Source organism: Poecilia mexicana, unplaced genomic scaffold (assembly GCF_051168715.1).
Source record: "Poecilia mexicana isolate PSO_F unplaced genomic scaffold, ASM5116871v1 scaffold_17, whole genome shotgun sequence".
In the NCBI taxonomy this organism is placed as follows: domain Eukaryota; kingdom Metazoa; phylum Chordata; class Actinopteri; order Cyprinodontiformes; family Poeciliidae; genus Poecilia; species Poecilia mexicana.
The window spans coordinates 24,385,519-24,457,607 of NW_028263386.1; the positions used below are offsets into that span (position 1 = coordinate 24,385,519).

General features: G+C 39.7%; 2 protein-coding genes across 2 annotated transcripts; both read right to left on the reverse strand.

Moving 5' to 3' along the window:
* Window positions 1–1,695: 1,695 nt before the first annotated feature.
* On the reverse strand, window positions 1,696–4,016 carry LOC148154820 (general transcription factor II-I repeat domain-containing protein 2-like). The gene has a single exon (XM_088014839.1). The coding sequence runs from the start codon at window positions 3,139–3,141 to the stop codon at window positions 1,696–1,698; it is 1,446 nt and encodes a 481-aa protein (XP_087870965.1). The 5' UTR covers window positions 3,142–4,016.
* An 8,783-nt stretch (window positions 4,017–12,799) lies between these two features.
* Window positions 12,800–28,324, reverse strand: LOC106908430 (opsin-3-like). The gene is made up of 3 exons (XM_088014840.1): window positions 27,952–28,324; window positions 12,961–13,289; window positions 12,800–12,865 (listed from the first exon to the last, which is right to left on the reverse strand). Exons 1-3 carry the CDS (start codon window positions 28,322–28,324, stop codon window positions 12,800–12,802), a joined length of 768 nt encoding a protein of 255 aa, XP_087870966.1.
* Window positions 28,325–72,089: the final 43,765 nt, after the last annotated feature.

Genomic DNA, 72,089 nt, shown 5'->3' on the forward strand with positions numbered 1-72,089 from the left:
TATCTGAAAACACAGTTTAAACGATGCGATTGTTACTCATTAGAAAGTGGACGCTGCAAACTCTGGCATTGTTAGTTTCCTCACCTTCTGTTTTTAGCCGTAGATTGTTAATCTGCTTTTCTCTTTTTGTGTCGGTAAGTTTTTTAAAATTAACTCCCTTTTGACCAACTACCTTTGAAACACGAAAATAACGTTTATCTTTCTCTCTATTAGAGCGGTTGGAACAACCGTACAGGACTCAGACTTTAGGCATTTTGATGGTGGATCAAAAGAAGTAAATGGGCTGCATTTACTTCTTGCCCTCCATCTGCATTGGGTGACTTTGGTGCTACATCTTCTGAAACCCAGCAATAGCAGTATAACCGTTTTTTTTTTAAAACCAATAGCTTTCAAGTTAGCCTCACAGAGCCTGCTAGAATAACCAAAGTGACATACGTTTTTCTCTCTCTGATAATCTCGTCAGAACCAACGTATAACTCATGCTGTTATACAGTTCCTGTTAACTTGAATAACCAATATGAAATTCTTCCTTTCCACCGTATGATTTCCTCAGGGCATTTATTTGTATTATGGGTGCCGTTTTAAGAAGGTGCTTGAAAATGTTATTTGCTCTTTTATTACATTTATTAAATTTTAACTATGTTAAAATCCTGACTTTTTGGAAAAGTGCAGCAATTTAAACTTTTTTGTAAGACCATGTTGTGGCAAAAATATAGCTTAAATAAAAATGTCCAACTTTGAGCACAACTTTTTGAAAGAAAGAAAAAAACCTTGTAATTTTAGGCCACAACAATCATAAAAAAATATATATAAAAAATCTCAACATTCTGGAGGCACTCCGTATTGTTGGCTTGTATAACCTGTAGTGTCATAGCGGTGGATTAAATCAGTAAACTCCCTCTGAAGTCCCAGGCAGCAAACGCACAGCCTGCCACTGCTGGAATTGCTTTCCGCTCTTATAAAAAGCCTCACTCTCATTATCAGGGAGGAGTGACATAAAGAAAAGGAGAACTCTACTGTCGGCTGTGAGTACGCCAGCAGACACTTTTCTGGCTGTTTATCGGCGTGTCTCTCCCTTTCTCTTTGTGTACCTGTCCATTTCTTTTCTACACATTCAGACAGGTATTGAGAAATTATTTTTATCCGGCCCAGCCGGTGCTAAACCATGTGGCCTGACAGTAGAGCTGGAGAGTCTCCATTGTGAGAGGATCAGGGAGCTGCGTGGCAATTAAACGAGGCGCAAACGAAGATCATTCACGTGAGTCTACGCCAAGGGTGTCAAACTCATTTCACATCGCGGGCCACATATGACCCCTAGGTAGACGTCGTGGGCCGGACCATTAAAGTTATAGCATACTTAGCTATAAATAACCAAAATATCATGTCTTCCCTTTGTTTTGGTGTAAAGAAGCACAAGGACATTGTGAAATTTGAAATTTAACTCAAAATGTATTGAACAACACTTTTACAAAACATTTCACAAAATTGCACAAACTTTAAGTAACTGGTGTTGAAAATTATAGTAATGAACTTTATGATTACAAGAGACTTATAAAGAAAGGCTAACATTACATTGCACATTTTTCACACACATTCATCACTACAGTAAGTATTCATTTTCACAGAGCTGTATTCTTTTAATGGAAACAGTATCTGCAAATTCAAAATGCAAGGCAGCATTTTAAAGACGTTAGTCTAGTCTGGACTTGTTTCTGTTGCTGAAACTTGGCATCTTTTGGCCTGCACAAGTGCATCAACATCAGGTGTCATGTCCTGACTAGCTGTCACTTTCAGAATGTCATTTAAGTGCTTGTGTGTGAGCCTTGAACGCATTTTTGTTTTATTGATACTCATTACTGAGAAAATTTGTTCACAAAGGTAGGTTGTCCCAAACATGCACAAAATTTTAGCAGCCAGGGCTGTTAATTTGGGGTACCCTGGTAGTAGATACTGATAAAATGTGTCCAGACCTACGGAGGCAAATTTGCCCTTCAAATCTGCGTCACATTGCAAATCAATTATCTCTAGCTGGATGTCGACAGGCAGATCAGAAGCTTTAACTGTGAAAGGTGAGCGAAAAACTGAGAATTCTGTCTCAAGTTCACCAAATACCTGAAATCGTTTATTAAACTCCCACAGTAATCCTGCAATCTTGTCTTTGTACCGTTTCACGTCTGCATCAGGTGTGGTCACACACACATCTCTTAGACAGGGGAAATGAGCAGGGTCTCCACTTGCCAGTTGCGTCTCCCACAAAGCCAGCTTCAACTTAAATGCATGTATTTTGTCAGAAAACTGTGTGACAACTTTTTTGCGGCCTTGCAACATTTTGTTCAGACTGTTCAAGTGTTCAGTAATATCAACCAAAAATGCAAGGTCCTGTAGCCATTCCTGGGATTGTAATTCCGACACAGGTTTTCCTTTTTTCTCCATGAACTGTCTGATTTCCTCTCGTAGATCAAAGAAACGCATCAGCACAGCGCCTCGGCTTAACCATCTCACTTCACTTTGGTATGGCAGGCTGTGTGTAATGTTGCTGTCGCTGAGAAGGGTTTCAAACTGACGATGATTTAGCCCTCTGGCTCGGATGAAATTTACAGTGCGAACACCCACCTCCATGACGTGGTCCATTTTCAAGGACTTGCAACACAATCCCTCCTGGTGCAAAATACAGTGAAATGTCCAGAAACGATCTCCTCCATTAAGGGCTTGCACTTTCTCTCTGAACTTTGTCACGACACCTGCTTTCTTTCCGATCATGGATGGTGCGCCGTCTGTAGCAATGCTGACAGCGCGGGACCAGTCCACTCCAACTCTGTCCAGTGCAGCAACGACAGACCCGAAAATGTCCTCGGCTGTTGTTGTGTCCATCATAGGCACCAACTCAACAAACTCTTCAGTAACAGTCAATGTCTCATCAACTCCACGAATAAATATCGCCAGTTGAGCCACATCCGTGATGTCAGTGCTCTCGTCAATTGCAACGGAAAATGCAATAAATGACCCGACTCTCTGTTTCAATTGGCTGTCTAAATTTGCCGATAGTTCCGAAATCCTCTCTGCTATATTGTTCCTCGTCAGGCTGATATTGGCAAAAGCTTGTCGCTTCTCGGGACATACGAGTTCAGCCGCCTTCATCATGCATCTTTTAACAAAGTCACCGTCGGAATACAGCTTTGATGCTAATGCTATTTCACTAGCAGTTAGGTAGCAGGCTTTTACCGCGGCTTCACTGACTTCTCGGCTCCGGGTGAAAGTTGACTGCTGTTTCCTCAGGACCGCCAGAAATTCGTTGACCTTATCCGTTCTCAGTTGTCCTTGTAAGCTGTCATATTTTGCGCTGTGGTGAGTCTCGTAGTGGCGCCGAATATTATATTCCTTACATATGGCAACTTGTTGCAAACACACCAAGCACAGAGGTTTACCATGCGTTTCCGTAAATAAATACGACGTGGTCCATTTTTCTTAGAAAATTTATCCACTCTTTATCCACTTTTCTCTTTTTTGATAACGTCATTTTTGCTAATTAGGGTGTAGTGGGCAGGTACAGAACAGGATATAAACAAGTCATAACAAGCAGCAGATGTTGCGAACAGTGCGCCCCTAGCGGATAATTCATGAATTGCATTTAATTAAAAAAATAAATCCATGTCTTTTATGCATTTTTTTCCACTTTCAAATTATCCTGCGGGCCTGATCGAACCTCCTTGCGGGCCGGTTCCGGCCCGCGGGCCGTATGTTTGACACCCCTGCGAAAAAGGAACAAAATGCAAGAGCGCAAAACATAGAAGGTGACGCTGAGTTACTGGAGATGAGTAAAGGATGGAAAAAAAGGGAGAAAAGGAAGCAAAATCTTATAACTTTACAAGGAATAGGTTGCACTTAGAAAGGCAAAATTGTAAGTCCTGAGATGACATGAGAAGAAAAACAAAGTGATATTGTTCCCAACTGATTAACGTCTACGTAGCCTGGCTGGTGACAAGAAAGAAAAGAAAAATAAATAAATAGTGTGGCCACAATTTAATATCTTGTGGCTACAACTTAACTTGTGGGAAATTGCTTAAAATCTTGTAGAAACAACTTAACCTGTGGGCACGACTTTATTCGTGGGACTGACTTAACTTGTGGCCATGAATTAATATTTTGTGGGAACGATTTAACTCTTCAGAATCACCACAAACAACAGAGTACAGGTGGCACCACTCAGACCCACATTCTTCAGGAACATCAATGGTGGGATTGGGAATCACTTGATGATTTAAATCCCTACACCTGGCCGACCGTTGCAGAAAAAAGACGATCACGTTGGTCTCAGTGAGGCGGTGTTTTTTCTTCAAGGTTGACCTGCAGCCTGAACAACAAATTTTGCTCCCCAAATCTGCCTAACTGCTAAAGAAAGAAGCTGTGTTGGTGACAGATGTTGCTGATGGAAGGACAACCAGGGGGCTGTTACTCAGGAGCTTTAAGAAATCTGTCTCACGTTTTGTGCAAGAGTTAACATGGTTCAGTTCCCTCTCTGTGTCTCCACCAAATGAGTCCAGCCAGACCGACGCCGTTTCCAGCAAGTTTTCTCTCTCTCAGCTACATCAGAACACCTTCTAGTAATGCTCAGGTTAAGGATAGTTTGAAAATTGGCATTCACCTAACTATTTTGGAATTTGTTGGAAACCCTAAAGACGTTCTGTGTGTTTTCCATGTCCGTTTGTCCGTGTCGTGTGCTCTTCTTGTGTGTCTTCTGTCCTCACCACATCTGGGATGTCTGAACCAACTGTATCCGGGTCGGTTATTCCTTTCGGAACATTGGAAAAACAACCAATGACTTTGCTCTCGTCCTGAGACAGAGCCCCACTATCCAGGGTCATTTTGTCTTGGGGAACTGGGAGCAACACACCACTGGTTTGGTTCCACAGACGTTTCTGTCTGTTAATTGGGCTTCCCTGTCCAGGGAACAGCTAACTTCAAAAACAACAGAAACCCTACAATTCAGAGACGATTTTTTTAGACAAATCGACAGCTCTGACGTATGTCAATCAATCAATTAAATTTTATTTGTATAGCACATTTCAGCAGCAAGGCATTTCAAAGTGCTTTACATAATTAAACTAAAAACAGCATGTGACATTGAATAAACAATGAGAAAGAAAAAGAGATTTTGAAAAAGATTAAAAAAGATGAAAACATTAAAACACGCACCCCTTTTAGGACTTCATTTAAACGTCGTCTAACTGGGGCTCTAACCCTCTGGGACTTTAGTCAAAAACACCATTTGACAAGGACTCCAACCTCTAGGTTTTTAGTTGAAACGCCGTCAACTGGGACTATAAACCCCGCAGGACTTTAGTTAAACGTCGTTTAAATGGGGCGTTTTCCAGGGGGCTTTATATCATTAAAACATAAACAGTGAGAAAGAGAAAAAGAAATTAATAAATAGATAAAACTAAAAATAAAAACATCGAAGACATCAAAACCCACACTTTAGCCATAAGCAACTCTAAACTCAAATCTCAACTTTTTAAGTTGAGATTTAAAGGCACCCAGTGTTTCAGCTGTTTTACAGTTTTCTGGAAGTTTGTTCCAAATCTGTTGAATCCCTTTCCCTCTGAGATAAGTTTGACAATGTGCAGTGTGAAAGTGAACCACACCGACTGAAAAGGCAATAAATGAGTCAATTTTGGCCCCCAATGGAACCGAGGTGCAGCACTCTATTCAACAGAAATAAAGGCTTTCAAATATCGAACTGCGTGTAATTGTAACAGGGTTTTATTTTAAAAATATAAGAGATGTGGAGTTTGTCCAAATGTATTTATCCATTAAGATGCATTTTGTTTGGTCAAGAAGTTGTTTCTCCAGACATTAGTGGTCTGAATGTTTTGTTATTAACGTAAACTCTGCTCAGCTTGCGGAGCTCAGACAGTTGCCACGACAACGGGCATGCTTACAGACAGAGAGAGTAAAAAGGTACAAGTGGTTTTGAGTTGATCACCTATTCAGGGTTGTTTTGCCTTTGTTTACCTTTGGTGTGGCGCTTTGCAGCTGCTGTAGTTTCTGAATGTTCAAAAACTGACAAAAATTGGACTAGTTGCCTCATTTGTTTGTGAACAAGGCAATTCACAACAAACATCAAGTTGGACAAATGTATTTCATTAAGTATTTAAACAATTGAGTGATAGAAAACTGCATTAGGTTTTCTATCACTTTAATATGTGATATAACTGATGTGTATTCGCATATAAAATAAGTCAATAGAGTTTCATTTACTGCGACTGACTGGCGACCTGTCCAGGGTGTACCCCGCCTCTTGCCCAGAATGTTAGCTGAAAATAGGCACCAGCAACCCTCCGGACCCCACTAAGGGACAAGGGTGTAAAGAAAATGGATGGATGGATGGATGGCGTTTCATATACAGTTTTTATATCTTTGTGTGTCATGTGGTGCCCACAACTTTAAATCTGATGCCCCAGGCTTCATTTGTAGAAACAACTTGCTTAATTCGTGGAAACAACTTAATAGTGCGTTCACACCAAACACGTTTTGAGCGTTAGACGCATCTGGTTTACATTCTAGTCTATACAGAGGCGCGTCGAGGGCTTTTGCGGCACGTTTGGAGCATCTAGTGCAGCCTGATTTAAACCGTTTGGAGAGTGTGATGCATCAAGAGCGTCCAACGGAAAACAACGGCCAGAGCAGACGCATCTGACGCTCCCTTGACGCTCCTCCACATAGACTTTGAATGTAAGCCAGATGTGCAAAACTCTAGGTGTAGAGCAAAATGTCAAGCATCTGCATTCAAAGTGCACACGTGTCGAACTTGAAGCGTCGGACGCGTTCTTGGGACGCGGAATGCGTTTGGTGTGAATGCACCGTAATAACTTGTGCCCACGACTTAATGTCTCATGGGAACGACTTATTTCGTGGGAAAGACTTAATCATAAATCATGTTTGTTCACATGGTTTTTTGTTAGTTTTTTTCCTGCCATGTCATCAGGCTCTGTAAATTTAATTTATCTTCTTACCTTATATGTTGAGACGAGGGGGCACTGATAATCTGAACCAAAAGAGTATATTGGTCCCGTGAAGCTACCACACACTCGCTTCTCACCGTTTGTCTGGGGAAACATGATGATCACACAGCTGGAGTGAGCTGTTACAATGAATGAAGCTGCTCCTCAACCCGCCATCGGGACGTGTGTGTGTGTGTGTGTGAGTGAGTCAGTGCGGAAACCCAAACACTGGTTTAACTCGTGCTACAGTTTGTAGCCGAGGGGGAAAAAGGTGCAAATCTGGGAAAACACAGTCTGATCTGCTGCTCCTCGCTACTCAGAGCGAGGCGACTGCTGCTGAATATTTATGCGCCCCGTCAGGTCAAATATTCATCAAGTGTCTGAGAATCCCTCTGAGGATTTCAAAGAGTGGCGTCTCCGAATCGGGAAGTGATAAATACAGTGCTGGCCCTTTTAGTGGCATTAGCGGTAGAGTAAAAAAAAAAAAAAAAGTTGGCAAAATAAGTTAATCATTTATTCCAGTGGCATAATCTTACACTCAAAATGTTTTTGTTTTGTTTTTTTTGTTTTTTTAATTTTAATTAGAATATATTTATTCAGAGTAAAAAAAATTCCATTATAAGAAATAATTGCTTCTAACAAAAATCACAAACCGTTAAGTAACCTGGTTTTTCCAGTAGACAGCACTTGATCCACAATGTTGGAGCGCGCAGAGATAAATCTTTGACTATTCCTCTTAGAAGATCTCTACATCGTTCAGAGTCCTTAGTCTGAGTTTCTATGGAAGAAGTTCAACTTTGTTTCCTCAGACTGGTTTCTTTGATGTTGTGGCCAAATGTTTTAGATTCAAACATGATTCATGTCAAGATTTCTGGTGGAGACAAACGTTCCTAGTGTGAAATGTTCTGGTGTCTTACAAGAGTCTTCAGAACAGAAACAAACCCACAGCATCACTCATCCTTCACTGAGCTCAATTTTACTCTCATCAGACCAAAGTATGCGGTTTCAGTTAAAGTCCTGGTTTTCCAAGAAGTTTGGATCGTATGACTGCTACAGTTCAAACCTTACTCTATGCTGAAGGCTAAGATTGACCAATAGTTTTTGGTATTGGTCAATGTTTTGGCAGTAAGTCAGACATTTAATTTTGTTGAAGGGAAAGCAAATGAATGAAAGGAGCTTAAGACCGAAATAAATGGAATTTAAAGCGCTGCTCAGGCAGGGTGGAAGTTTCAAAATCGAATTCATGACTTGCTTTGACTTTTTTTTTAGACACCGTAAACCCCTGGCTGAATCATTAACTGCTTCACTGAAGCAATCTGTAATATAACAGAACTTTGTCTTCAGGTTTTATCAGCGTTTTTCGACCAGATATGCATCAAGAAGTTAGTTGGCGACTGACACTGGATGATTTTAAGCTCTTCTTTGTTTTATAAACTAGAACGGCTTCTTTTTTTGGGCGACTTTTCTCACACATACAACAAGACTTGCAGTATTTAGATTGCATCTGGTTAGTTAAACCAACATCTCTATAAATGTTGCCAGAATTTGAACATTTATGTCAAAATGGCATTAGCCACACTTACCTGAAGTACTTTCATGCTTCAGTAACAATTAGTAGCAGTGTAGTGGTGACTCTCGACCTTTATATACAACAGCAACACGAGGCAGGACAGAATATAGGCAACGCAATGATTGATTCATGCTAGGGAACAATCAGCTGAATCAAACAGACTGCTCGACTTCCAACCATATTAATCTACTTTTTCCTTTATAGGGATTCCAATAAATGTGTGAACCAAGTGGTGTGAGTGTGACTTTCCATTTAAATCAAAGTTCTATTAAAAATACCATTACTCTGTCATTACCTTGACTGAATCTGCTGCACAAGCTGCGTCGTCGGCCAACTCTGGGGTTTAGTTGATGGGTTGTGACTTAAAGTGAAAGCTAGCAAGGATTTATTTGGTAGAGTACATTTGGGAACAAGAAGATACAAACCAAATTAAGCATTTACTATTTACCAGAGATGCACCGGTACAGATATCTGAGGTTTAGAAACAGAAAAGCTGAGCTGAATTGACCTAATTTTTTAATAACAAATTTACTTGATAACCCTGCACGAGAAGAGCACACTCAAAATACACCAACAGCTTCACAAGCTTGGTCAAACATGTAAAAATAACTTTCATTTGTTCAGTAATTAGGAGTAATTGCACTCCTAATTGCAAGCAGCCAATGGAAAAAATAAATAAGAAAGAAACTGGAACTGACCAAAACAATAGGCTGATTATCTTTCATCAAAGATGTGAAAAATAAGCTGTAACAAACCTTCTTTCAAATGGTTCAGAAAGTACAATCAGGAATTCTAAATATAATGTAAAATAAACAAACATTACGTCGCTCAGAGCACAAAGCATAGAATGAGACTGAATAGATCTGTTCTTAATGATTGGGAACAGCGTCACAGACACCCGATCTAGATTTTTTTTTTTTTTTTTCCAATATCGGAACCGATACAGTTAATCGGATCAGTGTATCTCTAATATTGTTTCCATGGCTTAAATTTTACTGCTGGATAAAAGCTTGTCTGTTTAGCTTCCTTAGATTAAGCCACTGAAGGAGTTACTACTGTCACCAACCCTTCCAAAGTACGCCATGGACTCTATGCTTTTGTGTGCCTGATCTGTCTTCTCAAACCCCAGGTCGATCAGACAGGCAGCTCACAGTGAGAGATTTCTTCCTGTTAAATGAATCCTCAGCATGAGGGAAAGCTGCTAAGCTGATGACACCATCTGCTGTCACAACACACGTAGAAAAGTCAGTGACTTCTCTACAAACAATTGGGTTGTTTTGCCAATTGACATAATAAACTGAACTTGATCACATTGTATCAATCAATCAATCAAATTTTATTTGTATAGCACATTTCAGCAGCAAGGCATTTCAAGGTGCTTTACATAATTAAAGAAGAAAAAAAACCATACTTTTATTACGGAATTTAAGCGCCTGTCGTCGCCGGACTCCGCCGTCCGTTTAACAGGGTATTATCCAGGCCCCGACGCCTGACAGGACGGAATTTAAAGATTTTTAGTCAAAACGCCATTTGACAAGGATTCTTAAACCTCAGAGTTTTAGTTAAAACACCATTTAAAATAAATTCAAGGCATTTCAAGGTGCTTTACATAATTAAAGAATTAAATTAAAGAATAAAAACAGTATGTGACATTAATAAATAGATGAAAAGTAAAGATGAAAACATTAAAAACATCGAAGACATCAAAACCCACCTCTCTCCCTCTTCTAACCTTAACCTGTGACCTTTCTCGAAACCTAACCATCTCTCCTCCTCTACCCACTTAACCTCAAATCCTTTTCCAACACCAATCTTTTCTCCTATTTTTTTTAAATAAAAAATGTTATATGAATTTATTTTATTTTATTAAATTAAAATCTTAATTAATTTTTTAAAAATATTTCTTCTAAAACACAATTGATTTACAATTAAATTAAAACAACAATAACAATAATAAATAAATACAGAACTATGGTTAAAACTTTAGAGACACACGAAGAGTAACGTAGAAGGAGGAGCCTCAAAGGGGAGGAGATTATAAATAGAAGGAAGAAGTCAGCTGAAGCCACAACATTGGAGAGACAGAAAGAATTGATAATCTTGTGCCTAATGCCTGAAGAAGACTGATAATAGTTGAAACGTCGCAAATTAGGCACACTTCACTTTGATACATTTCCATTCTCTTTATAGATACAAATTTAATTTTCTCATTCACTTATTTTTGTTTTCTTTTTTTTCCTTTCTTCTCTTTTTATTTTTTACATTTTCACAAAAATTTTAAAATACAAAAAAATTACAAAACACAAAAAAATATAAAACATAAATATACTAGCATATACATATTTCATAAGAACAAACTATATCATCACATTTATTGTCTAAGAAATAAAGCTAACTGTGGAGATAAAAAAATTAAAAAAAGAAATGGGGCCAGAAGAAAACTGGCAAATAGCAAAATATGGGAGAAGACGGAGAACAGATAAATGGGACGGTGGAGCTTCGGGGAGGAAGGACCGAGCAGCTCCTGCCTTCCCTAGAGGGCAGGCTCGACCCTTTGTCCCTAACCCTAACCCTCTACAAAACCCATGAGATCCAAAGTGTCTCTGTCCTTTTGTCCAAACTTGGTCAAATACAGGCGAGGAGACAGCAGGTGGCTCTCGCCTGTATTTGCCAAAGCTTGGTCCAAAAGATCCAGAATGAACTGGTCCTGCCTCAGGACATGATACCGACTTGTGTTGGAAGAGACCTGCTTCATTACAGTCGGTCTGGCTTTATCTTTACCCTTCAGTGCCTTCAGGAGCTTTTGGAACTCAAAGACCATCGTCTCGAACATTTCACATGCGTATATTTGAAATAGGTTCTTTTTCAAGAGCCGAGTATCCGGCTCCTGAAGGCACTTCGGGGTAAAGATGACGGTCGGATGGTAGCCACCGTCTACATACCCAATAGTGTACCCACAGCTGTTCTTGAGTGCAGTCAGCCCAGCTGTGGAACACTTGGTCAGGTCCACATGGTTCTTGCGAAAGACACAGCAGTCTTGAAACATGTGGACCTGCATACGGGGCAGCAGGAGGTAGTGGATGAGAGCTTGGAGGGCCGTGGCACGCTCCAGCTCCACCACCAGGCCATCGATGTCATAGCGGAACTTCAGTGACCGCTCTGGCTCACTGATGTACGTGGCATGGAACGACATGGCAAGGTCAGCTTCCAGGAATGCTGTCAGTGAAGGAAATTGGGAGACTGACTCACTGAGTGTTGCAGTTTTAAGTGACCCAACTTCCCACGATACTCAGCCATGATGTTGTCTGATAATTCCCAACATAAGTCGAAAGAGGTAAGTGTATAATGTACTGTAATGTGCAATGTATATTGTAATGTATTTTGATGTGTACTGTTGAAAAGTGAAGCAAGAAATGATGTGGAGGTAAGTGTAAATGTAATTATGAATGTGTAATTTAACTTGTAGTAATGTAATGTTATTTTTCCTATGCGCAACAGTGCTGTTTAATGTTAAATGTTATTTGCTGAATAATATGTATTCTTATGTGTTCGCAGAGTAATGTCTCCAGATGTTCACTGCTCAAGAGCAAAACGAGAAATGACATGCAGATAAGTATTACTTGACTTTTTTTGTATGTGTAATTTTGTTATTGGTAATGTCATGCCTTTTTTAATATGTTAGTGATGTAATTGTTTTTTCAATTCGAGGCTCATAGCCAGAGATATACGCAGGTAAGTATCATAAATTACTTCACCCAGGACCCATTTCAAACGACTCGGGGCTCCAAAACGTACTCTGGTAAGGTTCCCATAGTAATGCACAAGCACGACACGGCATGTTTTCACCGATTTTTAAAGGACTTTTCAAGGTCAATGACCCGCATGTCTACGGACTCATGGGGAGCCCCTGAGCACGTAGAACCACCTCCCAGGTCAATACGACGCTCCTAGCCAAAGTTATGACATGACCAAAAATGAATGGGAGTCTATGGCAGCTATAGGAAGGGGACGGGCTAGGACCACCAAACTCAGTGGGCACGTGGGGGCCCCCCTGGGCTCCACATAGCCGAAGTTTCAGCCCAAGACCTCTTTTAGTTTTTGAGTGACCCGTTTTTCAGAGAGGTCGTTTCTATGGCAGCTATACAAAAGATAGGTTTATAGTTGACGCATTTAACTGTCACCGTCTTTACTGTCACTAGTCTATATAAACCCTATTCAAAATAAACACTTAGCCTGGTGGGGTGGCAAGTAAGGCCTGTGGGCCCGCCAGGCTTATAAAACACTGGGAGAAATCCTGTTAAGCAAGTTTATTTTCAAAATGTCAAACTGCACAATTGAAATGACCATATAATTAAGAAAAGTAGCCATTGGCTGTCCTGTGTGACTCACCTGTTTAATGGCGTACAACAGTTTGCCATAGCAGTAGACGATCACCAGGAAAGGTCCGATGAGGCAGAACACAAACAGGCAGATGATGTAAGACATGTTGTTTGCCGTCTTTGCTGTCCAGTCGACTGAGCAGGTGGTTCCGGGGCCCTCTGGACCGTAGTGGCTCCAGCCAAAGAGCGGTGGAAGGGTCCATAAGAGGGAGTAGACCCAGGACAAGAGGATGCCCAGGGAGGTCTTGCGGTAGTTGGAGGAGTCGGCCTCGGTCGGGGTTATCATGGTGCTGTAGCGCTCATAGGAGAGGACAGCCAAGGAGATCAGGGACACGATGCCTACAGGACACAGAAAGGTTACATGAATTTATTTTAAATTGTAGTCTCACCATCGCAAAAACACAAAATCTAAGTATTTTTGTTAAGTTTCTACTGCAGCTATCTTAGGGTGTATTTACGGAAGCTCTATTTAGTCCGCTTTAATCGAACTCTACTTCATTTGCCTGGAAAGTTTGGTTTGTTTGGGGATGTGCAATCGAACTCTGAGTCCAATCCAAAAGAAAGAAGTGCACTGAAGATGACTATGTCGCAGAGCATTCTGGGTAAATACAACCAAAGCAAACATTGGATTGAATCATAGCTTAGAGTGCCTAATACTAGCACGAGAAATATCTTGTGGTTTTTTACCAGACAAAAGACAAGTTGCAGTCAGTGTTTCTTTCAGTAGTTTTTACTGCAGCGCCACCACAGGTGAGGAGGTGAACAGGTTTTTCAAAGGGTTTGGTTCATTTGTGTGAAACTTAACCACACCAGCTGAAAATGATGCAATTTTGGTCCAAAATCTAACCCGACACTACCAGATTGTCAGATGTGAAAACATTCAGAGTTGAAACCAGACAAAACAAATTCACAAGTAACTTTTCTGCAAGATATAGGAGCTTGGTTTAAGTCAATAATTTATTAATATTGATGTAAAATTACTAGTTTCACACAAGAGAAAAATGCCTTGCTATAAGTTAAATAATCTGTTAATGGTACTAGCACTTTTTCCGTTAAGGTTAAGGTTGACTTAAAATAACAGCCTATATTGTGATCAAAAGTTTTAAGTTAGCTTTATCTTATTTCAAGTGTACTAAGATATTTTCACTAGAAACTAGACAAAAAATATTTGGTAAGATTTTGTGTTGTTGCAGTGAAGACAGCATGGATTAACTTCAGACAAACAGCAAGCAATGGAAAACAAACGCATGGGACCGGCAGAAAGTACGGCAGACATGTTTTTGTTCCTCTGTCTGTTCAACTGGATCATAAACTGGAGACTGAATCGCACTGCATGTCCAAGTGTGTATCCTCCAACTGCCTTGAAAAGATCTCACAGCTCTCTCTGAAATAATAATAATAAAAAAAATGCTGCCAGCATGGGATTTATGATGTTTCTTTCAAATTGGATGTGTGGTATGGTTCAACTGTTTCTAATAGGCTGGCATTTTTCATTCATTTTCTGCTGTCTGATCCCAGTTGTAAAAACAAACAATGGAAAAAAACCTGAGCTGTCTCTTGTAGGAGCTCGTCAAAAACAACACGTTATAAAGGCTTTAATATCTTTTTTTGATCGCTCAGTGAAGATCTTCATTGTGTCTTTTCTGGCTTTCCCCACGTCTCTATTGCATTGTGGTTCTAACCTTGAGCTCAGTGTTTATGCCAGTCCTTTGGCCTTTCCATCCCACCTGCTATTTGTTTTGAAACTATAATGATCCACGGGGCTGTCAGTAAAGCCCATTGATTTTCAATGGCAGCGAATGAGAGTTAAAGTGGGAGCAACTCTACGAAGGCTTTCTGCCGGCCACTCAGCACAAAAGGGGGCAGAGGAAAATAACAGGAAGTGAGAGCCATTACAATGAGATGGAAACACGATCTGCCATCTGATCATATAACACCTTGCAGTAGTTTCCCATATTTTGTCACATTACGGCTGCAAGCTTAGGATGTTTTCACACCTGAGAGTCCAGTAAGCTCAGTTTGACTGGGGACCAAACTCACAACATTTGTTACATTTCCATCTGGTGTGGTTCCCTTTCACACCGCACCATGTCAAACAATCCAAACTAATTGAAAAGCCTATTCACCTCCTCACCTCTGGTGGCGCTGCACCGAGAACCACTGAAAGAAGTGACAAAAAAAAACTCTGAAGACGGCAGGAGCACATCTTCCTTCTTCATCAAATTTTAGCGGTTGTAGGATTTCTTTTTTTATCTTAGTCTTGCATTAGACTCTGCTGTTTGTTTTGGTTGCATTTACCCAGAATGCCCAGCGCTTTAGTTTGCTTCCTGTTTTAAGAGTCGTTTCTGGTCAGCTTTTATCCACATATGCATTCGAACCGTACCAGAGTTCACGTCAACCAAACTGAGCTTAGAGGCAGACCAGTGTTTGCTCACTGCAAAAGGACAAAATCATACAAAGTAGTTTTGGTCTACTTTCCAATGCAAATATGTTAATACAACCCCTGGCAAAAAGTATGGAATCACCAGTCTTGGATGAGCACTCATTCAGACATTTCATGCTGTAAAACAAACTCAGATCAAAAACATGATACAATATTAAGGTCGTTCCAAAGTGCAACTTGTTGGCTTTCAGGAACACTCAAAGAAATGAAGAGAAAACATTGTGGAAGTCAGTGAATGATACTTTTATTGACCAAACACAGGGAAATAAATATGGAATCACTCAATTCTGAGGAAAAAAGTATGGAATCATGAAAAACGCATAAACAAAAGACCATTCAAAATACATCACTAGTATTTAGTTGCACCACCTTTGGCTTTTATAACAGCTTTCAGTCTTTGAGGCATGGACTTGATGAGTGACAAACAGTATTCTGCATCAATTTGGTGCCAACTCTCTTTGATAGCAGTTGCCAGATCAGCTTTGCTGGTTGGACCCTTCTTGTGGACCATTTTTTTCAATCTCCACCACAGGTTTTCTATTGGGTTGAGATCTGGACTATTTGCAGGCCATGACATCGACTGAATGTGTCTTTCTTCAAGGAATGCCTTCACTGTTTTTGCCCGATGGCATGATGCATTGTCATCTTGGAAAATTATTTCATCATCACCAAACATCTGTTCAATTGAAGGGATGAGAAAACTGTCCAAAATGTCAATGTAAACTTGTGCATTGATAGAAGAATTAACCACAGTCATCTCCCCAGTGCCTTTGCCTGACATGCAGCCCCATATCATCAAGGACTGTGGAAATTTGGTTGTTTTCTTCAGGCAGGCCTCTTCATAAATCTCACTGGAACGGCACCAAACAAAAGTTCCAGCATCATCACCTTGTCCAATGCAGATTCTTGACTCATCACTGAAGACAACTTTCATCCAGTCATCCACAGTCCATGATTGCCTCTCCTTAGCCCATTGGAGTCTCGTTCTTTTATGTTTAGGTGTCAATGCTGGTTTTCGTTTAGCTTTCCTGTATTGAAATCCCATCTCCTTTAGGCGATTTCTTACGGTTCGGTCACATACATTGACTCCAACTTCCTCCCATTTATGCTTCATCTGTTTAGTTGTACTTTTTCGGTTTTCAAGACAAATGGCCTTAAGTTGTTTGTCTTGACGCTTTAATGTCTTTCTTGGTCTACCAGTACGCTTGGCTTTAACAACCATTCCATGCTGTTTGTATTTGGTCCATATCTTGGATACAGCTGACTGTGAACAGCCCACATCTTTAGCAACCATGCGTGAAGGGTTACCTTCTTCAAGAAGTTTCACAATCCTCTCTTTTGTTTCAAGGGACATTTCTCTTGTTGGAGCCATGGTTCTCACCACTCCACTTCGTCCAGCAGCCCTCCAAGGTGTCATGACTGCAGGTGTTTTGAACTGCACACTAACGGGCACATCTAATCTGGGGCAGGTGTCCATTTAGGGAAAGGAAATAGACTGGGTGTGTCCTTTTTTTTCTACCTCCAATTTGAGTGATTCCATACTTTTTTCCTCAGAATTGAGTGATTCCATATTTATTTCCCTGTGTTTGGTCAATAAAAGTATCATTCACTGACTTCCACAATATTTTCTCTTCATTTCTTTGAGTGTTCCTGAAAGCCAACAAGTTGCACTTTGGAACGACCTTAATATTGTATCATGTTTTTGATCTGAGTTTGTTTTACAGCATGAAATGTCTGAATGAGTGCTCATCCAAGACTGGTGATTCCATACTTTTTGCCAGGGGTTGTACACTTGAAATAAGACAAAACTAACTTACAAGTAACTTTTCAGCAAAATGTAAGAGCTTGTTTTGTATCAATATTTCCCCAATACCAATGAAAATGTCCTAGTTCCTTTATTTAACTTAAATTGATGTATTGTTTTTCTTCCTCCAACTATTACAATACTTTACGTTGGTCGGTCAGATAGACATTTGTGCTTATAAATGAGACAATTGTGGAACAAAACAAAGGGAAATTTAATATTTTTATTGCGTAGTGGGAAAAAACGACCAACATAGTAGCGGCACAGTTGCACTGGTCTGTTTGCTCTCTTGTATTAAACTCGTGTTGTCTTTTCCTCTGTTGCTCATGGCTCCTCTTAGTTCAGTTTCCGTGGAAGCAAAGAGTCAACAGAGCTTCAGAAACGAGCTTCTGTTTGATCTGCCATGACTCGTTGCAAGTGGCTTGAAAACTGTTTGAGATGTAATATGTTTTTGACGAAACGTCCTGCTCTGTGTTTAGTTTCTCCAGCTCGTCCTCCGCTGTTTCCTCTCCGCACTCAGTCAGGTGTGAAATAAGACAACAGCAGAACTGTCCGCTCGCAGCGCACGGACAAGCTGGTGTCATCCCCAAACCAAAGACTTAGCGGGAGTGTTAATATCTAAGTGTCATTGCTAATTACGAGAGTACTGCGGACGCAAAAATCACTTGAGTGTTAAGGAGGGAGGAAGCTCTGTTGGGTTATAAAACATTTATTTGGAGAATAGTCTGGTGACACCCGATGTTAGAAAAATCTGCAACTTTTGGGAAAATATGAAAGTTTTTAAATGTGTTTCCTTTAGTCTGACTGATGAATAATGATATCAGATTGGAAGTTTTAGCCCTTTACAAACCAGCCCCTGAACCCTTGTTCAGAGGGTCTGGACTCTCAGATATTGAGAAATGATTGTTTCCTGAAGGCTCTGTTGAAGGTTTAAGCAATTATGATTTTTCCCCATCGCTAACATTTAGCTATGATGTTCGTAAGGTGCCATATCAATCATAAAAGAAGCTACGCTAAGAAGCGTTCCAGAAATTGCATGCGCTGTAAAATAACTGTCTGCGTAGGGAGTAGGGCCACGACATTTTTGCCAACAATAAAATGTCTTAAATAGAGCTGAAATGATTAATCGGATTAATCGTGAAGAATCGATTATTCACATCATCATGAACTAATTTAGTAATGGATTAATCATTATCTGGAGTAAGCACTCAAAAAAAAGCGCCGTTTTCTAAAAGAACAGTCAAAGCTGTAATTAATCCAAAACTGTACAAAATAGACATTTTGCGTTTAATATTTCAAATTATTTGTCTAGGGGTGCACCGATTTATCTGAGCCGATTTCCTTAATTTTGGGAGAGCAGTGATCGGCTGATTTTTACATATGAAGTTGATCTTATCCATCAATTTTATCTAGCTTGGCAAAGGTCTAAGAATCAACCACTGTCCTCTTTTGCTCTCCGGTGAGAAAGGTTTGACTGACGGACCGGTCCACCAAGTTATGTCTGCACATTTATAATTAACAATAGTGACCCCACTGTTGAAAGCTCAACAACTTTCTTGCTATATTGAGCAACATTTCAGACAAAAAAAATGGGTATCGGCCAAAATCGGAATCGGCAGGTTGAGCTTTTTAAAAGATCGGTGATCGGCCAGAAAACTGCAATCAGCGTTGCCCTAATTTTGACTGTAAACATGTTCTAACCAAAACTCCTCCAGCCGCTTAGTTTTTAGCTTCATCCTGGTTTAAATTAAGTAAAAAGATGATATATATATATATATATATCATCATTAGTCAGTTTGTACAAGATAACTAACACTTTAGCCTTTCACTGTAGTGATGCTGAGTCAAACAGAAACAGCTGAGCTTCCTTAGCATCCTTTGCTACAAATGACCAAGCGTTCACTAAAGGAATGCTAATATTTAATAATACTTGTGTCTTTCACTGTATTTCAAATATTGTATAAAAAAAAACTTAAATTGTTAGATGAAAAGTCTAAAATGTGATCTTTTTTTATACGAATAATCAACTAATCGTCAGAAAAATCAATTACTTAAATAATCGTTAGTTGTAGCCCTAGATTAAACATTCCTCTAGCTCTGATTTTAACTGCTTGATATTTGGACGCCCAGCCAACAGCGACTGACTTTGTTCACTTCCTCCGCTGCCATTACTGAACGACAACCACAGGCAGACTAGAATGAAGTAATCATAACAATCAGACTCATCCCTATAATCCATAAGCGTCAACGTTGAGCGAGTTCTGAAATAAATTTCAAATTGAAACTTTCTGCTCCCAGGCTCCACACTGTTGCTAATGAAAACTCTTCAGTTTCTAAAACACTTTTCTCTCAGCTGGTTACGCAGAATATTTTCACTCTTTAGGATTTCATCATGTCTCTGGTTACGCAGCAGGCTGTGTGGGAGACAAAAACGCTTTTATCCGAGGGAACGCAATGCAGTTGTGAAAGGAAAAACTCTGACTAAATGAGACGCAGCAGCTGAACCCTCGGACGTCTTATTGTTTTACGGCGTGATAACAAAATAAAAACCGCTGACTCTTTCTAGAACTGTCCCAGTCGCCGTGCCTGTGCGTTTTCATGCCACCTACTGAGAAGAAGTGTTGATCCAGCCAAAGAGTTCAATGGGAAAACACAAGACTGAGGAAAGATGTGATTGTTCTGGAAGTCTCACGCCAGCCTCTTTCCCCGAGTCATCACGGGTACATTCATCAATCTGAAGGCATTCGAACATTTGGAACTACTTGGCACACAAATTCAGCATTATGCACACTCGAACATTTTACGTTACAGGTGTAGAAAAAAATGTATTCTGTAGAAAAGTGCAATTCCTCGTCCTGGGAATTCTGAATTGATTCAAAACACTCTTATGTTCTACGTCACTGCCACTCCGATTTGAGAGTATGCTGCGTTACGCATCCACTCTGACACCGTAGAAGGTCGTCTCTCCAACTGCATGCATTTTGAATAAATACTTTTTTTAACTTAAGGAAAAGTCAGAAAGTTAAGCTGACCTAACGCTGGGGAATTAAGACGCATAATTTGGTGCTCAAACCTATTTTTGTTTCAGTATACGGGTAAGCTGATGGAATTTGATGCATCACAGAACCTTATGGAAGAGTTTTAAACAAATGTATTTGTTTACGCCGTCAGTCACATCATTTAAACAGAATCTCTAGAAGGTCTAAATAGAAAAACTAGTTTCTGAATCAAAAATTGTTTCTGAATCGCAAATCGTTCCTCAAATATTCGAATCAAAAGCCATTTCTGAATCAAATAGTGACACTAAAAATCAGAATCGAATCTGACATTGAAAGATTCGCATCTCTACTTTTCACTCCTTTTTTTTTTTTCCAGAAACATATTTCATTTCCTTCCATCCTTTGCCCAGCTTGTCATTCCGGCGGCTCTGCCAATGCGCTGCTGTTCTGTTTTTGCTTCTCTGTGCTCCGCACCGCCACAACAAATTAACTTCACTTAGGTCAGGTGCTGCTTCTGCCAACACCATGTACATTTATAATCACTTCCTCTTTTGTTTCGAGCCATTTCTCTTCTCACCTGTGTGTGTGAGCGCGCGCGTGTGTGTGCACTGATTCAGTATGCTGCACATTGGCTCAGCGGTGCAAGGTTAATTCACTGGCGGCGTGCAGAGTCCACTTGTGGCAGAAGGCGGCCAGCTGCATGCAGGAACACACTCGCAGAGACAGAAATGGGAATTCGGAGCCATTCCTCCTCAGAACTGAGGGAGAAAATATTAGCTCAGCCAGACAGGCAGGAGGAGAATACCAAACAGGAGCTGAGGAGAGGTGAAGGAGTCAAAAAGAAAAGAAAAAAAGTTGCAAAGCAGGGATTACTGCAAAGAAGAAGGTGAATTTTGTTGCAAAATGTCAGTTGCCAAAGTGGAGGATCTCACAAGCAGGAGGAGGAGCAGAAATCGATTTGAACGAGGGCGCACGAACGCACCGTCCTGGCACCTCGCGACGTCTCTCACAATGGAGGAGCATTGATCGCTGGAGGAAGCGTCATAGATTTTCAGCGAAGACACAGTCGCTTTGTTACAGCTCAGTGCCAAGCATCATTCATCCAAACAATCAATTTTGCTTCTTCTTCTTCTTCTTTCCTTTCTTAGATCCTCCCTCATTTTTCCCCTTTGCTCCTGTTTTATGAGCCCATTGAAGAATTTCTCGATCCTAACCAATGTCGGCTCTAACCAGGTCTGGCAGCTCTCACCGTCTTTCACATGCTCGCCGTTCCGTCTGTGTTTCGGAAAGGTTTCAGTTTGTTAATGTAGAAAGTTCTGCTGAGCAGATTTCAAGAAATTGGCTCCTTGTGGACATCGGTCCTCCTTAAGCTACAGACTGTGGGTACAGTCAGAGCTCAGGTCCTAACTGACCTGCCGGGTTTCCTTAGATGGAAACTTTTTGAACTACTTTGAATATTTAATTGAGCTTAATGTACCGTTTGATAACCAGAATCAACTGGAACTGATGTGCGATTGAATTGGAATCATTTTTTCATAAAGTGCCTTGAGACAATGTTTATTGTGTCTTAGCGCCAAATAAATGAACGAGTAATCGAACAACTGAGTGTTTTCTTTCACTGTGATTGTTGCACAGTGAACGATCACTGTGCAACAATCGACTCATAAATTAGATAAATTCAACTCATAAAATTTATGAGTCGAATTTTAACACGACTCATTAAAAGTGTTGAAATTCACAGCTTCTTGTTGAAAAAGTGAAAGTGACAGGAATTAATCCCATGGAATAAAAAATGAATAAAATCAGGGTTTAAGTTCATACCGAATGAATATTTTGATATCCTTTACAAAATGCACGGTCAAGTTAAAATTTGTTACCAAACTATAAAATTTTCTACATTTTGACAAATCAAAACTTTTATTGCAATTCTATAATACATGTTGGCGTATAATTATGAAGTGAAAGAAAAACCAAATCTAGCTTTGATGGGTGATTATCAAAATAAACCATCGTCGTAGAACAAACATCCAGATAAAGAGCTCCGCCTGCTGCATTTGACTATGGCTCTTACAATAACTTTTGCAAGTCAATAAATTGTCCCAGAAGGTATTGCAATAAACAATAGTATTTTCATTTTAAGATAATTTTCAAGTAATACAAAGGCAACGACATAATAGTACAAGTACACCCTGTCAAAAGGTGAGAAACTTTCATTTCTAACTTTAAACACATTTTAAATATCCAAGATAAAACACAGAAAACAACAAATAAAAAAGATGCTTAAGCGTCTGTAAACAAACCTGCCCTGAAGACTTTTTTCATCCAGTCTTTCATAGAAAGACACATTAGAAAGCTTCAACTTTGCAGTTTGTCGCCTTAAAATTGGGCTTCTGTCTCTTTAAGAATCTCCTGCTCTTTCCAACACTTTGCCTTCAGGAAGTCACAACAATCTTTCCTCCACGACGCCGTTAACAAACATCCTTAGGAGCGTTGGATTGAGAAGCAGTAACTAAGATGAGCTCACTAGAATCCCAGTTCCACCAGATGTTAGCTAATTGCTGACTGGGGCGGGGTTGCTCTGTGAAGCGAATGCTCAACTAGATACTGCGGCTCAGAGGAGGAGCTTCGTGGAAATAGTGAAACCAAGCGCTTAGGTAACCCCAGATAGTTGAAATTGGAGATTTAAGGATTCCTCAAACATGCCTTCAAGAATCGAACCACTCTCCCTTAAGCAATTTTCAAATTGACTGACCATATCATGTTCTTCCTCCTTAAAATAAGCTAAAGATATTTTTTATAGATTAATAAAATAGAAAGAAATGGACCCATGAAATTAGAGATGTACGATATATCGGCACCAACATTGGTATCATCATATATTAGGCATTTTTGAACATTTCTTTATTGGTCCAATAATTAGAACGGGGCTGATATGAACAACCAATGTTCATTTTATGTTGTTGCCGTCTGTTTCTGGTGGGGGTTGTTTCCCCAAAGATGTTGAAATGGTAGTGCAATATACATAATATCAGTAAACTGCATATAACTGCAATAGTAATTTAAGATATCGATATCGGCCCAAATAGTCGTATTGGTGCATCCCTACATAAAATGTATGTTCCAGGCCTTTTTTATGAAAAATGTGCAAGATCCTTTTAATATTTCAAATCTATGATTTACTGCTGAAAAAATATTGAGCGCTCAAGTTAATGTTGAGCAGATAAAGATAAATTATCTTTGTGTTCATCACTGGTTTGCTATATCAGATGCTTGCAAAATTGATCAAGTTTGTGGCTGTAACGTCACAACGTGAAATATTTCAAACGGTTTCAACACTTTTGCAAGATGAATCTCTTTCCCACTAGTTCAACAAACATCTAAAATTAAAAAAGATTTAGAAGTTCTGATGTTTAGGTTAGTGTTAGACTTTTGGGAGGATAGATGCTCTGAAAAGCACCGACCTTCAGCCGATTATCAACAGAGGCTGAAGTTTCAGGAACTCAAAAATATTTGACCACAAAATATTTTTCAAACTTGTAAAGAAACAAAAAAGAAAATAATATTGACATGTTTTCATTTCTGATCAATGAATGTCAGGATTTCAAAAGAAAGTGAGCACAAGTGCTGAAAACAAGACCAGAAAAGTATTGAATATTGAAACTTACCACAGATTCTCCAAAGAAAAACAGTTAAAAAAAAAAATCTAAGATTTTTTCCCCCTCCCCAGTCATTTACTTTCCATATTCTAGTCCTCGTTTCAGTCTAAGTCACAATATTTTTCAAACTTTCCTGTAAGGAATACGATTCATTAGTTAGAATTAGCATATCACTACCACGTCTGCTACATTGATTTTCTACTTATTTCTAATATTATTCTATATTTACAAAAGGGTAACGAGTGGCCCAGACATGACTTTTGATGCTCTTACAGCTTTTTGTTACTTTGTGAGCATCAGCAAGTCTTACATGACCGTTTAAGTAAGTTTATACTTCTGCCTACCTGCTTTTCAAACACTTATCAAATACATTTTATTACGGTATTTGAATGGTGAATGTGTTTGAAATAAATAAAACTAAAAACTAATATGGCTGTGGCACAGCAGTGGTGGTGCCTGAACATCTGTTTTTAAGTTGAGCCACATTGCTTCTTCGTAATTCATGTCCTTATCAGATGGACATAAAATTGTAAGAAAGGTTGACGGTTCACTGAGGTTCAGTAAAATGTGTTTATTTGTGCTCATTTTCTTCCAGGAATCTAGAATGTAATTCAGAGATGCACCAATCCGATAGCATCTCTATCGTCCCGATACTGACAAAAAATTCTAGATTGGTTTTTGGTGTCAGTCATGAGGGCAGATCTATTTAGTGTAATTCTATGCTTTGTGCTCTGAGCAACATCATGATTTATTATTTATTCTACATTATATGTGGAACTCCTAATTCCACTTTCTGAACCATTTGAAAGTTTGTTGCAGTTTACTTTTGAACAAGGTAGTCATCCTTTTGTTTTTGTCAGTTTCAGTTTACTTATTTATTTTACATTGTCCGTTTTACTTCTAATTATGCTGACTGAACAAATTAAAGTTGTGTTGTTTTTACATGGTTGACCAAGCTTGTGAAGCTGTTGGTGTATTTAAGTGTGAGATAAGTTTATAATTTAGTATATTTATGGCCGTGTTTCAAAAAGAAAAATCAATTTTTAGTCAATTCGGATCGGTATTGGCCGATTCTAAACCTCAGATATCGGTACCGATATCTGAAGTGAAAAAAAAAATAAAAAAGTAAATCGGTGGGTCCCTTTCTAAAATGCTGTCTGATCAAACCTGACCTGAATTATTCAGACTGCAGATTCCTTTGAAAAACTTTGAGACAAACGAAGTCTTTATTCCTTTTGTCAATCTTTTTTTTTTTTTTTTTTTTTGCAGAACAAAAAGAAGGAGCACAGGCAGGGTGCCATTCAGCTACGAACTCCTGGTGATCAAATCATCTCAGGTTCTCTTAAAATCCAACTTTTGCCTCGTAAAAGTTGCTTTAGGGTTTATTAACGATTCCTGCGCAGATGTTTTTCCACCCGATCTGCCTTACAACTGGACAACTGTTGAGCAGACAGAACCGAACGCAGAGGGGAATCAAGTTGATACAAAATTCATCTTCTCCTTCTTGCCCTCCCTTCTCCTAAAGCCTTCCAGACTTGTGTACAGCCTGTCAAACATCTACTGAAAAGCAGTCCGACAGAGCAGCAAGAGGGGAAAAAAAGACTTTGAGAATCTTATAATGTACTAATGTCAGAGAGAGAGAGAGGAGAAATTCGAGCTTAAAAATCAATATCACAGACTGCCTGCTCTTCCAAGGTTGTCTCAGTGGAAATCTTTTAAAGAAATCATAAGAAAAAAAAAACAAGAAAGGAGAAGTGCTTAAGACCTTTAAGGCAACAAGTAAAGAAGGATAGCAAGTTATGTTTTTAAAAATTAGCAACAGCACATATATAATTAACTCAAAAAATAAAAAAGGTAATGCTCGGACCAGGGCCACTGCCAGATCGGGGGTGGCCCGATGGGGCCCACATGATCAAATTACAACTGAAAGTCCCAATAATATGCCTTTATATACTAAAGACATATTATAAGACATATAAAGACATATATGTCTTTATATGTTATAATAATATGTCTTTTAGATGATTTATTTTGCACTGGGGAAAAAAGTATTGAAAATACAGAAGATAAAACTTTATGGGAGCTGAAGAAAACATAGAAAAGCAGGAAAAGTGTTTTGGTATATTATAAAAAAAACACACATCTTGGTTGGTTTACATTAAGCTACTTAAAAATCATTGGATTTATAGACTAGACTAGAATATACTTTGTTAATAAAGTTGGCTGCACAGTGGCGCAGTTGGTGGAGCCGTTGCCTTGCAGCAAGAAGGTTCTGGGTTTGATGCCCGGGCCCAGGTCTTACTGCATGGAGTTTGCATGTTCTCCCTGTGCATGGTGGGTTCTCTTCGGGTACTCCGGCTTCCTCCCACAGTCCAAAAACATGATCTTAGCTTCTCGCACACAAACATGGTGTTTGACCCTTGTGGACCTGACCACCGATTCCTCTAAGCTGCCACAGCATCTCTGATCTACAGCCCAATGAAGTTCTTTGACATTTCTCTTTTCCATCTCGCCACAGTTTTTATATTAATGAACGTCCTACAATCAGAGTTTCATCATCATTCAGCACACCTGAGTTATAAGGTGGAGCTTCAGAATGCCCTCAGTGGACTTTTATTCAACCGGAGGAACTGCTAACAGGTCATCACCAGAACTAGCAGCATGCCGTGCATTATCACCGAAAACAGTCAGTTTTCCTGACATTCCTGATGACTTCTCTGAACGAACAGGTGACCGGAAACGAGTCGACCGTCTGTCCATCAGCTGCATCCACAGTAGAGGTTTCTACAGTCTCAGTGGCTGCAGCGACTTAATGCATTAAGCTGCCAAACATTGCACAAACGATCCCTAAACGGACCAATTAAAACAACTCTGCTGGATTAGATTAGGATCAAGTCTGTCACTGAATCTAAATTGGAAAATAAGAGTGGTTTTTATTAAGGGGAACTAAATTAGTCTGAGGTTGATTTGGATCTTTAGCTTTAGGTTCTGAACTGGAACCGTTTTACACTTTGACATAAACTCAGTTTTTAACTGAGGCACCATAATCCTAAAGTTTAACATGGAAACATCAGAGATTTTTGCCAAAGAGTTTCAATTCTGGAAGGTTGATGAAACGAGGCAAAAATGATATAAATAAATAGGATTTTCTAAGTTGTAAAATAATGGCTGAAAAAGTTGCTCAACAAATAGTTCAAGACATAAATTTAACACACTGATCTCCAAGTCATTTAATCACCATGCAGAATTGTAAACGATTTAGAGAACTTCCAACTTAAATTGTAAATGTATTTCTTTTACAGATTGCATCCTCCTGGACAACTTCTGGTTTTGTTTAATGAAATTAGTCAGTGGGGGCGGAGCCAGGCCAGGCAACACTTTACACACCAGCGAGACGTCTGAATAGTTCATCATCATTGTGTTTTTTTTTAAACTCCACTTAACCAGTTTGACTTTTTATGAAGTGTTCCCTGCTACAGATGACCGAATGACAGAAACCATACGTGTGAACTGCAGAAATTCACCGCTTATGCATCTGTTTGTTTTTTAAGATATGAAAATCAGCGCTGAGCATGCAATCATAACTCCATATATATATATATAAAGCATGTTTTCAGCTTCGTATGCGATCAAATCGACCGTCTGCACGTGCCAGCTGAACTCGGTAATAATTTTTGAAAGAACTGAAATCGTCCAATTTGGTCCTTTTTTTCACCCCCCGGAAGTTTCCCGACTGAAAGTGGTTCTTCTAATCGTTTTAACAGTTTACGACCACAAGTCGAAATCATTGCGAAGACGCTTTGCCCGGAGTGCACAAAAAAAAAAAAAATCACATCTAAAACGGAACAAAAACACAAAACGGTTGATTTACAAGAAACACAAAGACGTGAAACAAACATTATTCGGTCTTGATACGTGTGGTTTTGTCATTAGTAGGTAAATGTTCCTCCTGGACAGGTTCTCGCTCTTCAAAATGAGATTTTCAATCAAAGTGAGATAAACCCGGTTAAAAATGAAGGCTACAAACATAAACAAACAAACCCGCATGTTATGATTTGTTATCTCTTTGTTTTTCTCCAATATTGCGCATTCTACTCACCGCAGAGGGAGTTGGCGAAGCCGTACCACACGCATCCCTCCGCTCCTATGAGCCAGCGTCCCTGCGTGCTGGCCGCAAAGCTGAACGGAGTCCCGAGCACGCACACCAGCAGGTCGCTGACGGAGATGTTGATCAGCAGCAGGTTAATGGGGGAGCGCAGCATCTTGTAGCGGCAGAACAGAACCAGCACCACCAGGTTGTTGAGGAGTCCGAACGCTCCGATGAAGCCGAGGCACACGGCCACGACCAGGTGCCCCGTCGGGCTGAGGGTGGTCCGGAGCGAACCGCCCCCCGGGTGCCCTTCCCCGGCTCCGGCGCACAGGGCGCTGTTTAACTCCGCGCAGCCGCTCAGGCTCGCGTTGGACGCGAGCATGGCAGTCCGTGTCACTGCGGCGGAAACACACCGGGCGGCCACGGCGACTAATGAGGCGACGGCATTTCTGATTTCTTTTTTTCGTCCCCTCTCAGTATGGAAAAATAAATGAACTCACTCGCTTTCCTTTACAAAAGAATAATAATAATAATGATAATTAAAAAAAACCGTCTAAATCAAGTTGGAAAAACCTGCAGATTTTAGATCATAAGAGGTTCAGATGGGAAATTTAAAACTTTTTTTCTTTAGTTTTTTTTTATTATTTGGTCGGTTCGTGGGGACGGGAGGGGAAATGGGAGAAAGGGGGAGGAGGGGGGCTTGGAGAGGTGTTGTAAAATGTTGCAGGAGAAAAGTTTGGTTAAGCTCTGCTCCACCGTGTGGCAGTCTCTGACTCTCATTCTTCCCAGAGACGCTGCCGTGTCTCATCCAGTCACCTTCCCTTCTCGGACCGTATTTAAATCACCGCCGCCCCGCTCTCCGGCAGCTGACGTTCCTGGAGCGGAGGGGTGGGGGGCTGGACCGGCTGGGCGGGAAAAAGAAATGAAAAAAACAAAACAAATTAACGGAAGAGCCGCGTGGAAATCCAGCTGCGGGACCATCCAGCGCTTCAGAGAGGATTCTGTTCCGACATATGCCGAGGGCTCGATTAACCGAGTCCGCCTTAAAAGTTTCAGGAGCTGCTTCTCTTTCTCCTGGCGCTGTCCAGGGTGCTGAACACAGTCAGTCCCAGCCTCGTCAGAACTACAGATGGCTTTGCATTATAGAGTAAACCTGTCGCAACAATCAATGAATCGCATGCTAAATTAAAACCAGCTTAATGATATCCATTTGCATGATTAATCGTTTTACTCGTTTCTCTACCAAAAACTGGGTGATAAAAGTCTCCAGTCTGGTGCACTGGTCTCAACTAGCCCTCATTTGAAGGACAATTTAGTACACAGACTTAAATATAGATTATATATATTAAAATTAATTTTATTTGTTGCTTATGTTTTATTTACTTTAAATATCTAAAATGTCTTCTGCTTTCGATGTTAAATGTTTGTTAGAATTTAAAGTCTATTGATCTATGAGAATGTGTTCTTATTATGCCATAACCATTACATTACTTGAAAATGATCTCAAAACAACAACATTATCGTTTATCGCGAAAATTCTGGGACAATTTATCGTTCAGAAAAATTTGTTGTCGTGGCAGCAATATTGTAGAGTCTTAAATATCTTTCAAACATACATTGATTCCCGCATTCACACTTTGTCATACCTGCAAATGTCGTGACTTTACATAAGCCACTGCAATGCTAGATATTAAACACAGTGAGTCACAGTTCCCATTTCTGGGGCGTTCTCCTTGGATTTCCAACAGCGAACTCTGAATATCTGACTTCTTACTGCAAACACATCTGAGCAGGACCAGACCCACATCCAATACCAAATGGGGCTGCCACACACAAACAAAGTGTCTCCCTGTACCAGTGGCACACAAAGCTGTGTAACCTGAGAGCTGGAAAATCTTCATTTAGACTCCGACATCAGCTAGCACCTCCATTTTCATTTACAACGACGGTAGCTTTGATTTGTGTTGGAAGAAGGAGCTTGGATTTGGGAATGACGTCACGCCTTCCAGGCAACATGTTTTCAAATGGAGTCTGTACAGCGTTGTGTGTGCGTGTGTGTGTGTGTGTGTGTGTGTGCGTGTGTGTGTGTGCACGTGTGCGTGCGTGCATGCATGTTTGTGTCAACTGCTTTATGAAACACAAGCCGACAGAAATACTACTGCATATTTTATACCTCCGACTCTCTCCATATGTTTTATATGTGTGGCAGCAATGTAAGGTATCGACCTCAGGAGAGATCTCAGACTCTGAATCAGAATTCAAACTTCAGGGCTGGTCTAGTTGCATCTTTTGGCTGGAAACTTTGAAAACTCAATCACCAAGTGCAATTTTTATGCACCGCCAGAACATGTTCAACTGAAGAGCGGCATCATTCCCGTTTCTGAGATCCCACTTCCGACTTTTGTGTATGGAACACAAAAGCTGGAATACGTAGCTTTTTAAAATATATTTGTGTGTATTTTACATATTGGTTAAAACTGTCACTGTGATGTATGACATAGATAATCTGTGAAAAACAAATCAGTGCTAACTACACAAATAAAACACTTCATCAGAAACAGCCAATCAGAGCCAGGGTTTTAGCGCTGTGAATCATATGCATGTAGGTGCTGCTTATACCCTCCTCCTTAGCTCTCTGCTAACGCTACAGCTCAGACCAGTTAGCATGGCCACCGCGGATGGCAGGTAAATAGTTTTCCTGTAAGTTACCTCACTGCCATTAGCACAGTTAGTAGCGCATACACACGCGTGATTGACAGCGCCAAGACTCTCCTCCTGGCTCTGATTGGTTGCTTTTGACCGGGTGCGGTGCATTTTTCCAGATGCAGCACTGGGAAGAGGAGGAGGAGGAGCTTGATTATGTCTCCAATTATACTGTCACAACACAGGGACAGTCTTAGGACTGTTTTTTTTATGTATCTATAAAAGTAACAAATACCAGCTTCAATCCCCAGAACGCTGTCAACTGTTCTAATAAGGTCTGATTCCTTTGAAGGAAAAGGGAACCAAAGAGAGGATGGACGGAGAAGGAGAGGACAAACTTTTTGGATCTGACTTTTAAAATCCCTCAGCGGGCAAAGGGGTCGGCGTTTCTGTTTCTATTCCACGTGTGTTTTGTTCACATAGACAAAGCTCTCCAATACGTTAGGTCAAACACCAGACTTATCTTTATTAGCCCACACAGCGGGGAAATTCACCGTTTCCCACAACACCTTTGTGGGACGCACGATGATGAATGTAGCTGCCGTTCCTCCAGCTTTGTTCAGTTTTCCAACAAATTCAAACAAAAATCACAAAATTAAAAAAGAGAAGTTTTTGGCTACTATGTGACGGAACATGAAAAGGTTTATGGAGCGTGAAGGCTGGATACGACACCAGGAGCAGACCAGCGTGCCGGGATCTCCTGCTCAGCTCCTGCACCCTCACAAAACAACAAAAGCCTTTAAAAATGAGTCGAGCACAAGTTCAAAATGTCAGCAATTTACTGCTAATTAACTTCCAATCCCTGTTGGCTTTCGGTGAAACTGCGACTTCTCCCAATTACGGTAATAATAATGTGCCCTCTATTATTCCTGACTTTGAATACAAAACAAAAGTTCAAGATTTCGAGAAGGAAACTTTATCTTCGCCATCGTGGAACGATCCGGAGTCTTTCCCACCAAACAGGCCCCTTGTCACACTGGGACCAAGGTAATTACCCATCAGCCGGGTACGGTGACATTTCCTGCCCGTATTCAGGCCTAATTGAGTTGAGTTAAGAGACTTGGGCTCTGCTGTGAATACCATCCTCGTTTTTCTTGGACAGGGACACTGGAGCGCTGGTATTTAACAGGATGTTTAGGTCAGCCTGGTGTGTGCAGAGGTGATGAGCAGAAACACAAAGTGCAGGCAAGTTAAAGCTCATGATGAAGCAAAGCTAACTGCACCTCATATGCACTTTCATTTGATTTGCTGTCTTATTATGCTTAAGATCCCCAAATCTTTAGTTTTTGGGTTTTTTTTGGCAAGACTTTATTTAGCATAAGACTGACATAAGACTGTCATGAACATGAAGGAGTCTTCATGAATGTCTATGACTGGTGTCATAAAGTGTCATTCGGTAAATAATGATACTTTTAATGCAAAGTTGCTCTGCAAGTTGCCTCAAAAGTTCATTAAAAGTGCCAACTTTGCATTAAAGTGTCATTATTTAAAACATAATGTGAAGTTTGTACTTTTAATGGACTTTTAATGCAACTTTTAAAACAACTTTGCATTAGAAACGTCATTTCCCAGAAGTGGAATCTGTTTCTCTTCTGCTAATAAACCAGATTTCTTTTACGGCTGCTTTAAGAAATATATTAAATGATGTAAACCATGATCAAACTACCTTTCAATTGTGGGGATTTTTTTAAAAATTTTTTGTATCAGGACATAATAAAGATGATCGAGTCCTTAAAAGGTTCTGAAATGATCTAAATCGGACCTGGAGGGGCTGAAGAACACCACAGACTCCACACTCCACTTCTAAAAAGTGGATCTTTGCTTCTCCTGTCGGTTTAAGAGGTAAAGCAGAAACCGATTGGAGGCCCTTGATTAGCTTAAGATCAACAAGTTTGAGCAACTCTATGATACTTGAGACTCTTTCGTAGTTTGCTGATCTGGAGTCAGCTTGGCTGTTTGCCTTCAGACGTAAATCGGCTTGATTCCCGTAATCTATACCAAAATATTCACTATGCAACGATACGATTTTAAAATCTGTATCGGTCCTGATTAAAAAAAAAAAAAAAAAAGAGAGAAAAAAATCTAGATCAGGTATCGGTAGTCAGTAGTTATGGTTCATGACGGGACAATTAAAGAAATACTGTGAGTGCAGCTTGTTTCGTAGAGCTGTAAGTATTTTGGCCAAGAAGATCCCAAATCAACCACAGGATTCCTGAAACAATGGCCTTTGGAGAAACTGGACCAAAGCAAACTGATACAAGGCAGTGTGTCATGTTTTGAGGATTTCTGCCACTGCTATGCCATAATAGTTTAGCATTATGACTCAGTTGTATTAAAGGCAGAGTATGGGACATTTCGGAGCGTTTATTGTGAAACTGGAATATTTTGTGCCGTGGAGGAACACCCGCCGTGCTGACACTCGGTTCTGAGTTTGTATTTACAAGTAAAGAGGAAAAAAAAGAACATTTACTTCCCGCAGCTTCAGCTCCAAAGTGGTGTCGGAACAAAGCAGTGAATACTCGCCTGGCAAATAAACTGAAACCGATCAAATCCCTCAAAATTCACATTTCTCTTCAAAAGAATTGAAATAAAATGCTTCTTTTTCAGCACTTGTCCAGTTATCCAGTTAGGGTTGGGACTGAGCTCAACTCGTTGTAAATTTTGTTTGTTTGTTTGTTTTGCTTCATTTCAGAGCCGCTGTGGCAGTACATGTATTTATAGATGCCTTGGTCTATAGCATAGCAGCAGAATGACAGATCTTACCATGTTTTATGCATTATGTGTGTGTGTGTGTGTGTGTGTGTATATATATATATATATTTATTTATTTATTTTTTTTTTTTATTTTATTTTTTTTTTTTTGCTAGAAGAAACAAGATTTCTGCAATGCAGGAAAAAGATGGAAGCCCCATGTTTTTACTGCAGTGCAGGAATCTTGTGTGAAGGAAACTTTCACGATTTCCCTATTTTGCCTTTTTTTGTATTGACCGTTACGGAAGCGTAAGTCCTCTGGGTGGAATCAAATTTATTGGTTTTCAGGTCAGTTCTTTTCATCCTAAATATCGACACATTTGTTGTCATTTTTTCGACTAACTTTGAAGAAAGACGTATCTGGAGATTTTTGAAAATCTTTGCAAACCGACTTTGTAAAACAGCTCCAGACTGAGTCAGCTTGAACGTGACAAATCAGTTTCTACCTTTTTCTCCTTGTGACAGATTTTCAGCTGGATTTTAGGTCCGGACTTTGACTGGGCCTTTCCGACATGACCTTTGGTCTAAGTCAGGAATGTCCAAACCTTTTGAAAGCCAAAAAAAAAGTAAAACACACGCACAAAAAAACCCCAAAAAAACCCAACATCTAAAACCCTAAGATCTTTTAATGGGAATTCTGTTCCTGCTCAAAAACAACAACAATGCAACAACTATTAATTCAATTAAGCAAAGAAAATACCAGTAGTATAATTTTTTTTTATAGGAAAAGAATGCGGGAATCATCATAGATACAAAACTTCAGAAAGGTTTTGCGTGATTTCTTTGTTGAAAGAAACTCAGCCACTTTGAAAACTGAAAATCTGAAGATCTTTTCGTAGCAGTAAAACCACGGTTTAGGTCACTCTTTAGCAGTTTTGTCTGTATCTTTATGGTAGAGTTGCTCTTCTTCCACTTCACACCCCTCTGTGCCGGCGTGTTACATGGTACATGAATTAACGATGAGATGAAATAAAGTTTGTAGTCGCAACACAACAAAGTGTGGAAAAGTTGATGATGTAAATATTTATGCGAGGCCCTGAAAACCCGTCTTGTCCTCCTGGACTGCTGAGCCTGGTCAGAGTGCGCTTGATTTGTTTATTCGTTGCACACGGTGAGACTAAAGAGAGCCTCGCTGTTGGGCTTAAAGCAACACACGATGCATCCCAAAGGTCAGACGTTACAAGGTCAAAGTGTCGCCAGGCATCAGCGGCTGACTCTGAATAACATGCATGTAGAGTATGCAAAAGGAGCCACGTCCTGCCGCTGTCGCGTGCAGAAAACAAACAAATGTGTCACAGAGTCGAGGAGGAAGGGATGAGAGGCTGAAAACCGGCGATTTGAAGGTCATCAGGCACAAGGAGGGTTTGACTAGGGATGGATCTGCTGAAGCACTGAAGCAGAAGTCGTGTTTTTTCACAAACTTTTTTATTTGTTTGCTTGAATAATGATTTTTATTACACATTAGAGGAGACATAAGCCCATATCGCCATTCTTATTGGTTCTGGAGTCACAATAGATCAATAAAAAATATAAAACTGGGTTGTATTATGACATAAAGGGGAAGCATTATGTAAAATTTACCTTATTGAGCTCTACAGGACCTGTATCGCTAATATCGTTAATATATTGGTATAATTGATCAATGTGTCAAACACAATTAATGGTAGGTAGAAACGACATTAAGCAGAATAAACCAGTTTAAAGGTTAGATTTAAATGAAGACAGGGAGGAGTCTGAAAAAAACAACTAGTTGTACATTTTTATGAAATAAAAAAAGAGCAAAAAATAATCTACAATACAAAAATAAAATATGTTTTCAAGAAAAAAAATATCAAGTCTATTACACTAGAATCAATCCGATACCAATCTGAAACGGACTTGGCATCAGTATACTCGATACAGTTGAAACCAAACATTTACATCATATATATATATATATATATATATATATATATATATATATATATATATATATATATATATATATATATATATATATATATATATATATATATATATATATACACGATCCAGGCCTTATTAACGTTCCTCCGTTGCTGACCTTGACAGGTCAGCAACGCTGCCCTGCAACTCAACTCAAGCGAAGCCTGAAGTAGAGACGGGATCCTGTAGATCATCTAAATTCATGATCCGCCCGTCTCAGAACGCCAGTCCATTCGGAGCCCCCTGGTGTTCCTCTGGCCACTCGTGTCACCGGAGACCCTCGCTTTTAAACCGTGACGCGATACGGGAAGGGGAAATCTATCTGGGATGATGGAAGCGGTGTCCGGGAATAGGCAGTGAGAAGCAAATCATGATGCGGCGCAGGATCTCTGTGGCAAAACGACAGGTGTCAAATTAGGAGCTCGTCCTTGGATGTTGACCCCCCCACCGACTCGGGGTTTAGGGCCGCGGAGGACGACGAGAGATTGTCTTAAAAATAAAATATTACAGTCCCTCACTTCTGGTTTGCAGTTATGTCCCGATGCTGGGAATAATTTAAGCCAACTAGATCCCGTGAGGACGACGGTATCATGCTCCACAAAATGAGCTGTGCAGTGTTTCTGCTCATTAAGTGGGATTTTTGCGGTTTGTGTTGGCTTTCTCCCGGACCTGCACATCTGTTAATGGCAGAGAGCTTTAATAAATCATGTGGGTGTCACCACCGCTGAATAAATGTGCTGCTTAAAGACGTAATTCTGTTGCAGTCCCGCAAGCGCCGGAGTTTACGAGCGTGAAAACAATGAATTTTTTTACTTTTACAGCAAGCAGATAAAGGTCAAAGTTCACACACAGAGCCAATCGGGTGCCATTTGGGAAGTCACATAGTAAAATATTAACAGCAATTAACAGTCAATTTTAACCAGTAAACTCGGCTTTGCTGCAGTAAAGAAAAGCTGATAGATAATAACTGTGGTTTATTCCTCAATCCAAATTAACCAAATGGATTATTCTGGAATTTTAGCTACATGCAAATACAGGAATACTTTTAAAAAAATGATGCATGCAGCAACAAAACCAGCTGGGATGTTGAATTGGCGGAAGATGAAACCAAAGGGGATGAGATAAATAATAATGAAAAAAGAAGCGGGCCCAGGATTGAGCCCTGAGGAACTCCAGAAGTGACAGGAGAGGAGCTCATCTGAATGAACTGAGTGTGGACAGAGAGATATGAATGGAGCCGGGAGAGGGGAGTATCTGAGATGTCAGTGGAAGAGAGTCTTTGCAGGAGATCAGGTCAAAGGTCAGGAGAGTGGACCGGAGTCAGCAGCCAAGAAGAGATTATTTATTTATTTATTTATTTATTTTTTAATTAGGGCTTGAGACAAATCTCTTAAACCCGCAGTCTGTTTATAAACCAGTTTCAGGACTGCATGCTAGCAGATGCTAAAACACCATATTGGAATGCGTCTCCATTATCCAAAGTGATTACTTCAGGAAACAGAGGTCAGCTCAGACCGGATCTGAACGACCTGCTGGACAAACCAACAGGCGATCAGGCGGCTGTCTGTAGACGCCCGGATATGGAGCCATAAGGAGTAATAAGCTGCATACGAGAACGGGGTGGGGGGGATGTGGGAGGGTCTCCTTGTTCTTCTGCAAAACCCTGATTTCCATTCTGTCACACCCGAACAGCACTAGGTTATTATAGATTAGGACATTAATCTGAGTCATTTCAAATCTGCCAGAATCCTATTAAGAGCTGGCATTTGAATATGTTACAATACACAACAGGAGTGAGTACACCCTTGAGGAATATCACCTAAATGTCAGATCAGTTCTGCAGAGCAGCAATATTCCCGAGCTGAACTGTGGCTTATTAAAGTGACGTGATTAAAACAATGGGAGCGTGTGTGCCAGCATACGGAGCTGCAGAAGGAAATCTAAGAAAGTGTCATAAGAGTCATATGTTTTAGTCATAGTCTGGTTTGATTAGGAAGGGAAATTATAAATAGTTTGAAAGTTTTCTTACAACAACAACAAAAAAAATCTGGGAATGTAAGTGCTATTTTATAGCACAATCAAAACTATGTCACCTTCAGTTGTTACAGAAATGCTGCATATATCAAATATCAGTTAATGGACTGATAACTTCATAATTTAATGCTTTGAATTGGGTCTCTGTCTCTTTAAGAAACTCCTGCTCTTTCTGAAACTCTGCCTTCAGGATGCCATCACAACATGGCTCACGGACATTTAACTTTTAACGGACATTTAACGTTTTTACCAGCGTTTCACTGAGAAGCAGCTCCTATAACGAGCTCAGCAGATGCTCAGTTCCACCAGGTGTTTGCTAATTGCTGCTGGCTAGTCTGAAGGAGCTGAGTGGGGGAGTCGCCAGCTTGGAAACCGGCGCTCGAAGGAGGAGAATCGTCCTTGAAGGCGGAGCTAGGTCCACCCAGGTGTTTTGCTGAATGGTTGCCACGGGAGATTGAAGGATTTATGAAACTTGCATGAAAGAGTCAAAGCAACATTCTAGGTGTGTTTTTGATGAGACAACGAAGCTCAAAAAACGTCAATTGTGCACGACTCTGCCCCTTTAAAATCGGCAAGCATTCAAAAGACGAAAGACGAAAAACCAAAAGAGTCCAGGTGGATTTTTAAACTGGGAATTGAGGCCGTGTGCCGTACAGAGGAAATCAGAACCAGATTTTTAAAAAGCTGCACAGCCATGATTCATCAGAGGCGTTTTAGGCTTTTTTTCCCTCTCGAAACCTTTGTGTTATTGTTCCGACTATGCTTTGGAGAGAATCTCTCCCCTCCTTTGGGAGTCGTCTCATCAGACAATATTTAAATGAAGAGACGTAAAATCTTTCTTGCAGCTATCTGCTCCATCAAAATGTCACCTTTAAACTGTCCTGCTGAAATGATACGTTCCCTGAAGACGAAGATGACTCATTCTGCTGAAAAAAAAAAAAGTTCTGTTTGATTTGAGTGAAAGGTGTATGAGCATCTTTTCTCCATCAAATCTTCAAAGTTTTTAGACTTGAAAACAGGAGAAGACCTTTTGGGCCACAACCTTCCACCCCAACGTTTGTTTTCTTAAAACTTTTTAATTGACTCATAATCAACTCATGCTCCTTTTAATCATTGCCAGAGCACCACTTCCTTTTCCCTCACCTTTTTCTCACTTTTCTCAAAATGTCATACTGAGACGTTTTAATTTTGCCTTTGCTCTTTGTCGGTGACAAACTATTGATCCAGCATTTAATAAGCCTGAGTGTCGCCGGGTGAGGCCGCAAAATTGAGCTTCCCGTCATCGAAACCAGGCGCTTTTATTGTTTTAGAGTTTGTGTTTCTGAGAATTATTTAATATTTGTTGTCTGTGAGGAAATATCCTGGTTGAAATATTGGATGAGACGGAGTTACCGAGAGGCGACGCGCTTCGGAAATGTTTTACCTGAAGTGACACGTTGAAAAGAAAGATTCAGTCCCTTTCAAGAGTCTTCACACCCTGGAGCTTTTCCACAATTGGTTATAACCAGGAACTTTATTGTACTTTGTTATGATTTTATGTGATAAACACACACAGAGTAGGGCAGAGTCGAAAAGTGATAGACGGTTTTCACTTTTTCTCAAACAGTAAGCGTTTAGTCCTCTTTACAACAATGCCCCTAAATAAAATGAGCAGACCTTTAATGAGGTTCCTGCAAAAGCAACAAGTAATGAATCGAACAGCAGCCATAAGAATCACTGTCTGGAAGAAAAGTAATGCTGCACCCTCCACATGCTACCTCCATTTAAATGGAAAATGGTTTAAATTGAATAATGTCACTTTGACAGTTATGCACTGCTTTGTGTTACTGTATCTCATTAAATGCCAATAAAATACATAAAATTTTATCCTTTTTACATGACAAATTGTGAACAATTTCACCAAGTATAGATACTTTTGCAAAACGGAACATAATCTAAGCAAATGAAGCCTAAAATTGAATTGATCGATGATCAGAACTAAAAACCCAGAAACATCCAAAACAACCCAGGATCATGACGGTGTCACAACATGCACACAAGAAATGTCACATAGAACTTTCCTCATCTTTATCAAGTTTATGGCAGGTTATTAAGATGTGTAAATAATCACACATGACCTCTGAGCTACTGGTGTTTTTTAAAAATAAATTTATTTTAGTAAATATCCATTTGTAAATGACGCATGTCCTGCTATTTTATAGGAATAGTGCGCTATGTCACACAACATTTTTCACAAAAGAACATTCTCTGAGCTCCTGGTGTGACTTTTATACCTGTAGCATCTGTTTTGGGGTGAACGGAGATGGGACTGAAAAGTAAAAACTGAATAATTGTGGCTCCATTTAGAGTTTTTGAAAAAAGAAATGTGACCATGGACTATTTCTGAAGTAAAACCCGAATCAAACCTTTAGTCCCGCCCTTCAGCGATCCTAACCAGACCAGCAACAAGGCCACCAGCAAACGTCCCGGTGCTCCTGATGGCCAGTCCACCCCCATCGATACGGAAGAAGTAAGACAACAAAACAGCCTTTGTGGGTGGATTTGCAGTATTTGAGAGCTCTGCGTTTGACACACAACTGCTGACTTACGACGTCAGACTTTGATTTTAGTGTTTCTTCTGGTTTCAAACTGTCCCAGAAGAGGGGGCTGAAAAGTACGAAACAGGAAAATTTACGTTGGACCCAAATCCCCATTCCCCCTGCCACCCCCCCCAACCCGGTGCGAGAGGCACGGTCACACCTGCCACAGGCGGGAATGCTTGAGATGCAGCCGATGCCGGCTCATATTCAGACACTGCAAACAAGAGACTGTCTCTACTCACTCTGAATCCCGATGCCTCGTATTGTATAACGGCGCTTCCTGCAAAAAACCCCAAAAAACAACCCAGGCCTATTTATAGAGGGAAGAGTCGGAGGCGGCTCTTTTCCTGTCCGTTATCTGCTCTTTTGTCCACTGTAATGGACTTTGTTGCGACATCGACAGCGCCAACTTGTTTTAAGAGAGGCAATCACCAGGCGGGAAACGGCTGTGGCTTTCCACTTAGTCGGTCTGCACTCGTAAAGAGTGGCCCGCTTCACAGCGATAACCGAGAGGGAGTGTGGGCGACACTCTAAAGGGCAAAATATTATTTATGATGTGCTTGAACAAAGTGTGTGGAGTTAGAACTTTAACAGTCACCTTATAATAGGAGGAGGATTTGATTTAATTTAAAAGGATATAAAGTAGATCTATTTTTCTGTTTCATGTTGTACAGCCCTGTTTTTGACCCCTATTGATTTCTGATGACTTTTTTTTTGTTGCATCTAAAACTTTCAGATCAGACAAACTTTAAGAGAGACTAAATTAACCTGAAACAAATAGTAAAATGCAATATTTAAAAAATGTCTCCTGTTAGCTGAAAAAGCTAATTGACATAAGGGTGAACCGATAGCAGTTTTCTAGCCGACCGTCGATCACGATCTTTAAAAAGCCTGACGATTTTGGACGACATATATATATATATATATATATATATATATATATATATATATATATATATATATATATATATATATATATATATATATATATATATATATATGTGTGTGTGTGTTTTATTTATTTATTTTTTTTAAATGTTGCTAATTATCAACTGATTATCAGCCAAAATTGAAATCGGTCAGGTCAAACTTTTTAAATATCTGTAATCAGTGATCGGCCAGAAACTTGCACTCGACACACTCCTGTTACTCCTGTTACTATGACTACGCAGTGCTGCCTTTGCCCCTATGAATTTCTGCTGCTCTTGGGGTTTTTTTGTTGCATTTAAAACATTCAGATTAAATACATTTTAAAATAGACAAAATTAATCTAAAATGATAACAAAATGCAATTTTTAAAAGATTTCTCCTGTTAATGAACAAAGCAATTTGAATCAACCCGGTGCTTTTTGGGAAATTTCAACTGGTCACTGGTTGAAATTTCCCAAAAAACTCGTTGAAGACACAAAGCATGTCGCAATAAGCAATAATCAATAATCAATAATCATTTCCATTTAATTTCTGCGTCTCTTTAATACAAATGAATCGGATGATAAAAGTCTTCAATCTGGTGCTTTGGTCTCAACTAGCCCTCATAATCCACTTCATTAGCTGTTTCTGTTTATTTATTTTGGAAACTTCAAATGTCTTTCAGTTCCAGTGTCAAATGCTCATTCAAATTTAACGTTGTTTTTGTATTATTATTATTATTCCGTTACCATTATAATACCTGAAAATGGTCTTAAAGCAACAATATCATCGTTTATCACGATAACTTTTGAGGCGATTTATCGTCCAGCCAGCTTTGTTAAGGTGACGGGCCTGGATGAGACAGAACGGTTTCCTCAGAGTAAAAACGGAGTCTTGGATTCTCCCAGGTTGTTTGTTATTGATGTTTGACGATCTGAAATATTTAGGCACAACAAAAAGCAGAAAAACAAACAAAACAAAAAGGAAGAAAATACTGGACTGCTGGGTGAATACATTTCCACAGCGCTGTGCAGTTCTATTATATCAGATTCATATTTTATTAATGTGAATGTTTAATATTCTCCAGAGCACACATCTGTCTGGTTCTTTGATTAACTTCCCCCTTTGGTCAGCTTCATAGAGTTCAAATAACATCGGCTTTTTAAGCTGGATTTGAGCAAAAACAGTGCTCTGTTATTTTTCCAGACCAAACGTTATAATTAGTAATTTGTCACATTGCTTTAAAGTGGAAATAAGGAGCAGAGTGTCTCTTCCCGCTATAATAAAAAGATGCCACTGACCAAGAGGTTATGTAATGATAATATAATTATTAGACCTAATGCCAAATTGTTGCCTTTTCCTTCTATTCTAACCAAAGAAGCTCTCTCTTGTCTCATCTCTAATCATAAGAACAACTCTGATATGATTTTACAAAATATGATTTTCATTTTAAAGAAAATGAAACATATACTAAATCTCAATAGGTAAACTTTAATTTTTTATTTTTATTTTTTTACCAGGATTAGTTTGAGCCACCAAACGTTGGTCAACGCATTCAATTCTTTGGTGACGCATTTCTAGGTTAAATTTAATATTCTCATTGGCTTTGACATATTTTGGCTTCGTATGCCATCGATTCTCAGTTGTAATATCGGTTACTTTAAGCTTTATAAAGGTCACAGTAGTGCTGGACCGTTGAAACAAGCTGAGGCAAAAGAGACACTTTCTTCAAAAAGTAAATCAAGTTGTCAGTTTCTTATCAAATAATTGTGAACTTTTTTTTTATTAAAAATCACCTTGATGGAGAGGAACTCTAACAGCTGCATATGTTTTTCAGTTAATTAAATTTGGGTCTTAAGGGAGAAATGAATATGAAAGGCTTTTAAAATATCTTCCTCATATAGAATCAAGCTTGTCACCAATCATCTTTATTGTTATCTTTATTTGCTGCTTTAAATCCACCCAAGAAAAGATTAGAAACTATATGAGATAATTAAGTGCTTTCAACTTGGTCTTGATGGTCTTAAGTAATTTAGTTATTTTCTCTTTTTACTCATCTTGTTTTTTATAATCATCCAGTTCAAATATTATCCCTTTGTTTCTTTGCAGAGTTACAGTTTCTGTGTTGTTACAATCCATCCTCCTTCAGTAAACATCAGCTTCCTGCAGCCTGGTAATTATCACTCGTCTCGTTTCACTCCGACACTTATCTATCTATACAGGAAAGATCCAGATTTTAAAAGTGTCGTTGCAATTCAAGGATTTCTCAAACATGGGAATAACATTATAACGTGATACAAAGCTAGAAAACAAAAAGTATATTTTACATAAAACCACCTCTTTAATAGCAGAGTTGGTCTTACGGTTTGGTGGCAGAGTTCCAACATGGAGGGAGGAGCAACCAGAGACTGTCATCATAAATGTTGTCATATAGACATGTTGCATGTTATTGTTTACATTTGGATTTTTCACACATACACACAAAGCTGGAGGGAAAAAAAGACAATTCTTTTAGCTGCTGTGTGTAGCCGCGCCGCAGCGGTACAACAATTCTGCAAACTAAATTAAACCTGGAGATGTAGGTATTATTAATTCAGAGCAATGCGCCACGGCAGAGGGAAAAATAAAGCAAAGAAACATTTAAACAAGTTAAAACCACTTGTGTTACTCTCGTTTCCAGCCATGCTACATACAGACCTGTTGTCATAGCAACCGACTGACAACATCTCCACAAGTGTGTCAGGATTCAACACCAAATTACACTCAAATATTTCCCACACAAAGAACAGAACACTCAGTCCGTTAGAGTTTTATGTTTTCAGGCTTGATGTTTTACTTTGCGATTATTAAGTGATCGTCTGAACGCAGCGATGGTTGATTAGCTAATTTATTACCTGCTCTGCTGATGATCTCTCAGATTACCTTTTTTTTTTTTTGCTTTTTTATGTCAGACAATGAAAATGCAAACTGAACTCCACAGCACATCTACATGTTAAAATTGTCAAAGTCAAGCTAGCATAACTAGCATCTTTTTTCTGTGACCCGTGATACTCTTGGATCTTGTTTTCTACTTCTCAAAGTGTTGATAATCAACACCTAAGCCTTGAATCCCTTTTTCATTCACATATCACTCTTACATTACAGATATAGCACATTATATTGACAACTTGACAGCTAAAACCAACGGTAGTCATCGTCAGCGAGGAGTATCAAGATCTTGTGCGAGTGACGCCACGTTGCAGCGTATCTATAGGCGAGATGAGACATCATCTCCCTGCCAGTTTGCTAGCCTCTATAGTGAGCAATGTCTCCTCTTAAGTGAGATAATCTTCTTCTGAGGATTGTTTACATCATAACTTTTTCTACTTTGTGGCAGTGTGACTCAGCCCTTTTGACTTTAAGACTTTAAGGCACCTGGCAGAACATACTGTCCATTGGCCGTTTGCTGCAACCTCTGATCTGTCGATTTCACCTCTGCCTGCCCACTTTCCTCTGCTTAGTTTGGATTTATTGGCTCATCTTGGATTGCTCGATTTAATCAAAAAAATAATTCTGCTTGTCATTGCATTAATTCTATTTACTGAAAGGTAATGTATTCATTGGTTTTGAAATTATTTAGAAAGATGAAACCATTGAAAATGGCAGAAGCCATTATGAAATTATATATAGTTCAACTTGTTTTGTTGTTTACAGAGAGAGAAAAAAAAAACCAAGTGCACGTTATTTAAAAATAAGTTCAGTTGTAATTAGCATTACACGTTTTTGATTCATTCCATGCTTTGTTATGACTTATCAGCTTCAAACACGATAAACACAAAAGAGCACAATTAGTGTTTCTTCGAGTCTTAACAGAGTTCACTTGGCTGTGTGTTTCCTCTCACCTCTTTACCTCTGGATCAGCACATCATGTTTCCCGTTAGTCTGCTAATCATTAGCAGGCGTTTTTCGATATCACTGTTATGGAGTGCCTCGTTAATCTTTGTCAACCAAACACCTTTTCAGGACCAAATGAAGAAAAGCAATTTGCCGGACCATCTGAGAGGCACGGAGTTGAAAAGCACTCAGTACTGAGAAGTGCCTCTCGGGGTGATTATTGTATGAAATGTGCCTTTTTATGCCAGACAAAGACGAGAAAACATGTTTTTGGGACTCATTTTAAAACACGAGTGTGGAGTCAAAAGATCATCGCTTTACTGCTTCTAAACTGCTCTTTTTCTTTTTAGGTTTTATTTCTTCATTTTAAAGCTGCATCTGGTTTTAATATTTATTTTTTTTCTAAACAGAAAAACTGTATAGGTTCTGTATAGATGTTTACTCCGGTAGGATATTTATGGTAAAAATCTGCTGACTACTGCGACTAAGAGCTCATCAACTGATTACATATAAGAAGACAGCTAGCTAGATAGCTTCATTACTGTTTTTTTTTTCTAATTAGTGTTTTTCAGAGTTCCCCGGTACATTTTGCCTCATTAGTCAGTCTTTATGTACTCATCATTGGTATTTCTCTCTCCTATAGGAAACACTGGAGCTGTCTGAGGAAGTGAAACAGCTGCTGACAGGCAGAGGACGTTTTTCAGCTTCATCAAACCAAACCAGCGACCGGGTGATTGCAGAGAGTCCTCAAGAATGCTAATCACCAGACGTAAACACTATGTGGACCTGACAACAATAGTCCTTGGTGCGGACAAGTTTCCAAAGTGAATAAGGACGCATTCACACCAGCCCTGTTTAGTCCGCTTTAATCAAACTCTAGTCCATTTGCTTACGAAGTCTGGTTTGTTTGGGGAGGTGTGAATGCGCAACCAAACTCTGATGCGGACCATAAAACAATCTAACACTGGTTCGCTAAAAACCCTACATCGAATGCATATATGGATGTAAGTGGACCGAGGCCTGGGTATTCTGGGTAAATTGAACCAAAACAAACATGAGAGTCTAGCGCTATCAGGTGAAATGGTATCGTGGTATTTTGCCAAAGACAACAGAAAAATTCTACATCTGTTAAAATCTGACGCTAATCCATTTTCCTTCACATCTCGTGAAGGAAGTTGTGCTCACCTCCTGTCTTCTTCAGAGGTTTTCGTATTGTTTTCTTCAGTGAATTTTTGTGCAGCGCCACCACAGGTGAGGAGGGTGAAGATTTTTCTTTTCAAATCACCTTGATCTTTAGCTCCGTCCAAAGATTGTTGTGAATGGTCAAGCAACTACAAAATGTTTGCATTACTTTAGAAAAATTATGTTTTTAAAATTAAAAAATGTATTTTAAACATAAATCTGTCAAGGTGATGGATAGCTAACTAATTTCATTACAACCTGAAGAAGTAAACAGTCAGGAGCTATTGGAATCAAAACTGCAGCTACGACACGTTTAAACCAGTCATACAGGCTGCGAAAGGTTGAGAGAGAGTGAGACTTCTTCAGTAAAACAGGAAATCTGAACGGAATACACCAAAATATCTCTGGATTGATATTTGGGCTTTCTGTTGTGGGACATCCAACAGCAGCCCTGCACTGCTAGCTACGAATTGGATCGGACTCTGCATTCACCGCAGTGCAGTCAGGTAACTTTTCATCTCATTTCCCCCAATTTGTCTCAGTGATTGAAGTTAGGTGAGAGGCGTATTCAGCCTTCTCATGCTGGATAATTCCTTTTGTTTGGGTCTCTGGGAATAAAAATCCAAGCTAAAGAGTTAGCTGGATCTCCTGCTTGACTACATGAAACTTGAAAACAGCAATGAAAAATGAAACACTATTTATCCCCTTTAGTGCAGTCATGATGCGTTATTTCTCCCACTGCTGTATCTAATGTGTGGGCCGGCGTGCGTCTATTTGTCAGACAGCCTGGTCAGTGGAAACAGTGGAGAGAAGAAAAGGAGACGTTGGGCAATTTGTCAGGGCACAAAACACCAAGTAAGCAAGATATCAAAGGCAGTTTGATGAACTCTCCAGGAGAGAGTGGTCATGCTCTTAGAAAAAATGTTTTAAAATGATGTGACGAGGAGAAGATGGTAGCAGCCAAATGCAATTTAGGCAAAAATATCTGAACTTTACCCATTAAACTAATAAATAAATCTTAGCTAATGTTCAAGAAAGGCAAGATCTTAGAAAGGTGATAATTAAAACAACTACATAAAAGCAAGAAAGAGAAATCTATAACTATAGGGATTCATATCAGACAAACTCGTTTCACATGTTCACAAGCAGCCCAAAAACAGCTGTGATAATTGTGAAGTGACTGCAACAGTAAAATATAACATGTTGTAGTACATTATTTGTGCTCTCTCAAAGTAGAAACCATGGGAACCGATTGAAGCTAAAAGAAAAACCGTTGTTGAATCAAAGCCATCAGAAGATAAGATAGCTATCTTCCATTAGCCGTGTAGAGGACATAAGAGTCATGTAGGGGACATAAGAGTCATGTAGTAGGGAGAAATCACATGTGAAGGAAGGCGCTCTGGTCCGTTCTGTTTGATTCTAATCTCGCTTCACAGCTCAGTTTGGGTTTTCTTCTATTCACTTGGATTTTTCTGGTAGAATTTCAACATTGAACAGAAGGTTTGATGTTTAACAATGTTTTTATGCGCTATTTTAGAATTTGTAATCAGTAATTTTAGCAATGGCAGTGGAAGAAATTAACAAATCCGTTCAGTCCGTGTTGGCCACGCCTCCAAATATTGAATTAGCATAGACTGCTGCCTTGTTCGGATCGGCACTCCTCTCTTCACAGTGGATGACGGTTGTTTACAGAACATGTGAAAGGCTTCACATTGTCAAACTGGCACATTATATACGTCCAAAACAAACATTAATGATTCATTAAAGTTTCAAACTTCGACAAAGTCCTCACCTCCAGGGAGCAACTGTTTCTCAGTAGCTGAGTGTCCAGGTTCTCCGTACGAAGCGAAGCGTAGAACAAGGAGCCGGTTTCTACCAGGTTACTTCAAAGAGGTTCTCCATCCAATCTGTCCAATCTTGAAAAAACACATAGCAAAAATCTCAGTCTATAGATGTTCAATCTGAAAGAAATAGACCTAATGAGGCAGTTTATGAAGGCAGAGTTACTGACCCCCGATGTATCTCATCTGCAGACTAAATATATAAAAAGTAAGAAAGTGGAGAAGAAACAAGAAAAAAAATTACCTTCTACATTTCCCCAGTCAAGCTGAGTAAGCTCACTAATTACAACAGAGCTCTCAAGAAGCTAAAAAAAAAGAAAGAAAAAGTAGAAGTGATTTATTATAGAGTATTACTTATGGTAACATTATTGCTTGGCTGGGTGGTTTTTTTTACCATTTGAAGACAAAAGAACCCGTGACCCAGGACATGATCTGGTTAGTTCCTTTTTTTTCTTCTCATCATTAAATAGAAAATGCTCAAGGGAAGCAGGTGGGCAGCACTTTCAGGGGTTATTCAGCAATAAATAATGGTCAGTTTAGGGTCCAATTTAAAATGATCAGGACGCTGACGTATCAAATTGATTCCAGAGTAGACCTATCGTGGGCTAATCTTTATTTTTTTTTTCCATTTAAAAGTGTTTAGCTGGGGGCTTTGTCCTGCATGCTGCTTCAGCTATGTTTAAATTATATCTGCAAAACTACAATCAGACTTTCCGCTCAACGTAAATGTTGCCGTGGCAAACACAGGGAATCAATACAAAGGTTAGAAAAGAACAAGTCCCGCGGTTGGTGTCTGCAAGCATCACAGATCAACGTTGCTCGTTTCCTGAGCTACACACCGAGGAGGCAGAAGATATGACGCTGCAGTTATTTATCGTTTTACCGAGGGGACAGAGGAGGCATGAAATCAGCTCAGTGATTCGTCTGGGGGAATATAAATTAAAATGAGCACCGAGATTAACGGTATGATAAGATATAGGATAAACAAACAGCCTTTGAGCAAAATCTGTCAAAAGTAGAGGTTTTTTTATGAAGCTGTAGAGATCAGAGAGAGCGTCTTATGGAGAAATTAAATTGACTCTCCAGTTCAGACAAAACTGTTCTAAAAAGATACGCATTGATTTAGACAAATCAAGCCGTGCCAGAACTCCTTTCGAGCAAAACGCAACATCTGTACTTTTTGGACTTTGATTGGTGAGAGGTAATTAGATTTTTTTTTCTTTTCCCCCCTAACACTTAGCTGTGTGGGTTGGGACTGCCTGTCCAAAAACTGACCCCGCTGTCCATAATATGACAATGCAATTAGACGGCAGGGAAATGCAACCTTGCATAGTTCTGACTGCTGCAGTTTGCAGTTTCTGAAACTTTGCTTTATTTGAATGAGAAATAAATCACACTACATCCCAAAGAGTTTGAAAAGATTTTCAAAAGCCATCTTCCTGTCATTCAGGAGTTACTGCTTCAAGTTTAACATTTCATTTCAACTATCTGACATAAAAAAAAAACATAAAAGTAATCAGATTTTAAATGTAAGGAAGAGTTGGGGTGTCACGTACCATGGCTGTGTGATAATGTGGAAAGAGGTGACGCATGCTCTTTTCTAAGGAAAATGTCAGATGAGTGATGATTAATTAAATATAAAATAGTGCAAACGTCATGGCTTGCTAGGAAAGGGTTAATAATGTGAAAACAAGTATTATAGACAACAGACACATAATGAACAATAATGCCGTATGCAAATTATTAAAAATATGTTTAATCTGTCATGATGGTATAACATGAGACAGATAATCTGTAGAAAATAAAATGGCTTTTTCCCATGTGCACCAGAAACAACCAATCAGAGCCAAGAGGAGGGACTTAGCACCTGCATCCATTCACTACAGCTAGCTACTGCCCCAAACCAGAGCCTGCCGCGGATGCTAAGACTACTTAGCATGGCCACCGGTGACAGTTTTATTGGAACGATAAATTGTTTCTCTGCCATTAGGATGTACTGTGCGTACATGAGGATGATTGACAACGCAAAGACCCGCCTCCTGGCTCTGATTGGTTGTTTCTGTCCGGGAGCAGTGGTGCATTTCTTCCTAATGCTGAAACTGTAACTTAGTAACAGCTTAAACCAGTGGTTCCCAAACTTTTTCTTCTGCGCCCCCCCAGTGGTTCCCAAACTTTTTCTTCTGCGCCCCCCCAGTGGTTTCCAAACATTTTCTGCGCCCCCCCCCTATGGATTACAAATGGCTGTCTGGTTGAAACGACGTGTGTGTGTGTGTGTGTGTGTGTGTGTGTGTGGGGGGGGGGGGGGGTCGACTTTTTTGGGGGCAAAATGAATGTACGTAGCTGAAAATAGACTCCAACATCGGTAGCCTACAAGGTACTTGTTAAGCTAAAGGTTCTGTATTGATATTAGCTAGCTAGTCATCTTTTAGCTAACATTACCTGCATCCAACAGCTTTACTCAACTCAGTCGGTTAGTTTGGGGGAAAAACTGTGAAAAGTTCTTTGCGTTTTGCTGGTTTGCTGCCGTGATTCTAACACAAACCTACGTAGCTCCGCACAGCAGCAGCAGGTCTCCTTCACAGGTGGAAACCCAGCGCGAGCGTCGTAGCGCTCATGTTGCGTTTAAAGGCGGCTCGGAAAAACAGGTTACAACATGTTAACAACGGATTAAACAGTTTTAACTGCTGATAAAAGTGACAGAGGACACAAATATGGGAAGTGTGGAAGCCTCTACTGTATCAAATTGACATAGGAATAACAGAGTTGGCCATTCTAAGGTAAAAACCCAGCGAATACAGTGTTCATGTTTTGTTTTGTTTGTTTTTTTTCATCCAGACGGCTTCCCGCTCCCCCCCCCCTGCAATGACACGGTGCCCCCCCTAGGGGGCGCGCCCCACAGTTTGGGAACCTCTGCTTTATATAATGAACTGTTGTGGATGTGATGTCTAGCTAACATGGAAAACAAATAACTGCTGTCTTCAAACCATTCATTAAATTAGATGGGTTTTTTAATATGCTGCTTTGTGGGACTAGTGGCCTTTATTCAGTTTTCAGACAGGAAAGCAGACAGAGAGAGAGCCAGATGGTGGAAGATCTGTAGCCAAGTATCCTGAAGTTGTTGATCTCTGGACTCATAAAACATGAACCATTGTCCAGCATGCTGGCCACCCCGGACAAACATTTGTTCACAGCTGTCTAGTAATTTCTGCATTCATCCTTTTATCCATCCAGATTAGTCTTCCAGACCAGAAAAGCTTTCCGGCAAAACCAGATTACCCTAACAGTGTGTGACGACGACATTAATGGGGTGATCTGGCTTTCCTTAAAGCTTTGTGTTAAGATTGGAGATGGTTGGATCAGTTTTGCTTTGATTGAAAGACATCCAAGAGCCAAGTTGGAGACCAAGAAAATCTGTCACAGACTTCACTGTTGAAATGATGGAGGCTTTTGTACTTTGACCACCTTGAATTGTTTTAATATTCATCTTCAAATAGTTTGAAAGGTTTAAGCATTTCTAACTCAACTGAAAAGACACAATCATAAACGTTCATGCGTAATGGTGGGTGTAGTATTATGGTTTGGCCTGGCTTTACTGCTTCAAGAAAACATCTGGCCAGCATTTCATGACCTTAACCTCAAGCCCTCTTGGACTTTAATGTCCAAAGCACATCGTTCCATCTTTGGATGGTTTAAAAACGCAAAATGTCCACATCTGGACCTCATCCTGGTTGAGATATTGATGCACGATTTACACAGACTATTTATGCTCATAAACCCTCCAATGTGAGTCCAACTGGAATAGCTCCTCTGAGCACACCGAGCCAAAAGAAAAAACACAGGTAACAGCTATCTAGGGCCCAATCAGCTGACACAGGAAAGAATCGCCTTCGTCACAAGAAGCGATCATAGTGTCATGTTTAAAACCGGAGTTCAGATTTTGACTAAAACTGTGTATTCAATGAGAATACAATGTTGAATAGAGTCGTAAGCTGACCGTCTCTTCATGCTGCCGTCTACTCACCTTACACAGTTTAAATAGGTCAATGTGCCGCTTACGTCCACAAATATTTCCCACCAAGTCCGATCTTCACCACTGTTGGTTTTATTAATATCACAAAATGGAGGTAATAATCTTGCTCTATAAATTCTTTTGGTGACTTCTGTCAAGTTATAGAATCACCAAGAGTATTGCAATGCTATCTAAAGATATCCCAATTAGGACTTTTTTTTGTCCAGAATCATTATAGAAATAGTATTTCCTGATAAAGAGCTGTCTATTCAATACCGCATTGAACTCAATGCTATGCTCCAAAACTTAGTGGTTTTTAAGAGCGATAAAATAACACACTGTTTTCGTCAGAATGACACGATCTACATTACTACTGTGATTGTCTCCGGCTTAACTCAATCACTAATAATGTTGATGCTGCAGGCTCCATTTTCGCTGACGGTCACAGATATTTTGTCTCTACCCTGGTTTTGACAGGACAGACTTTTGTTTCTAAAGACATTTCTGATGGAGCAACAGCCTTCAGTGAAACTATGCCTACTTAGCTCCATTGTCAACTTTAACATGACATTATTGCGTTGCTGATAATTCTGCAGCTTGTAGCCAAGATATGCTCATTATTTTCAAAAATCCCAACTCTTTTGCACTCAAAATACAGACAGAGATCGAGCTGCAACAGCCGATCCAGTCTCTTTTTATCTGAGAATATTGTAAAGGTAGAAAAGCATGCAGATTGTCATTCTGACAGAAAAGACTAGACTACAAAGTCAACCTAATTTTGCGAATCATGGATACAGAAAGGTCATGATTTTTATATATATATATATATATATATATATATATATATATATATATATATATATATATATATATATATATAGCTGCCGGGAGACCGGGGTTCGAATCCGGGCTGGGGCGAGTTACAACAGTGCAATTGTGCAATTGAGCTATGCAGTGTGGGTCCTTAGGCAAGACCCTTGGAGCTATATAGCCTACCTCATACCATGAGAGACATTGATACGCATAACATGCCGGCTCAGACGTCGCCCGGCCAAACAAGGTCTGCGTCAGGTGCTGGGGAACCAGAGCACCTTGATGAAAAATGGGCTACTGGAACAAGACGGAAATGGGCAAGAGACGAAAACATGGATCTGTTGGAATGCTACTACTCAAGTAACCCTAGTCAGAGGGGTTACATGCAAAGACTGAGGGTGGAATGGTTACTTCGACACCCACAGTCTACAATGACTGCCAAACAACTAGTAGCTCAGTGTTCCAACATCCGCAAACGGCAACTGCTATCACAACTTGAGATTGACGAGGTACAACACAAATGCTACGGCAAAAGGGAGGAGCCCAAAGGTAAGGTCAGGGGGGAGTTAACTACTCCCCACCCCGAGACTGGGTATGCAGCCCCAGTAATGAACGAACTATCAAAGCTGAACGAGACAGCAACTGACCTGAGAGAGAGAATCGTGGCCCGAATGAACACCAGGCAACCCCGACGCCAATTACAACGGCTGAGTGAAGTACCATCAGAAAGTCTCATTGAAGATGTGAATGCAGCATTGAGAACAATCCCTACCAACACCATAACAGAAACCAATGAGCTGATATACAACTCAGCATCAGTGATCCTTGAAATGCTCGGCTATAAGAGCAACTATGAGACCCAATATCCATCATGGAAAAGACGGTTAGAGGCTAAGATCAAGATAACAAGGAGGGAACTGTCAGAGCTCCAAAGAGGTGCAATGAAAAGACCAGTACCTAAGAAGTACAGCCAGATGCCCATACCTGAAGCACTCGAAACTGCCAAACAAAGGCTCCAAGCCTTGGCCAGCCGCCTAAAGAGATACACAAGAGAGAATGAAGCCAGGAGGATTAACCGGCTCTTCTCCACCCAACCAGCTAAAGTGTACTCTCAATGGCAGGGTAATAACAACAGAGCAGACCAAGGCTGGAGACTGAACCTCCCTGGACAGCACCAGGGCCTGACATGATCCATGCCTACTGGCTAAAGAAACTCACTGCCCTCCATGAGCGACTGGCAGTTCAACTGAACCAGCTGCTACAGAATGGGACTCACCCTGAATGGCTAACTGAAGGGCGCACAATCCTGATCCAGAAGGATCCCTCAAAGGGTTCAGTCCCATCCAACTATCGGCCGATAACCTGTCTCTCTACAACATGGAAGCTCATGTCAGGCATCATAGCAGCTAAGATAAGCGGACACATGGATAAATACATGAACACGGCACAGAAGGGCATCGTGTTCATGTATTTATGAACACTATTTATGTTCATAGGCTTTACAAGAAAGCCTATGCTTTCTTGTAATCAAGAAAGCCTATGCTTTCTTGTAATCAAGAAAGCCTATGACTCGATGCCACACACTTGGATCATTGAATGCTTAGAGATGTACAACATCAATAGCTCTCTAAGAGCCTTCATTGCAAACTCGATGGGGCTGTGGAAAACCACCCTCTGAGGATGTCTGGGAGCGGGCAGTTGTAGAGCTGTTGCCTTGCAGCAAGAAGGTTCTGTGTTTGATTCCCAGTCCCGGTCTTTCTGCAAGGAGTTTGCATGTTCTCCCTGTGCATGCGTGGGTTTTCTCCGGGTACTCCGGTTTCCTCCCACAGTCCAAAAACATGACTGTCAGGTTAATTGGCCTCTCCAAATTGTCCCTAGGTGTGAGTGTGTGTGTGGTTGTTTGTTTGTCCTGTCTGTCTCTGTGTGGCCCTGCGACAGCCTGGCAACCTTTCCAGGGTGTACCCTGCCTCTCGCCTTGAACGTTAGCTGGAGATAGGCACCAGCACCTCTCCTGGCCCCTCTAAGGGACAAGGGTGTAAAGAAAATGGATGGATTTCTGGGAGCTCTCTTTGATGCTATTATCGAAATGTGATATTAGGCACATCTTCAAATGATAATTCGTTGCCAATTTTTCTATAGAAGTAATAGTAGGTAATGTTAGAGATTTTTGAATACTCAAGACAAAACTTCTAATTTGCAGAAATTAAAAAAATATATATTTGGGATGTTGAATTTCTGTTTCAAATCTTCAATGCTGATCCCAGTCCCTTTATCAAATAAGTCTGCGATTTTGCATAAGCCTTTAACATGTCATGTTTTAAAACCCACATCTTTCCTGCCTGGTTCAAATGACATATTGCCCCAGATCGGGGAAAATTGGGATAACATTGGTTTTTCATTTTTGAATTTATGTACATCGTACCATACTCGGATAGTGTTTTTAACAAATGGGTTTGAAGTGTTTTTTAGTAACTCTTTGTATTTCCTTGAGTATAGATATAAGTTTAGGGGCAAGGGAGTGGTGTTTATATTTTCTATATTTACCACAACAGAACAGTTGGTGAAAACCAGCAGGATGCATTAAGAGCTGAGTTTAGTCTGTTGTTCCAAATGAAGTTAAGGTTTTTTTTTAATTTTAGTTAAAAAAAAAACCGTCAGGAGGATTATGGGGGTGCAAAAGATATAGGAATTTAGGAAGTACATTCATTTTAAGTATATTTATACGGCCAATCATAGATATAGGTAAGATAGACCATCTATCAAGTGATTCTATTATTTAATTAATCACTGGTGTGTAGTTAGTACGAACCAGGTCATCTATTTTTGGAGTAATTTTAATGGCCAAGTAATTAAGGCTGTCTTTTGCCCCTTGAAATGCAGTGTGAATTGGCGGATTGCGTCTTTCAGCCTGATTTAAAAATAGGATGGCGGATTTAGCTTCGTTAAGTTTATAACCGGAAATATAACCAAACTTATTGATAGTTTTAAGTAGTTGAGGGATTGAGCACGTCAGTAGACAGCATTAAAATAATGTCATCTGCAAATAGTCCAATTTTAGATTCAATGCTTTTTATTCTGACACCCTGTTTTCATTGTTCCTTATGGCAATAGCCAATGGTTCAATTGCCAGAACAAAGAGGAGGGATGAGAGGGGACACCCTTGACGTGTTCTCCCAGCTAGATTAAATGAATCAGATACAATATTATTTGTTATAACTGAGGCTGTGGGTTTATTATAAATTATTTTAATCCAGGTTATGAAATAACTACCCAAGCCAAATTGAGATAAAACATTGTATAGATCAGTGGTTTCCAAACATTTTCTGCGCCCCCCCCCTATGGATTACAAATGGCTGTCTGGTTGAAATGACGCCGTGTGACGGGCGGGGAGGGGTCGACTTTTTTGGGGGCAAAATGAATGTACGTAGCTGAAAATAGACACCAACATCGGTAGCCTACAAGGTACTTGTTAAGCTTAAGGTTCTGTATTGATATTAGCTAGTCATCTTTTAGCTAACATTACCTGCATCCAACAGCTTTACTCAACTCAGTCGGTTAGTTTGGAGGGAAAAACTGTGAAAAGTTCTTTGTGTTTTGCTGGTTTGCTGCCGTGATTCTAACACAAACCTACGTAGCTCCCGCACAGCAGCAGCAGGTCTCCTTCACAGGTGGAAACCCAGCGCGAGCGTCGTAGCGCTCATGTTGCGTTTAAAGGCGGCTAGGAAAAACAGGTTACAACATGTTAACAACGGATTAAATAGTTTTAACTGCTGATAAAAGTGACAGAGGACACAAATATGGGAAGTGTGGAAGCCTCTACTGTATCAAATTGACATAGGAATAACAGAGAGTTGGCCATTCTAAGGTAAAAACCCAACGCATACAGTGTTCATGTTTTTTTGTTTGTCTTTGTTTCATCCAGACGGCTTCCCGCGCTCCCCCTGCAATGACACGGCGCCCCCCCTAGGGGGCGCGCCCCACAGTTTGGGAACCTCTGGCTTAAACAAATATATAAATAACTGGGTTTTTTTGTTTTGTTTTTAATAAAAGTTACAAACTGCAGCTTGAAATCAGTCATTGAAAAAAACAACAAAAGCAACTGATACACTTTAATATGAGACTGAATCAAAAACCGAAGTGTAGAACCTGACAAATTATGACACAGTGAACCACCAGCAAACATGCAACTTTCCCTAATTTCACAAAGCGATGACAAGAAGAGCTTATTATGGAACAATGGAACAAGTTTAGACCAGAGAGTCTGTAGATCAGCCCTTCAGGACCGGTTGAAAGAAGTTAGTAACTCTGTTTTCACGCATTCTTATGAAGCTTCTGCTACAAATTGTTTTGCAGATGGTTTTGACAAGGTCTTCAGTCAAAAAGTCGGCATTTCACACGGTAAAATTCACCGAAATTTAAGAGTTAAGAAAAAGGCTGTTACTCTGTTGCTTCTCCTTTCCATCAACAATAAAGCACGGAGTAAATTACAAAGTATGTGGTTTTATTCAATAATACAGTCTCAACAATTACAGATAATAGCACAGAAAAACAAACTAGATATACAGCGTCTTGCAAAAGTATTGAGCGTTTTCATATTTTGCCATCAATCTTTTATAGCCCAACACAAAGTGGAGCATTACTGTGAAACAGAAGGATATGTTTGCATTAAGTTCTGTTTACTTTGATGTTCCAGAACAATTCAGCGCAACAGACTCCCATCTAATCGTTACGCACTGTCCAGCTGTGTGTGTTTTACTGACAGTATGAATCCAGACCTCAGAGGTTTGGTAGAGCATATCTTTGAGGTGTAAATGACTGCACTTGAAAAAATTGAATGTTTCAAATTGTTGATTTTTTTTGTGTTTTTATGATGTAAAGCACTTTGAAATGTTTGCAGTTTTCCAGCATCAATGTAAGAAACACAAAACAAACGTGTAATTGTAATATGTGAAAGGCTAACTACACGGAAGACATTATTTTTGTGGCATAAAACTAACTACACAGTGAAACATGGCAGCGGCAGCATCATTCAGTGGGGAACACTTTCCTACTCGACCAGTCGGAATAAGGCCAGCAAAGAATTTTAAAGGGGCAGTGTTATGTATTTTTTCAGGCACATAGTATCTTTTTATAGTACAATAAACTAAATATGTTACCTTCAGTTGTTATAAAAATGCTGGATGTATCAAAAGTGACTTCGAAATTTGAAATTGGGTGTCTGTCTCTTTAAGAAGCTCCTCTCTTTCTGAAACTCCGCCTTCAGGAAGTCTGTGAGATGGAGTTTGGAAAAAGAGGAGGAGCTTCGTCCTTGAAGGCAGGGCTAGGTCCACCCAGACGGAATGGTTGCCATGGGAGATTGAAGGAGTTCTCAAATATGCACGAAATAATCAAAGGAACACTCAAGGTGTGTTTCAGATGAGGGAATGACATTATAGCATGATGCAAAGCTAAAAAAAAGTAACATTTTTTAATGATACTTCTACTGAGTATTTTACTACATAGAGTGCATGGAAAGTCCAAAACTTTTATACAAACAACTTTTTGCAGTGATGTAAAAATCTTGAGGATAAAATTGAATTGTGTTTGCAGCCTCTGAGTTACAACGCAAACTTTTTTACGTCTTTCGTCACCCTTCGCCGTCTCTTCCACGTCCACATTCCTCAAGTACTCTCGACTCTGAACCTCTTTTTTTACGCACATCTTGTTTCCTTTTTCCTCCTCCTCCTCTTCGTTCCTCTTGACTTTTTTTCCCCCCTCAGCTCTGTGGAGTAATTTAGCAGCCAGTGAGTCCTGGGCTCTAATCTGTCACTACAGACATACCAGCAGCAACACGAGTGATTTCCCACCGGGACCACAGACACATCTAATCACATCCTCAGGGACGCAAGAAGACTGAGGGCCTGGGCAAAGAATAACAGGCAGGTGAGGAGAAAATGGAGGCAGAAGACCATTAGGTAAATAGACAGGAATACACTCAGCCATTGTTCAGATGAATTCATTTGCTGCGGCGGTTCCCAAGGTTGAAAAAATGTCGCGTCTTCTAAGGAACTTGTGTTTGATTGGTGCAGGTCGTTCATAACTTTGTAACTGTCACACATAAAGTGGGAGAGTATGTGGTCACGGGTCACAAATGTGTCCCAAAAACACTATTTTGAATTCATGGTAACATTTTATTTGACTTTTTTGTCCTCTCTCTCCAGCTCTGCTCAACATGTAGTCTGGATCCAACCTACTGGCAAAAAAATCTTTTCTGATAAATCTGCCATAAGGAGGAGAGTTCATCACACTGAACTGGTTTTCCAGTTAAGGACAGATTTAATTTCAGGACAGGAAGTCTCTCATTTTCTCTCTTAATGGTTCAAATCTGATTTTCATAGAAAATTAATAGTCCGGAACAGGTTGTGATGATCAAATCCATTTCCTTGCAACTTTCTAAAAACCCACCTGTTCAGAGCTGCCCTTCATTAGCTAGTAATGAAACATTGATCAACATATTTGATGTGTATTCGCTTGACGGCTTTGATGATGACATTTGACAAAATGTAATATTTATTGCCATTTCATAATTGGAGACTGTGATGTTTTATGAGGTTAAGCACTTTGAAGTGCCTTGTAGCTGAAATGTGATATACAAATAAAATGGACTTGGAAGCAGGCATTTAATGCCCAAAGCTGTTTGTCTGTGACCCTAAGCTGTTATGATTTAATCAATTTTAATGTAGAAAATTTAACTTTTTTTTGAAAGACAGAAGTAAAAGTTCCTGAAAGGCTGACATAATTCTAAAGTGATCTGCTGTGGAAAACACTTTTTATTCGAGGAACTATACGGTCTGAAGGTCAATTCAGAAATAACCCAAATGTAGAGGAAATATTATTTTTGTCTAAAGCTCCTCAAGCATTTTATTTTTCCCCCAGTTACTTCACAATTATTATTTTTGCAACAAAAGAAGAGCAGTACATGTGTCATAAGGAAATTACTGAAAACTCTTTGCTAATGCTACATGAACTAAAATTAACACGGCAACTTGTTAGCATGTCTTGTCACAAGCCACCATTTTGAACTACAACAACCTGATCAAACTTCAATAAAACTCTCCAGCAGGATGAGAAATTACATGGCGAAATGGTAAATTCATTCTGTATGATAATATTAATGTGAGTTGATTACGTTATTGAGTTTAGCTTTCAGTAGAAAACAAGTTGGTTCTGTAAAACGTTTAGCCTTTTAGCTGCTAATTAACCCAAGCTGTTTAAAATCCCTACCTGGACCAAAGAACTGGTCATAAAAGTATGTTAGTGATATTTCTGAAGACTGACATCATTGCAAATGATCAATAAAAAAATGCATGTATGGGTTAATAGAAATAATCTATTTTAACCCAAATATTACCTGCTTAAATGTCCAGCTTATGAGTTGTTCTTTTCAGAATATTCTCTTTGGTGGATTTAAGGTGAGATGTTGGTCAGTTTCACTCACATTATTTGGTGGAAATCCTGACTGAATGCTGAGCTTAGCCCATTACATCAAGTCAGCCCAGGTTTGGACTGGTCTGTTTAGCAAAACAACCCAAATTGCAATGTTTTAATTTATGTTTTGTTGTGTGTGTGAAAGCCTTGATTGGGTCCAACCTGATCTAAGTTCAAGTGTGAACAATTATCACTACATTATCACTTTATTCAGCTACATTTTAAGCCTTTATGAAGAGTTCTAGTTATCTGTAAATCCTTCATCCAAACAAATTTGAAAATCACAAACCATCAGGGTGCAGTTACTTTCCTGAAGTCTTTTTTTGTTTTTTACTGATCCCGGTGGGAGAAATGTTCCTTTCACTTTCAGGTATGACATGTTTTGAATATTTCTACCAAAAGAAATACCTGCAACATGAGTGCAAGATAAATAGGATCACTTAGGAAAAGTCCTCGCTTGGCAGAGCCCGTTTTCTATTTAATGGATAGTTAGGCATAAAACTACAAGTTCTCAGCAAACTTTCTGTTGTTTTTTTTTTTGGGGGGGGGGGCTTGTTTGGAGTAATTTCAATTACTACAGCAAGGTTAATTCACTTGTCCAGTCAGCTGTGCTATAATGGATGGTTACATTTGTCTTTTGGATATACGTCCTTACCTTTACATAAGCGGAGGCCGGTGCTGATGAGAGAGAGCGGTTTCCATGCCTACATGTCGTGTTAGCATGTCCAGCTGCTTTGACGGAAGGCACAGACGACCTCCCGCTGTCAGCCCGCGCACCGCCACATTTAGAAAAAGACTTATATCCACATTACGCCCCCGCAGGTTCCTCCCTGATTAAGAGATGGTGGATGGAAAAGGGTGACGGAGCGGTGGCAGGGCGGATCTCCCGTTCGGTCTGTGTGAGGATGTGGTGCTGTCAGCGCTCGTGACTGATGGCGGGGAGACAGCTGAAGGGCAAAGGCACTGGGTAAACTTTGAGCGGTGTGGACTCTATTAAATTGACTGTGTGATGGTGTCATTGACAAGATGGAAAGTTATTTTAAGTGGGTCAGGCGAGCGATTCTTTTAAACCTCAAAGTCCAGTTTGAGAAAGTTCGTCTGGCCAGCAGCTCTGGCCAGACGTTTCCATGGCTTGAATGTCATTTCAGACTTTTAATGAGGCATTTCAATCTTTTTGTTTGAGCAGTTTTTCACAACATACAACCTGTGGCCTGTTTGAAAGCTCTAGAACTAATGTACAGACATTTTGTCACATGGGCAGTCAACTCAAACGTCCTCACTTTTGACTTGCCAAATGTTTCGCCAAGTTGAAACTACTCATCTTTGACCAGTCCAAACCCGAGTTGACTTGACATATTTGGTTAACATCAACATTCAGTCAGAAATTATTAGATAAATTTTTTTATTTGTACAAAACAGATGCTACTAAGAGATCTTTCCTGTCAACATTCACCACTATCTACAATAACTCTGTGAAGAATTTGAATTAATATGAGTCACCACATTTTAATTTTGCCTTGAGATTAAGAAAGAAACTTTGAATTTGAATTTTATTCATCGTAGATCAAAATCCTAACAGGGATTTCGAAAGTTCGTCGTATTAAAATAAAATCGTCTTTCAGACCAATTTTTTAGTTGGTGGAGCCGCACAAATTCAGTCGCACACATGGACCCTGGGCTGAACGCTGCACACAAATGGTTCAGAAACTGGATTGAATTTAGTGTGAATTTTCTCTGATTCACACAGGTTCAACGTTATGCTCATAGCTTTAAATATTTAAGTATTTTGATAGGTCAAGACTGTCGATACTATAAACCACAAGAACAGAAATCCAACAAGTTCCTAGATGGAAGCTTCAGCTTTACAACCAGCAGTCTTCCTTAGTCAAGATTACCAAGGGAAAAAAATGTTATGTGCTGATTTTTAGGGTTTAATTACAATATTTTCAAACTCTGAAAAAAATTTGGTCCAAACAAAATTGGGTTTAAAAATATCTTTATAATTTTTTTTTCTTCCATCCATTGTTATTTCAAGCGGTTTTTGTTGTGGAGAACTTTTCGACCTGTCCTGACACTTTGCCTGGATGCTGACTTTATCTCGAGTTGTTAGCTACGTCTGGATTTTTAGATTTTCTGGCCGACTCTCATCCCGTGACCTTTGTCCGTGGCAGCAACCTTGAAAGTAAAGTTTGGGATTTTCAGACTGTTTACTGCCTGACTTCTGCCTTTCCGCCATCTTTCTCTGTTCGCTGCTGCTGTGCAGTCAGCATATCTGGAACGTCTTCCTGGTTGCTATGGTGACTGTGTTGTTCACCTTCACAAAAAGTGTTGCTGGAAGGTGATTAGTACACGTCAAATTTTAGCCAGCTGGGGGGGAGGGAACCTCGGTGTAGATGTGGAAATACTGGTTTTCATTTGTAGATCTCCAGCTCTTAACACCACAACGATGCGATAATATTCCACCTCCAGGTTAAAGTAACGACTAGCTGATTCTGTCAGTGTTTTCTTTCGGTGCCACTGTAGCCTGTTTGCTTTTGATGCTTGTGCAGATGCATGAGTAATGAGCTGGAAGTTCGTAGTGAGGACAAAGAAAATATATTCGAATCTTCAGGAAGTTAGAGGCCAAAATGTTCAAAGCTGTTCTCATTAAAACTATATAGTGTTTTTTTTTTTTTGAGTTTGCAGCAGTGGGACAGAGGAAACCTCACTGTAACTGTACCACCGGGCTGAAAGAAAGAAAGGAAGGAGGAAAGAAAAACAGCAAGAGGTCACACCACATTATTAAAATACCACACAGAGAGAAAACTGTAAGGTTTCAGTAATTAATACAACAAAGATTTAGATTTAACTATATTTGACCACCAGAAGGAAAATTGCATCAACTCTATCCTAATTGTTTTCTTTAATGTTTAATGCTTTCATATGCGGGACATTTAGCTTGAGCTATTTCAAAATTTAAGAGTTTACATTTCTATGCCTCTAAAAAAGAGAGAGGAAGAGAGAGAGAGGGAGAGAGAGAGAAGAAAAACAAGGACCAAACATGAAGGCCTCTGGAGGCAGAAACCACTCCACATTTTCTGAAAACATATTTCAACAAAACAAACAGTGGTTCACGACTTTTGCTTTCAAGAAACATCTGAGAAATAACTTGTTTCATTCTTGTTTCATCCTCCATCTTTATGCGTTTCTGATTTTCCTCTCAGCTTTTAACCTGCATCTTTTAGTCTCTGTCCTTCCACTCAGCTGTCTTATTGAACACTTGAACAGACTTTTTATACAAATTTCCCATTTAGCAAGTAAGCAGATAAAGAAAAACCAACTGATTATTTGTGTTCTTGTTTCACTTTCTTAGCCAAATCCATGCAGCCTAATTTTACGCACAGTGGTGCATTGCCGCAGCATTTGCTTTTCACCCAGGCCCTCCTGCTGTGATGCATTCTAAGAAACATATAGGCTGATGCAAAAACTGCTGTGTTATTTCTGCAGGGACGGAGGACACAAAAAGTCACGCTGAGAGACAAAAAGGCTGTGTTTGTTTTTTGTTTTTTAAAAGTGCTGTGCTGTAGTTTATTATTCTTCCACAGAACAGACTGTCTGCTTGGAGGCCTTAACATAATACAAAAAGTTAAACTTCACACACGCGTCAGACATGGCTGAAATTTGAGTGTTTTCAGGGTTGAGGAAAGAAATCGCTTGGGATCTTGTACCCGAGCACGGTTCTGGTTCTGCTGGAGGTTTCTTCCTGTTAAAGGGAAGTTTTTCCTCTCCACTGTCCCCACATGTGTGCTGTGTATGAGGGATTGCTGGAAAGTCAACGACGTCAACACTGCGTCCAAAAGTGAATCGTGCTAGTCAATAACTTGATGCAACCTGCGAGTTTCTTTAAACAGAAACTTTCTAAAGTACTTTGAATAATTGATCAAACCGTACTAACTACAATCAATTGGAATATATGTGTGATTAATTAAAAACTTTTTTGGGGATTTCTTTGTAAAGTGCCTTGAGATGACATTGCTGTGAATTGGCGCTATGCAAATAAATTGAACACACCACAGCAAGTTTCAGAACACTCTCTTACATTACTTTATTGGAAGTTTATAGCTTTTTCATTTGATCAAACTCCTCCTTTAGTTTTTGATAAAACTGTTTGCTGAAAAAGGCACGGGGGATCTAAAGTTATCAAAATCCTGAGTTTTCATGCCTGATGAATGGCCAATTACCAATCAATGCTCTTCTTGCCTGGCCTGCCAATTAAGGTAGAGAACCTGGTCTTGGTTGACTTGTTAGCAAACGTCTTTTGTTCTAGCTGGTGGATTGAGCCGTGTTCTATGAGATGTTCTAAAAAGCAGAAGATGTTTCATAAAACTAATCTTGCCTACCAGCTGGTAAGTTGGTGGCTGCGCGCCTCAGCATGAACTTTAAAATCCATTTATTTAGTGGGAGAGGATATATTAAACGGCCTCAGAAAGGAGGATAAGGTCAGAAATGTCAGCTAAACACTTTGTTCTGAAAGTAAGGGACAATGTGGGTGGTGTAGACATTTCCCCAGGTCACAAAGGAAACTCGTGGACATTCATCAAACGCTCCCTCTCCTCACACATAGGCTTTTGTTTCCTCCTGGGGACAGAGGAGGCCGTGGACTGACACAGGGACACGAGGAGCAAAACGAAGCAGGGCTGTGCTGAAGTAGTCGGTGTTGGCTTAATGGCTTAAAAGGTTCTACGGATTTATTGATGAAGAGAACCGAAAAAAAAAAAAAACGCAGATCCAGGTGTGTTTAAAAGATCCAAAGATGTAAATTTAATAGTTAATGGAATTAAAAGGAAACTAAATAAATTATAAATAAAAGAGTGTGTCGTTGTTATTGGACAAGAGTTGTTAAGCACAAAAATGTTGCGAAATCTATGATAATTTAATTAGAAGGTTTTTGGTTCTGAAGACGTACGATAAGAGTTGTTAGAAAGGTAACAGCATGTTTCCGTGGAAAACAGTCATTTTTCACATCATACACTTTGAGTTTCACATTTCACAACACGTTTTTCATGAATCTTCTGGTTTGGCTGTGTTGTGCTCTCCTCTTAACTCCCAGCAACTGTCAATGTTATACAGTCTCGCACTCTGTTTTTATCAAAGGGGCAACATTATGTACACCAACTAAGATGAGCTTTACATCATGTTATAATGTTTCTCCCTCATCAAAAACATTCCTGGAGCGTTGCCTGGATTTTTTCATGCATGTTCTTTAAATTTCATTAACTTCGTGTGATGAACGATCAATCGATACTTGGTTGTGAAATCGATCTTATCCACCGATCTTTTCTATGACTGCAAGGTTCAGAGAGGGCTGCAACAAAAGTCAGTCAACTTTGAAACTTTTTTTTGCTTTAATTAGTACAGAAGCAAATCGGTGTAGGCTTTTAAATATTGGTGATCAACCATAAAACTACACTCGTATGCAGACTGTTGTTAGCTAATCTAACTAACTACAATGGCAGATTAGCTAATTTAAACACATACTCTACTGATGGTGTGTGGGTCGCCTTTTGTTTTTAACTGAACCAAAACACACCAAATTCTGCAGCACATCTACATGTCAAGGTTGTCAAAGTCAAGCTAGCGTAACTGACCTACATCCCTCGCTATATATCTTTTTAATTAAAACTTTTTCTGACCTTGTTATCTAGTTGTCATAGTGTTGATGATTTGTAGCAAAGCACTGTGGTGCTTTTTCTTTATGTGTCACACCTACATTTAAGATTTAGTGAGTTATGTTGACAACTTGAAAGCTAAAACCAATGGTTGCCATCATCAGCTAGCAGTTTGTTGCTCTCAGCAGAGAGCTGTGGCATCACACATGTGGATGGGGAAACACGTACTGCCCCTTTAAAAGAAGGATTCTCTTCTAACGACATGCAAGAGGAGTCGTGAGAAAGGTAAAAACATTTTGCATAACAGTCGTTTTCTACATCATACAGTTTTACTTTCACATTTTACAACAAATATTTTACAGCAAATCATCTGGTTTGTGTGTGTTAATGTACTGACCTCTTGACCTCCAGCTGGTTAAAGCCGTTAGTTGCCTTTTCCCACTTTGGTTTTGGTAAGTTTCCTTCTTTTGGTTAAAAGTAGACACCATTTCCTTGGTGTTGCCGGCCAACGTGTGACTGTAGAAAATGTAAAAGCTCAAAAGTTGCTGTGCATAAGTTTGCGGCAGTTTCCACTTGTCTCTTAGTTTTGGCACTTGGCATGGTGATTCAGAGATTTTTTTACACCTTACATCGCAGATTATGATAAGTTTCAATTATGTCTGGCGGATGATGCATGGAGGAGAAGCTGCATTACCAGCTGCTGAGGAAGCATCCGACTGGCCAAAGGACAGAAGGATGTGGTGGCCTTCAGCCAAGCAGGGCTTACAGCTGACCTGCAAGAAATAAACACATCGTTCCATTTTCCTGATAACGCTCGCCTTTAGGATAACAGGATAGATTATTTATAGCTGTAAGCATGCACTGTGCAGGGTACTGTCACCTGTAAGAGATTGCTGTGTTTTTACATTTGAAGATCTGCACAGCAACACGTCTGAATCCAGCTGGTCGTAGAAGAGGTGCCAGCTTTCCTGGATCTGTAGTGTAATGGTGACCTAAAACAGAAAGGGGTTGTAGAAGTGGTGAGTTGGAGTGGGGACTAACGTTTGCTGTTTATGGGAAAAAGAAGAAGAGTAAAATCAGGGGGAATCTGTTCACACAGCTAGACGTTATTTATTTTCCCTTGAATGAATTGGATTCAGTTTTAGAAAAGTATGAGTGCAAAAAATGTACGAATCCCAGAAGACGCCATGGGGAAAAATGTTTCTTTTGGTCCACCTCACAAAAGTGTTGGATTCTTTCACAAAACTTTTGCGTTCCGTCGCAATAAGCAAATACACCTTGGTGTATTTTGCACTGACATGAACTATCAGTACATTATCGTGAGAGAACCCAAAACCTATTTCGAGGTAACACAAAATTATTACAAAGGAACACAATACTTTTCCGAGGTAACGCAAAAGAAAAAAGAAATCCTCCATGTTCCCTAGGGGGCTCCTTAAATATGAACTGAACTTCTTTCTTTTTTTTTTTTTTTTTTTTTTTTACATAGACAAAAAATCTAAAACTAAAATTGTAGTAAAGTATTTTGTATTTTCTAGCCACCCATAATCATGACATAAAGCTAACAGAAAGTCAATTTTACATAATAGTCCCCCTTTAAAATAAAATGATGGTTTGAAACGTATATAAATTAGAAAATGGACTGGAATCTGACTTTACCGGGTTTACAGTTTCGACTCCACAGGACAGATGAGAAAACTGATCGCTACAGGAGTCAGGAATGGGGAGTAAGATTGACTGATTGATCGACTGATTAATCCATCAGACTCATGGTCTACATAGACATAAAGACAAAACTCACTATTTTTCTTTTCAGCAGCTCTCTTAACCCTGAAAATGAATAGAAGTTCATTTTCCAACACAGTAACATTATTTGATGTTTGTTTTTCCTAAAATGCCACTAAGAGAGTTTGAGATTTTTGGGTGTTAAAGGAGAAATTCTAAGAAATCTGTTTACTTCTATTTTCTATAATAAATATCAGCTTGAAATGCAATAATTCTTGTCATCTTGGTGATATTTTAAAACTGTGCTTTTAAATCTATTTTATTTTTTAAATTTATCAAGCTATATGTAAATACTTACTTGTCAGATGATAATTTTTTTTAGATGTTTTTCAAAACTCATTAGTCAAGAAAAAACTCCAAGAGCAAAGTCCAAAGTTTCATTCAAACACTGACTGTAAATTGTGGAGCACAGCTTCAAATTATAGTGTCTTTTGCTGCTGATTGGTCGAGTGCCTCGATTTACTGACTCTGTATGTTTTTTTCCCCTTTAGTTTGTCTCCCCATCAATAACAGTTCCTTCAAAGAGACATCTTCCTCCTGCTTTAAGCGTGTTATTTATTTGGATTTTCTTACAATGGGCTGGTTTGTGTGTGGAGCGTTCACCTGATCAGCCAACACCAGTCGTGACCCTTTTGAATTATACCTGCCAAAGCATCAGCGCAAATTACTTAGCAAATAACAGCATTTCGCAGAGCCGGGACCAAAGGAATCAATACTGCAGCTTAAAAGCAGAAAGGAAAGAAGGAGCAGGGTTGGCAGACAGGTTGAGTACCATTATCAACCCACAGATGGAACCTATAGTGGGATTTTTCAAAGACATGCTGACACTTACCAGCCTGAAAAGTATAAATAGGACAAAGAAGATTATTTTGTGGTGCCGATGAAGATTTTTTCAAACAGTCCATTCATCTTTTGTGTTTTTTGAAGGATTCTTTTAAAAGAGCGTTCCAAGTTGAGCAGTTCATAACTTAGCTATAGTCTCTTCTTCATCTTGCAAAAAACAAAAAACAATTCTTTCCAGAGGCTAACGCTAACTGCTAGTCCAACACCAATTTGGATTTATATGTTCCTAAAGTTACTTCCATCTCAAAGATTGTTTTATGCTGACACTTTTGTTGCCAAATGACCATCACATTTCCAAGTGTCATCGGCAGAAGTCTGATATAAGCTGGAGACTCAGATAAAATATGGTGTGATAGGAATGATTTTCTTGTGAAAGAAAGTGCAGAATAGAGCCTGTTAAGAGTATCAAGTAAACTGTAGTACTGTGTGATGGACTGGGATGGTCAGTTCCAACAATCCCTGGTAGACGATCTCTCTTGGATCATCATAGCTCTATTTGCGATCCTTAGAGAACAACTATCCACTACTGCTCAATCCTTAGATAATTTGTCTCACCAGATTTATCAAATCACTATTAAAAATCAAAACACTACTCCCCCCTCCCCCTTCTCTTCTACCAGCTTCATCCGGTCCCACTGCCTTACCCATCTTAAATTCCTGAATACCTTTGGGGGAGCTAGGGCAGTGCTATGGGTTTCTACTTCTGTCCACTCTTGTTTTTCCATCAGTCCCACCTACACCGATACCTGCTGAAGCCATTGATTTCCCCTCTCTCCAGTCAAGTGTTGTAAGCAGCTTAGGGCTGGTCAGGACTCAGGAACCATACAGACCCTGGCAGGTGAGGCCTGCCTACACACCCTCACTGTCCACCAGGACATAACCCATATCCATTAAACTCCCTCCCAACTCTAGTTCCTGTTCCCACGCCTCCACCTCCCCAAGCCCCAGTCGCTGTGACCCTCCGCCCCACGTGATCCAGCGATGCAGAGGAGGCAACCCCCACCAGTACAAGGAGGCAAAGTTGTTCAAGACCCCTTAGTGCCGGCAGCACCTGCACCCACCATTGTTACCTCAATGCCAGACCCACTGCCACCCTGGGCAGTGGGTCTGAGACACTACCCAGAGACAACACTGCCTGGTGCCAACAATCCCACTCCCCTCTGCCCCATACACCAAGACTGCAAAACCCATACCCCTAACACCACTAAGTGATTTATTTTAGACCAAACCAGTTATTCAGATTTACAGTTAAAGATTAATCCTAAATCACTTGCAGCTGTCTGCTGTGTCACTGAAAGAGCTTTAACATCACTGTGCATATTTATACTGCATAGTATCCAATGCTTTGTTTGGATGACAGCAGTTTTTTTTTTCTCCTATATCTAACTTTGTACACACCTCCCTGATGGTGCTGGATGAGAGTTTCTAACATTTGACTCATCTATACATCTATGAGTCATATGATAATCTTGGTCTGGGTTATCTCAAACACAAAGACTCATTCTGTAAACAAAGCTTTGTCATTGTAATGTAACACATTTTAACAAAGCCACGATAATACTGAAAACCAAGACAAATTTAAATTCATGATTAACAATACTGTTGATATCATTTCATCCTGTCTCCAAAGATTTGAAGCTATTCCTCTAATACGTCTTCAAGTGTTGCATAAGTTTGAGTCAGTCAATCATGGCTTGAAACTATAGGGAGTTGTACTGAATAAAGCAAGCTGGATCATGACTCAAGCCTCATTGCCCGCTGGCTGGCTGCCTTCTATCTGCTTGGAAGGAGTGTACGGTGTATGAGGCCTTTAAATGACTGGGGCAAAAAGCCATTTCATCCTTGCTCAGGGAATGCTGAGACAGGGAACAGACGAGGCAGAGGAAAAGGAGAAGCCGGAGAAAGAACAAGGCACGGTTAACAAGTGGAACCTGGACGGAAATGGACTTTAAGGATCACCTCTGGCTGAAACCGAAGTATTTTGCCCATTAATGTTGCAGCTGTAGTTTGCAGGAGTGGATTGTGCTTTATGGTATTGAAGTGGGCCGAAGCTGTGTCATAACACATAACATAGTATTAGTCAGTCAGTCTCAGTCAGCAGCAACAAATAAAAAGACCTAAGAGGGAAATGATGTTGGTTAAAACAATCAAATCAGTACACACACAAACCAACTGCCTAGTCTGAAAGTGGTCTACCTTTAGACTTAAAAAAGAAAAACCTCAACAACAGCTGACATTTGACTTAATGTAAACTACTTTAACCATTCTCTCAATTGTGGCTATAAAAAAGGTTTTCAAGGAAAATCTTTCAAAACAAACTTTTTTCACTATTTAATTCCAGTTTAATGTGAAACTAATTGGACTTAAGTGATAGCAAACGACTGTGTTATCAGCATAGAGATGGAAAGGTGCCATTATGAATGTAAAAATGATCTTAATAGATAATTAATAGATAACCCTAATAGAGGGCCTTGAGGGATAACATTTCTTATTGGTGCAAATTTTTACTATGCCTGTTAATTTTTTGTTTTATTTAAATGATTGTATTATCATTTTTATTTCACATCTTGATGGAGGCTTCCCACATTGCCTCTCCATTCATTGTTTAAACTTTTTATTGTCTTTTTGTGCATTTTTGTTGTGCCTCAGTAAACTAAGCAAACATGCTTACAGTCCACTAACCTGACGCCTCTGCTATATCTCAAACCCTTTGGCGTAAGATGTCAATATCTATTGCCTGGAATGTTATTAATATTAAATGTTGGACACTAGTCACTGGCATTTATGGCTTCCTCAAACTGATTTAAGACTTTATTGGGATAGTGCAGGTTCCTCAAATACCTTTTCTCTTTCTGCGGAGCAACATGATTTTCTCTACATTTCCCTACTTCTACAGCAGGAATAATGGCAATGGTAAAAACTGGAGTACAGTATCAGCCAATAGAGGGGTTAACTGGTAGGATACGTCTCATCATAAGCCTGACTGACTTACTCTTGGTGATTCAGTGTTTCTGCTGTTCTCAGCAGCATACATCACTGGGAATAGGAAATCAGGTTTCCCTTCCAGCTTCCAAACAGAAAGGCCAGGCCTTGCATGTTTCATATCGATTTGGCTTGAAGTGATCATTGCAGATCTTGGGTGATGACAAATTTGGCCATTTTCCAGACCGCCCTGGTGCTCTTTTCCTTTCTCTGTCATTTTATTTTTTCAGTACAGATAGTGATCGACTGCTGGCGAAATACAAACAGACAGCTCCCAAAACGCATAACAATCAAATAAAGGCTTAAAATTGAAAAACCTTCCATTGTATCCCTGCGGAGCAAAAAGTTAAACTCAGAAGCAAATGCAGTTCATGTGAAGTTTAGCCAGAAAAAAATAAATAAAAATAAGCAATCAACTCTGCGTTTAAACTGTCTGGTTTTGCTTGTGCTCTTAAAAATCTTTTGAGACACCCCTACCTTTTCTGAGAATTTTTAATTTAGTTTCAATTAACTTAATTTAAAGGCACATTACTGAAAGAGTTGGGGAACTATGTAAGTTTTGGGATAATGTGTGTATTTCCGCACAGAGACGTCTTTCTGTTATACATATTAGTGGAGTAGGTTGCTTTCTACCAATGTAATGTGTTTGGTAAGCCTTGTTAGAAAAGGAAACCAGAATTGTTTTGTTTTTGCTGTAATTCAGAATAGTTTTCGGTTAGGCCCCGTTTTGTTGTTTTTGCATCTCTGGTTTGGCAAAACTTGAATCCCTTAGAGAAAAACAACC

Bases quoted from the DNA above. Each gene is read 5' to 3' on its own strand.
- LOC148154820 (XM_088014839.1), bottom strand. From the start codon at position 3,141: ATGATGAAGGCGGCTGAACTCGTATGTCCCGAGAAGCGACAAGCTTTT.
- LOC106908430 (XM_088014840.1), bottom strand. From the start codon at position 28,324: ATGCTCGCGTCCAACGCGAGCCTGAGCGGCTGCGCGGAGTTAAACAGC. The intron at 13,290-27,951 runs GTGAGTAGAATG...TGTGTCCTGTAG, and splicing joins CTTCGCCAACTCCCTCTGCG to GCATCGTGTCCCTGATCTCC. The intron at 12,866-12,960 runs GTGAGTCACACA...CTTGCTTAACAG, and splicing joins TGTTGTACGCCATTAAACAG to GATTTCTCCCAGTGTTTTAT.